This window comes from Nicotiana tabacum, chromosome 3 (assembly GCF_000715075.1).
Source record: "Nicotiana tabacum cultivar K326 chromosome 3, ASM71507v2, whole genome shotgun sequence".
Lineage (NCBI taxonomy): Eukaryota > Viridiplantae > Streptophyta > Magnoliopsida > Solanales > Solanaceae > Nicotiana > Nicotiana tabacum.
The window spans coordinates 104,878,471-104,950,559 of record NC_134082.1 but is presented as its reverse complement, the minus strand read 5'-3'; the positions used below and the strand labels follow the sequence as shown (position 1 = coordinate 104,950,559).

At 38.3% G+C, this 72,089-nt stretch overlaps 4 protein-coding genes across 5 annotated transcripts; all 4 read left to right on the top strand.

Annotated features, from left to right (window-relative positions):
• Window positions 1-6,849: 6,849 nt before the first annotated feature.
• Window positions 6,850-8,490, top strand: LOC107810900 (uncharacterized). Its single transcript, XM_016635733.2, has 2 exons — window positions 6,850-7,332; window positions 7,999-8,490. Exons 1-2 carry the CDS (start codon window positions 6,942-6,944, stop codon window positions 8,079-8,081), a joined length of 474 nt encoding a protein of 157 aa, XP_016491219.1. The 5' UTR covers window positions 6,850-6,941; the 3' UTR covers window positions 8,082-8,490.
• A 33,312-nt stretch (window positions 8,491-41,802) lies between these two features.
• LOC107810899 (heat shock factor protein HSF24-like) lies at window positions 41,803-45,454 on the top strand. The gene is given in 3 exon segments (NM_001325866.1): window positions 41,803-42,451; window positions 44,488-44,619; window positions 44,622-45,454. Coding segments are annotated over 3 exon segments (876 nt in total). The 5' UTR covers window positions 41,803-42,247; the 3' UTR covers window positions 45,162-45,454.
• A 1,478-nt stretch (window positions 45,455-46,932) lies between these two features.
• Window positions 46,933-50,715, top strand: LOC107810902 (uncharacterized). Of its 2 annotated transcripts, XR_012707706.1 has the most exons (4): window positions 46,933-48,193; window positions 48,280-48,587; window positions 48,662-50,072; window positions 50,152-50,715. XR_012707706.1 is itself a non-coding variant. In XM_075249737.1 (3 exons), exons 1-3 carry the CDS (start codon window positions 48,176-48,178, stop codon window positions 48,774-48,776), a joined length of 441 nt encoding a protein of 146 aa, XP_075105838.1. In that variant the 5' UTR covers window positions 47,067-48,175; the 3' UTR covers window positions 48,777-50,715. The 2 variants fall into 2 exon arrangements, 1 of the variants encoding a protein (XP_075105838.1); XM_075249737.1 differs by having other exon boundaries at window positions 47,067-48,193; window positions 48,662-50,715.
• An 872-nt stretch (window positions 50,716-51,587) lies between these two features.
• On the top strand, window positions 51,588-59,934 carry LOC142179471 (putative calcium-binding protein CML13). The gene is made up of 8 exons (XM_075249736.1): window positions 51,588-51,890; window positions 52,800-52,917; window positions 52,994-53,030; window positions 53,095-53,122; window positions 53,347-53,499; window positions 53,573-53,675; window positions 53,934-54,016; window positions 59,713-59,934. Exons 1-7 carry the CDS (start codon window positions 51,888-51,890, stop codon window positions 53,996-53,998), a joined length of 507 nt encoding a protein of 168 aa, XP_075105837.1. The 5' UTR covers window positions 51,588-51,887; the 3' UTR covers window positions 53,999-54,016; window positions 59,713-59,934.
• Window positions 59,935-72,089: the final 12,155 nt, after the last annotated feature.

The following is a 72,089-nucleotide window of genomic DNA, read 5'->3' as shown; positions in this document are numbered from 1 at the left end:
AAGTATGTTAAATATCCTTATAAGTCAGTTGAAAGGAATTCAAATCCTTTAGATTTAATTTACATATATATTTGCGATATGAAGTCAATACCATCTCGCGGTGAAAAGAAGTATTTCATATCTTTTATTGATGACAATACTCGATATTGCTTTATTTACTTACTTAATAGTAAAGATAAAGCAACATCTTTACATTAAAACAATACTTGAAAAATTCAAGCACTTAGATTTTAAAGTTGCAAAGACTCCAATTGACTTGAATGTTGCACTTGTAAAGAACAAAGGCCAAAGCATATCACAATTGGATTATGCTTGTGTGGTGGGATTTTTAATGCATATTATGAATTGTACTCAACCAGATATAGCTGTGCTATAAGTAAATTGAGTCAATACATGAGTAATCCAGGTCAATCTCATTGGATGGCGATGAAACGAGCTTTGAGATATTTAAAACATATCCAAGACTTTGCTTTGCACTACATTAATTATCCTACGGTGATTGAGGGATACTGTGATGCAAATTGGATCACCGATTCAACTGATTCTAAATCCACAAGTGGAAATGCATTCACATTTGGTGGAGGAGCGGTATCTTGGAAGTCGTCCAAACAAATTTGTATTGCCCGCTCTATAATGGAGGCTGAGTTTATAGCCTTAGATAAAGCTGGTGAAGAAGCTGAATAGCTCCGAAATTTCTTGGAAGATATTCCATTTTGGCACAAACCGTTGGCACCAATATGCATACATTGCGATAGTCAAGCGACAATTGGAAGGGCTGGGAGCGCTATGTATAACGGTAAATATCGTCATATACGACGAAGACATAAAACTGTTAGGCAACTACTCTCTAGGGGGGATCATTACAATTGACTACGTAAAGACAAGTGATAATATGTCGGATCCGCTTATAAAAGGCCTAAATAGAGAGTCAGTTGAAAGATCATCGAGGAGAATGGGACTATGGCTGAGGACAAGTCATTGTGGCAGTAACTCTACCTAGAAGACTGGAGACCCTAAGATTTAGGTTCAAGGAGATCAAACAAAGTCTGTTAACCCGGGAGAAGGCGTTAGACATTCCCGAGTTCCGTGGTTCTAGCACGGTAGCTCAACTGTTATATTGGGCTTAAATTATCTGATTTTAACAATTATGAACCTATGTGCAAATTTTAACCTTAACCGCTTTTATTCATTTTTAAAGAAAATTGCAACGTCATTAAAACAAGTCTTGAACCACGTCACATAAATGCACCTGTGGTTTTTGGACATACTTTAACATCGTTGGGATTCGAATTTGGGTCACATAAATGCGCACCCGAGTTTAGGGAGGTAATGTTATTAAAATACGCGCCTAAAGAGACTAACGCGTTATTATTTTGGGGAAGGCCGTGAAATTCGCTAAACGGCCCGTCCCGAAATCTAAGTATTTTAATATATACAATTATCGAGGGCCCCGCAATTTATGTGTTTTGTTTAGCGAGGCTCATCCCGTTTTATTATTTTAAAGTGCAAACCTAGAGCAATCTATAGTTTTCTATTTAATTTGTCTCTAAAATAAAAGAAAGGCCCTAATTAATTTGTTACTAGACTGATGCAAACTAAGTAATATTTTTGCACCAACATCCGACCATTGGGCTCCGATGTGAGCCCAGCAGAGGAAATTTAAAACCAGATATACACCATAAAATCAGCCAAAACAGACCTTGGCCCAGGCCTAAATGAGAAAGGGGCCAAAACTGGCCTGGGCCGTGCATCAATTATCCTGAGGCCCAAACGTTTAGGGACTAGCCTGTTAAGCCCTGTCTTTTACACTAAATGGAATTTCAATTTAATTAAGAACACAAATCTGATGAATCTACTACTAAAATTAACTAGCCAGTAAAATAAATTCAATGCAATATTAAACATGAGTTGGAAAGCAACTGATTTCAGATTTCATGACCCACGTAAACTGCCTATGATCACAATTTCAAACATGGTGCATACTAGTTCAAATTTCAAATTCTCTACTATGACTCATTTTTATTAAAATGATGACTCAAGAACTTTGATTAAACACTAACGTGACCACATATGAGAATTGAAACTCGAGAATTAAGGATGCTGAGCGAAAATGGATTGCCTAAATTAACCTTACGGATTACATATCTCATATCTACTTTTAACTTTCTAATTTCGAACACATACACAACCACTCAAACTCAGAATTATAGATTAACTCACATCATCACTACTAAATATAAAGCTCCCATGATCAGAAGAAGTATCACACTACTTTAACAGTCTACAGCCTAATTAATCACTGCTTGAAAATACCATTTATACAGATCTAGGAAAACTGGAAATTAACTAAACTAATAGAAACTATTAGTCCAGCATGGAATTATTACAACGAATACTCAACTAAACTCATATGCATTTCTAAATATCTAACACACACTTAACGGTTCAAATGCACAAACTTATAATTAACAGTCCATACGGTTATTACAGTATAATGAAAGCAGTAAATCAACAATAGGCCTCCACTTCAACAACAATAGGCCTCCACTTCATTCATTTTCAACTGGATATTTACATACATCGAGTTTCAGGACATGTACCTGGTATGTAGAACAGAAAAATGGGGTAAGCAATCAGCAACAGCAAACAGCAAAATACAGCAACAGAAAACCCAACACAGTAGCTTCAACACCTCAATCCAGAAATCCCAGCAACATGGAGAAAACCAGTAAAAATGGAGAAGGAAAATAGTCCGGAAATCTCTCTTTGTTTTCTCTTTCTAGCTTTGAACTCTCTTTGGTGTTCTTCCGCTCTCAATATTTCACAAAATTTGGTTCTATCTTTTTACTCTCTCCAAAATGAATTCTGCCCTTATATATCTAGTGTATCCAGAGTGTATATCGAGTGTATACTGCTCTCTCCGCCCCCTTCTTTTTTCTTCTCCTCTTTCAGGTCTATGTGTTCTCCTTTTAAACTTCCAGCCTCTCTCCCTTTCCAGCTCCTCTTTTTCTTTACAATTGTATTATTTCATCCTTTTGAAATGTTCCTCCCATGTTGTCTTACTTTCCAACTCTTAAAAGTATTGAACAGGGTGTCCTTTTTAATCCCTAGACTGATCCTACCATGTGCTAGCAACTTCTTAAGTAGGTGAGATACACCTTTTCATTAAACAATTCTTAGGCTATCTTAAAGGCTTCCTAATTAATTTCAAACACAGTTGGGATTTGAATTCTTTCAGACAAATAGATATCCCAAACTTAGTTCAAACCCTCTACACTCTTCTACACACTGTTATGCAGGTCCCAAAGAAAAGAACAGAACGATTAGGCATCAACGATAACCAAACAGAAAACTAAACAGAAAACCAGTCAGAAAACCAAACAGAAGGTGGCCTAAATATCTTGGCACTTGAAATCACGCATACTAGAAAATCAGAGAACCAAATAGAAAACCATGAGAAATGCATCGCTGGTTCAGACTTATTCAAACAAATCCTAAAGTCGGATAAATCGTCCATTTCAACTCGAGAAACTTAATCCCAAGAGATACTTCAACACCATAAACAGCTAAAGGCATTCGAGACATAGAAAACGAACATTCAAATTAGCTTTTTGTTAACTGAACATGCTCGAGGCAAATCAGAACAGTGAATACAGGATTCTAAACAACAAAATGACATATCAAATACAATTTCCAAACACGAATCGAGAACAAATGCTAATTCCGAATCCAACCTCAACTGAAATTAATCGCAGACCTATGTTTATAGATGGGTTAGCATAGCTCTTATCACATTTTCCAAATCGACAACCAAACAGACATAAAAAAAATAAAAAAAAAGATATTGAACCTGATTGCGCGAAGCCTCGATTAATTTAGTATCCAATACAAATGAATCCGGCCTTGAAATTAAGAGTAACAACAGCTGAGAAATAGATACTAGTGGCCACGAATCAACGGTGAGCGTAGGCAAATTCCATCTCTATCGAAACAGAACTTGAAAAAAAAACTTTAATTGATTCTACTCGGAATCTCTTTAGGCGAGTACAGAGACGAAAATAAATCAACCCGACTCAATTACATAGCAAATCGACTCAACCCGGAACATTTCTTATGGGAACTTTTCGTTTCTCCTCCAATCATTGTCGTTCCCTTCACTTTGCTTTCCGTTTTCCAGTCATCCTCTCTATGCGTGTGTGTGTGTTTGTGTTCAGTGTGGTTCAAGAAAAAGCTTGGTCTGTCGATGAAGACGAGGGGCTTAGGGTGTGTAATGTTGCAGAAGATCGGTGGAGATGGCTGGATAGTCGTTTGGGGATGGGGTGGTTCGAAGAAGATGATCTGAGGGGTGGGGTGATGGGTCTATTGCGGATGCCCCTCTCTTTAGTATATTCTAGGTTAATTTAAGAGGGATCCGGGTCGGGGACGGGTTTGGGTCGGGTCGTGGGAGGGTTTAGGGCCGGATTGGATTGGGTCTAGGTGGGTTTTGTTTTGGGCCTGGGATTCTGACCAAATTGGCCCAAACCAGATTTTCCTCTTCTTAATTTCTTTTTCTTTTCAATTTTCTTTCTAATTAAAATAAAATACAAGCTTAAATTTAACCTTGGCCAAATTATCCTATAAATATTAATTAACTCTAAGTAGTTATTATCACCAATAACTAAATACCAAATTAAAAGAAAATCACACGATTTTGACATTAAACACTAAAATGCGAAGTACGTTATTTTGTGATTTTTTATTTCATTTTTTTTTGTAAAACAAATATTTACTTGGCTAATCCTAATTGTAAAATTAAATCCTAAATGCAAATGCGACATATTTTTTGTATTTTCATTAGTTTAACAAATAAACGTGCACAGAAAATGCAAACAATAACAGAAAACACCACGACAATCCACAAAATTACAAGCAACGAAAAAATTATTTTATTTGAATTATTTTATTTCACAGGCTCTCCTCTAACTTCTTTTGATCGGGTATGCGTTCAGATGTCAAATCCTTCGTCCAAGCATGCCAAATTTGTCTGCAGATGAAAGATTTGGCCGTAAAACCCGCTGGTCTTCTCCAGCCAATTCCACTTCCTTTTGCAATTTTTGAAGAAATCTCAATGGATTTCATCACGGGTTTACCCTCGTCTAGTGGACAGACTGCCATCCTAGTAATTGTGGACATACTCTCTAAATATGGGCATTTTATTGGTCTTCCACCCAATTTTACTAGTCAAAAAGTTGCTGAAATTTTTATTCAGGAGTCCATTCGCTTACATGGTTTTCCTATCAAGATCATTACTGATCGTGATCCTATCTTTTATCTGAATTATGGCAAGAAGTTAACATATTACAAGGTACCCAATTGGCTAAAAGTTCTGCCTACCACCCTCAATCTGATGGCCAAACAGAAGCATTCAACAAATGTTTAGAGATATACCTTCATTGCCTCACTACTGATACTCCAGCCGCTTGGTTCAACCTTCTTCCCTGGGTAGAGTTCTGGTACAATACTTCATTTCAGACAAGTTCTAAATTCACTCCATTTGAAGTTGTTTATGTCAGACCTCCTCCAACTATTTCAAGGTTCCTTATTGATAGTTCCTCCAACCAGACTGTGATTGAAACCTTTAAGCAACAAGATGAAACATTAGCTATTTTAAAAGCTAATCTAAAACAAGCTCAGGATCGAATGAAAGCTTCAGCTGACAAAGGTAGGCGCGATATTGTTTTTAATGTGGGTGACTGGGTTTATGTTCGCCTCAGACCTTATCGACAGCTTTCCATGCGTCTGCAATGCTACAACAAACTAAGTCATCGATATTTTGGTCCCTTCCAGATCACTCAAAGAATTGGAGAGGTTGCCTACAAATTGCACTTGTCTGCCTCTTCGAGAATTCACCCTGCTTTCCATGTCTCAGTTTTGCGCAAATGTATCGGCAAACCTGCTCAACAGATAACTCCAATTGATCTTTTGGATCAATCTACTTCCATGTTGCTCCAGCCTGAATATGTCTTGCAACATCGCACTATCTTTAGGGGTAGCCATCAAATTGACCAATGCTTAGTTCAATGGACTGGATTGCCTAAATCAGATGCTACCTAGGAAGATAAGTTAATTATGCTTCAAAAGTTTCCTAACTTGAACCTTGAGGACAAGGTTCGTCTCCACGAGGATGGCAATGTTATGAATTCACAGGAGATACTAGAGGGTACTAGACACGGTGCACGTGCCATACACCCTCCCAAATATTTGGAGAATTTCGTGGTCCCCAATCCAAAGAAATGACAAGGTGTGCAAAATTTGTTAGAGTTAGTGGAGGACTCAAGTTACTATCTGATGCAACTGATGCTTCTATAAATATATAGCAAGGCTAGGAGGATAGGATTATGTATGAACTTGAGTAGTTTCTTTTTTGTTTTCTATAGAACTCTTCCCCCTTTCTTTACTGTTTCATTGCCATTTTCAGTGTATTTTCCTAGTCCATTTCTTAGATCCTTCACTGTAATTGTATTTTGAGTTCAATCAATACAAGTTCATATCAGTTTGTGTAATACTAAAAACAATAAAGGATGCTTGTGTTGCAATCTTAAACCTTAGGGGGGCTTGTGCAATTGTTCTTTTCTCTTTTCTTTTTTATCATTGTTACTTTCCGACATTATTTTTCTACGTAATTTTGTTCGGCTTGCCAAGTTTACAAGAAAGTAGTGGGCAACTTTGACAAAAGAAAGGGACTTAAAGGACAGATTATCATGAGCCGGACCAACCAATACCTAGCGTGCAAGGCCCACAAGCCCCGCCACGTCATGTGGGGCCCATTTCCCTCCCCCTCTCCTAATATAAATATGTTTTTCCAAGCCCAATGGAATCACAATAACCTTACACGCCCGAGCCATCGGAGCTCCCCCACCACCCTCTCATTGGGGTTGGGTTGGCTGGGTCTTTCTTTCTCCATGTCACATCTCACTGCAGCTCCGCCATCAGAACCACCGTCGGCGGCGGTGAATTCATTGTACAAACAGAAATCGTGGTCGCCGGACACGTTTCGCGATGAGGCGTGGCAGCGGCGGAAGGGTACCCATGGAAGCCGCTTAAAGCAGCGGAGCAAGAGCGTTACCGATGAAGACCTCGATGAGCTCAAGGCTTGTATTGAGTTAGGGTTTGGATTTGACTCGCCTGAAATAGATCAACGATTGTCTGATACTTTCCCGGCTTATGGCCTTTTTTACGCTGTTAATAAACAATATGCCGACACCCTTTCGAAGACTTCTTCTTTATCGTCGGTCATCTCCTATTGCGAGTCACCCGCTCCTCCCGGCAGTCCCCACACCATTGTCGATCAAGGTAATTCGATAAAAGCCTCTCCTTTACAATTTTTATTCGTACTCTTTTATTTTAGAATGTTCTGAAATGCTTAACACAAATTCCATTTCTTTTGAACTATCCTTCACTCAGAAAATCCAAATTCATTCATCTAATCAAAATGAAATTTGATTTTAAATTCTAATATGAAATCCTCTATGTGAAATTAACTTTCAATTATAATGTCTTTTACAATCAGTAAATACTACTCCTATATAAGTTAAGTTCTATATATTTAACTTATTGCCCTGTCATAAAAAAAGAGATTACCAGATAATTTAACCTTAAAAGTTTGTTAATGTAAAGAACAGTTGAGTGCCTATGGGAACTCTCCGCCCTTAACTAAAGGTCTTGAGTTTAAGCCCTATGAAAGAAGAAACTCTTGATAGAGAATGCTTCCCTCATAGTGGTTCTACGGGCGGCTAATCTAGATTAGTTGGACAAATGAATTTAGATTACCGGATGAATAGATGAAAAAAGAAAAAAAGGATGCCTATGTTTTATCTTTTGTTCAATGCACAATTTAGTTTTGCCTACACCCCTTCCCCATTTTTTTTGGGGGGGATGAGTGGTGGTGGGGACAAGATTCATATAAAGAACTATAGTGTTGAACGTATGGTTGCTAATATTTGCAAAAAATGAATGTAGGAGATAATCCTCAGACAGTGAAGACAAGGTTGCGGCAGTGGGCACAAGTGGTCGCTTGGTCAGTTCGTCAATCTTCACATTAATGGATGCTGGATGTTGTATGCTAGATATCTGTTAAAGATGATGATTATAATTACTGTACCAGCAATATGTTTCGGGGCATTGAAGCAAGAAGGAACAGAAGCTAAAAAGTCAATAGTTAATTTGAAAAAGTAACCCAGCGATGAACCAACTTGTTCAATCTTAGAGCTAATTGTGTGTTGATATGATTTTCATTAATATAATTGTGCTGCAACCATAAATGTAACTGGTCCACCACCAACAAACTCTTGTTGATTAATTGCTAGTAGTCATGTTTGTTGATATTTGCATCATTGTAAAATCTTCCAGCAAGTGGGAAATGACTTGTGTTTCTTTGGAGTATTGACTTTTTCCTTTTGGAATGTTTTGTTACATACTGTTATTTGATTGTGAAGAAGTTTTTTTTGGCTTTCTTTGTCTTTTTACCTAGATTTCAATTTCATGTCTTCTGCAATAAAAAGGTCAAACAGTTGTGTTCTTTAGCTGATTTCTTATATTGTGTTTGTAGTCCTTTTTCTTTGTTACTTTCAGCTTTACGTTATAAAGCAACTGACTGAGGTTAAAGGAAGTATATTGTTGCAAAGGCTTCTCTTTTCTCTTTGCTTGATGCTTACAAGTACCTAATGTCAACTTTGATAGGATTCCTTAAAGCTTTTCCTCTGTACTATTCAAATATCACTTCTGCGTTTCTCATGATAAGCAAAGTGCTTGCTTTATAACTTCATTCTGATTGGTTTTGAATTAAAATTGGAGGGAATTATTGTTATTTAATTGCTACTTACAATCAATTCAAGCGCATTCCTCTGACGTCATGCTTGTGAAGGGTCATCTTTGTGTTGTATTTGTGTTTTGTTTCTTTAGGATAGCTTAAAACATTAAAGCTATTGGTTACAATTAGCTGGTCTTTGAGCGATGAATGAGAGTATACGACCCATCATCTTTACGATCATGGGAATATTGATTTATTATCTAGGATCAAGGTTGTTTTCTGATATGATGTCACATAGGATACATGTATTATCTCAACTAGGAGATATCTGGCTACCCTTGGATTATGTTACTTAGGGGTCATTTGGTAGGAGGTATTAGAAAAAATAATGCAAGCATTAACTCTATGCATTACTAATATCTTGTTTGGTACCTTTTTTTCAACTTGTGTATAACTAAATTAGTTATACATCATACTTGGCATTATCTTATGCATAAGTAATGCATAGAAAACCATGACATTAGTAATACCAAGGCTTTAATGCATGCATTAGCATGGTTAAAGACAAAATTATCCTTAAATCCCTTAAAGCTAGAGAATTATGGAGGGCATTTTTGTAAGCAAATTTTTTTTTAAAAATTATGCACTGCATTATAATTTTAATACACCACACCAAATAATAGATAAGAAATAATATTTGCATAACTAATGCTTGCATTACTAATACATATTATTCCACACTATTCTTATACACTCTACCAAACGACCCCTTAGGATGTAAAGGAGAGAATTGTGTGTAATATTGCCTTTCATCTCCCCTTTTCCGATTGTATAATGGTTGATTGTATTTTGTTAAATCTTTGAATACGTAATTAACAGCTCGAATGCGCAAGTATTAAGGCTCTACTAGCATGAATTATAAGAGTGTGATAGTGATGTTTTGGACTTGAAAGATAAACAAGTGTTACGATGCTTTTGTTATCTTCTTCCTCTCCCTCTTCCAATGAAAGGTCAGGCAAGTAGACAGTAAGTCAAACGTATAACCCAGAATATCTAATGCAGAGGTGTGATTATTTTATCCTAGACCTGGATTTTCAGTATAAAATTTATCAAAATTGTTGAAAATCTGAGCTATGAACCCATAAATCAAATAAGGTGATGGGTTAGTGGTTGAAATCAGAAACTTGAACCCATAGAATTAAAATTCTAAATTCGCGGCGTCTGCAAACAACTCCATTTTAAAAATATATATCTGACACAAGAATCTCGAATCCAAATAGAGTATCTATTCAGTTAGTCAACACCTTTTAGGGATGGTAATCAACAACCAGTAGACCAGCCCGAATAAATAACTTATACTCCTATGTTTAGACTGGGTTACCAAATATAACGACGAATCAATTGATTGGTGTTGAATAAGAAGAAAAATCCAAATAGTCCCTTAAGAACATGGGTATATTTAACTGCTGATATATTTCCCTTTTTCTTTTCAGCTCAACAAAAAAGAGAAAGAAAGAAAGAGAGAGTCTAGATAAGCATCGTCTACTCCTGCTAGCAGTCCATCACTTGTGAAGAGGTCGTGGCAATATTCAATACTTCCAAATAACTCAATTTGTTATGAAACAATAAAAGAACAAGAATAATATTGCAAAAAAAAAAAAAAAGAGAGAGAATTTTTAATTGAATTTTGGGATGAATTACAATGGAATAGGACCTCTCTATTTATAGGGAAAGAGTGATTTAGCCACCAAGTAAAAATCCCTAATATCTCTCTAAAATATAGACATTCACCTTAAATAGAATTCTATTTATAACACTCCTCCTTGAATGTCTATTCAACAAATAATCTGTCTCGTTAAAACCTTAACTAAAAAAAAATCCAATAGGAAAAAAAATTCTAGAAAAGGAAAAAAAGTATACATATCTAATAATACGCCTTTTTGTTGTTTCGTTAAAAACCTTGCAAAAAAAATCCAGTGGGACAAAACCTTGTAAGGGAAAAAGAGTGCAACGCGCATTAACTCCCCCTGATGAGAGCATCAATTCACATCCTCGAGCCTTCGCATCCCAATTTTGTACACTAGCTACTTGAAGGTTGATGTCGGCAGAGATTTAGTGAATAAATCAACCATATTAACTCCAATGAATATGTTGCACTTTGAAAATTCTCACTATCACATTATCATACTTGTAGTTATAGCAAGATACATATGTGCACAAATTGTACGTAGGATATGGTGCTTCAGGGCCAAGAATTGTATATGCTTTAAGCAATTTAAATCTTTCAGGGATTGTCATATAAGTTAAGTTATGTAATAGACTTTTATTAGATGCATATCAAGTTTTCATGTCATGCTAGACAAATAAGATATCGAAAACTGATTGCACATATCATTGACTTTATATTTTTAAGTGTTTGAACTACATGTCCAAAACTATATGTCTTTCATATGGAATCAATTCTACTTGAATTGTGTCTCTTCCATTTGGCCAATATTTTTGTGTCTATATTCGATAGACTTAAGATCCTCATCTATATTTTAGCGATATGATAGATGTCGTCGACAAACATTTTATATCGGTTCCAATATTTTTTTCATAAAGACATAACATATAGATCTCTTCATTCATATTTCAGGTACCTGAACATCTCTTGAGATTTTATGAAGTATTATGTCATGTGATCTTCTAGATCACTTGCCTCCTTATTATGATCATTTGCCCATCTTCTTTATCAAGAATTTTATTTGAAACCGATTTGTCTATACACTTTAAGAGTACCACTTTTACGACTTAATAGGAGCATTTGCAATGAGAATATAGTTACTTTCTTCGGGTCAGCAAATTCATCTGGCATGCTTTGCAATATATTGCAAATGAATTATCCTTTTATGAACTTCAAGTTCATATTATTTTATTCGAGGATCTAGATGTATACATGATAATTCATTTCATATAACTTTTTCTCAATTATTTATTGTGTTTCTCCCTCATGTTACAAAAAACTAACTTGTTTCCTCAACTTTGAGAACTCATCTTTATGTGTTATGGTGTTAATCAAAATATACACCGCACATTAATAATAATAAGATGGAATTATTTGGTTCCTGACCCTGAACCATTTGTGAGGGGGAGAATGTAATATACTTTCGTATATAACCTATATCAAACTGATATAGATAACTTTGTTTTCATAAGCAATAATTTAGCTATTAAGTGGAGGCACTCAATAAATTATTTTGTTAAACCAACTGTGATGTAAACCAACTTATCAAGATGAACTTCTTGAATAGAAAATCTGGAAATTATGCTCGAAATTAAATTATTGTGCAAGTTACCTCGCAAAATACCATGTTGCGGGTTAATAATAATTACACATGTAACCATCTCATAGATGCATCTTATGTGGTATACATAGCAGGTGAATGGGCCTATATTCATCTTTGATATTTCCAACATTCATGAGATTCGATCCCAATTTTAGTTGGTTTATTAATTAATAAGAACAAGCAACGTAAGAGAATTCGTAAAGAACTTTCTAGTTCTTTAATATTTACCTATGTGAATTTTCTTTTCTTTTTGCACATAATGGCTAAATCAGTTATGCCAACTCGATAAATTATCAATATTGATAAACTTTAGGTTTACATATGACATGTGCATTATTAATAAACTCCAAGTTTATTATGATATGAGTTTTTATATCAATAAACTTCTACTTTATTGTAGCGTTCTTTTGTTTATGTAGTACAAAATGGAGAATAAAGCGGGTAGCTTTTCACATACATATTATCCCGCTACAAGTTATAGTAATAGAAGATATTAAATCTTTCCTTTATTTATAGTCTCAATATAATCAACCGATTTCGTGTATACTTTGGAAACTGAATAAGTTTCTTTGAGACTTACTACAACACAATACCTTATTAGTAATCAATTGTGTTTCTCCAAAATAGTATAATTGGCTTTTGCAGAGTTCTCAATTAATTCTGTAGTACCACATATTCATCAATATCCATATGGTAAATATCTCTTTGAAGAAGGAAGTTATACCATTATGGTTATAGTCAAAATTATATCCAAGATCTGTTTCTTGCATTACCGTTGTCTTTAATAATCACAATGGCAAAATATTTTACGTACAATAAGTACGTGATCAATGACCATTTATGCCATAATAATGACATTATTTACTTATATCATCTCAAACCTCCTCCTAGAGGTGAGTGTGGTATATTCACTATCACTAGCACGTTCATATTCTTCCCAAAATGAATATGTACTCATAAATTAGATGTTGTCACATTCACATCATGAATGGACCATAATCATCTATATGTGCTTTATAAAATCTCATGTCAAATCGATGACAAATATTACTTTCACAAAGTGAAGGATTATTTTGAGAATCCTTATTGTTCTCATTATCACAATAATGACGATTATAATTTCGTCTATTGCCACGTCCATATCCATTGATACATTCATAGTAATAAATTTATCTTCTTTCAGACTTATCAGATACTGCTATCACATTCTCTTAAGGGAATGAGAATGGAGCAAATTCAATGAGATGGGTTTTTAATTCTTTTCCCACAATCATACATGAATTTGATCATGGCAAGACATATAAATTTTACCACTTTGGGTGGTTATAATTTCTTTCAAACTCCATTAGAGTTACAATCAAAATTTATCGTCTTTGCTTGTATTTAAAATCAAATTATAGAATGTCAAGAATTTGAAAGAGAAAAGTAAAATACTTACCTTAAATCGAGAATTTAATCATGAAGGAAGTTCATGGAATAATTGACAATCATTATGTTCAATCCCAAAGTTTCTACTCAATTGGATAGTCTCGTGCTGATAACGTGTTATGAAACAATAAAAGAACAAGAAAAATATTACAGAGAAAAAGAGAGAGAGAATTCTTATTGAATTTTGGGATGAATTACAATGGAATAAGACCCCTCTATTTATAGGGAAAGAGTGACTTAGCCACCAAGTAAAAATCCCTAATATCTCTATAAAATATAGACATTCACCTTAAATAAAATTCTATTTATAACACTATTAGAATTATAATATACGTTGGGATAACGTTCATAATTCTCTACTTGATATTAGCACACTATTTATTGTAGGATTAGGAAGGGAGAAAGAGAAGAATACTCAGCAGTACGGCCCATGAATTGGCATGTTGAAGAATTTTGACTTATTCTACACAATTCTAAAAGTTGTCACATATATGATGTCGCCATATACTGTGTAAGAAACCATGGATATCTTATGGAACATGACAAATATTATCCGGGAAATATGCCTCCTAACAGGGCAATAATCAAATAATTACTGTATGTGTCAAAATCTAATCGAAAAGACCTCGCTTGAAATAGGGAGTAAGAATGAATTAGGCCGAGGTCATGCTTAAGAAGCAACACTGGCGAGCCGAGCGCGAATGTCGAGGTCGAGCACTCAGATCGGCCAAAACGACTAGTTTAGTAATAAGATATTTCTAAAGAATATTCTCTTTATTTGTACTTTCAGTAAGTAAGGGGAATGTCCCCTATAAGTAGGAATAGAGAGAGAAAGAAGGGGATCTATTTTTTTTATCTTGATAAGCTCCCTCTAGAAAAGTTCACTCTCACATAACTACAAACAATATCTTTATATAAGATTCGAGTTACTGTGTTGTTCCAAGCTTTCCCACACCAGATCCGATAAAGTATTTGATGTTCCCACGTTTGGCAATCTTATATCATTGTCAGAAAGAGAATCATCTACCTCATTATAATTTTAAGTGAATTATTCTCTTTATTTACAGCTATTGCGATTCATCATATTTATTGCTTGTCTTCATTCCTTCATTTATTCACAAGAATATCATTAAACCACTTTTGGCTTTAAATAGCTTTGAATGCGGTTTCTAGGTTATATCTACCTATCAATCTTGGAACTAGAATATTATATTTAACTAGAATTTACCTATTATCATTTACTTAATTAGTTTAACAAAAAGGTTCAACACTTTTTGGTCAAACAATTTGGTACGGTCTGTGGAGATCTTCTAGTTAAAAGTTTTAGTTTCTTCTAGATCTAAGAAAACACAAAACTCTATGCACAGTCTCATATCTCGTCGTTTGCACAGATCTTACACGGCAGGCAATGGAGAAGAAAAAAGAAAGGCGATAGCTGCTCTCACCGCCAATCTCCTAAACACAATCAATGAAGCTCATGGAGAGGACGAGGAGAACGTGACACCAGGCGCCTCACCCAGGCTAAGTGATTCACCCCTTCTCATGGCAGCATTATCGCTTCTCATGGAAAGGGAGCCTCTATGTCCACCGCGAAAGAGGCACCACCGGCGGTAAAAAGCTACTGAAAGAATGGCTAACGAATATACTGAATAATATATTAGACAAACCCGCTCAAAGGGTGAGTAGAGAGAGTGTGTGAGTCGATATCGCCACAATAACCAACAAGCAACACGCCCAATAGCGACGAGGCCGCACCATATGCTATACCAAAACTTTCAAAATGCCACCATATTTGAAAATATATGACGGCACGACGGACCCGGAGGATCACGTGACCTATTATGTCACTGCAGTGAAAAGCAACGACCTTGCAAAAGAACAAGTATCATCCATATTGCTGAAGAAGTTTGGAGAGACCCTAACTAGCAGGGCCCTGACTTGGTACTCGTAGTTACCTACGCGCTACACAGAAATGTTTGAAGAAATGACCGACAAGTTCTCACTGCCCATGCCGGGGCCAAGAAAGTATAGGCGAGGGTGAACGACATATTCGCCATCAAGCAATCTCTTGGCGAGGGACTCAGGGACTTCCTCGCCAGATTTAACCGTGTAAGAATGACCCTTCTGAATGTATTTGAAGGAATGGCGGTGGCCGCTTTTCAGAATGGGCTGAGCAGAAGTGGGTCGAGGGCAACCAAAAAATTACTAACCCGACTCATGAAATACCCTCCAGTCACTTGGGATGAGATATACAATGCCTACTGTGCCAAGGAAAGAGCCGACGATGATGATCTCAACGGGCCTACTCAACACCTGACCTCGGTCCAAATAGATTCTAGGAAATACCGAAGAAACGACAACAGAAGAGATTTAGCAGGGTCACAACCTAATCGAGAAAGACATCAGCCTTACGTCAAAGGCACCCTCATGCCACCTCCATATCACGATGAAGGTCCATCCAGACCGCGAACGGGAACCCACCGAAATGAAAGAGGTATGCCCCCTTGTTATCAGCTCACAATTTTTGTGTTTCCCCCTCAGAAAAAGTCTGCACATTGGAAAAGCTCGACCCAAAGGTAAAATGGCCGCAAAAAATGAAGTCCGACCCGAGCACCAGAAAATCAAACTCCCTCTGTGAATTCCACCAGGAAAGACGTCACAAGACTGAGGACTGTATCGCCCTCAGACAAGAGGTCATGAACATGATTCACCAAGGGCACCTAAAAGAGTTGATAAGCGACCGAGGAAGGTGATAACTAGGGATTATGATGCATTTTACACTCCTTCTTGCTTAAGTTTTAATTAGAAATGTGTACAAAACAGTTCCAAAGGCTCACAAGTTGTACTTGATTGCAGGGTTTGATCAACAAGATGACAATTTATCAAAACCAGCTCAAAAAGGAGTGAAACATACACAAGTACCAAGACCAAGGCCAAACTCAGTCAAATAGGGCCAGCGCTACGGCACACCATTTTGTGCGGTCCACAAAGATGAAGATCAGAGAGTATGCTTCTCAGTCAGCCAGGCAATGCGTCCGCAAAGGATTTTGTGCAGACCGCATTGACTTCATTGCGGCCGCACTCAATTTTGTGCGGTCCGCAAAGCTCAAGTTCAGAGAGGTGACACTTTGGAGGAACCTGGCCAATGCGGTCTGCGGTCCATTTTATGCGGACCGCAATAGAAGCCATTGCGGCCGGTGCATTTTGTGCGGTCCGCGGTGGGAAACTTCTGAGAGTATATTATTTAGCTAAGAGCCTTAGTGTGGTCGCACTTGATTTTGTGCGGTCTGCACTAACCCCGTAGGGGTATTTTTGTCCAGAATTTTCAGCCTAGTATAAATAGTTTCTTTTTCCATTTTAGGTTATCAGATAGATTTTGGGACAGAGCTGCGCTCATGAACACTTCTCTTTTACCATTTGAGTAATTTTAGCTTAGTTTCATCATTAAATCTTCAATTTTTATCTGGTAATTAATTATTATGGGCTTTTCTTCATCTATTTCTTTGTTTTCTTCTATAATCATAAGTAGTGTGGCTCAACCCTTGTGTGGATAATTAATGGGTTTTGTGTTTTGATGCTTGATTGTCTATGTGTGTTTGATATTTGGGCTAATTTAGGGTTTTAATGTTGAATTAGTGGTTGCCAACACTAGTTTATGCCTAGTAGACTTTGGCTCTTCTTGAGAAAGAGAGCCTAAGACCATGAAATTGGTCCAACAAGGAATTATGGCGTACTCAAGAGATTGATAGCCCCAATTAAAGAGTTAAATCTAGAGATAGTAATACCCAACTTGAACCTCATTTGCTTGCACAAATTCCATACCCAATTGGTCTTGAGAAAGTCAATACGGGTAAAATCACTCGAACTACCGAGAGGTATAGAGTGAGTAGAATCGTGCAATGATTATATCATACTCCCCAAATGTGACAATCTAGCTTTAAACTCAAGAATCCGTCAATTAGCCACCTAGGAGAAAGTCACTACTCTAGTGCCTTTTATCCATTTAAACAAACTTCAATAGTTTAATCTTAGCGTTACTTAGCCTAATTTACCATCGTAGTAGCATAAAATTAGAAGTAAAATCAAAACCAACAATGTTTAGAAGTGCAATTAGGAACAATTACACAACACCAACTTAGATAGAAACTCAACTCCAACATCTAGCTCCATGTGGAAATCGATCCCGACCTTCTCGGGTAAAAGCTGCTTCGACCTCTCTTGCTACTTTATAGTAGTATAGGGTTGGCCTCGATCACTTTTTGGTGCCGTTGTTGGGGAGATAACGGTTTTGGCTATCTATCTAAATAGTTTTGTGTATTGTTCTTCTTTCCTTCTGTGTTACTAATTTGTGTGTGTCACAACTTCAGGTACAAAATGGCAGCAAACAACGCACCTCTTGGAGATATCCCGTCGGGGGAGGAGGTAGATGACAATATCGATGATAAGTTCCCTATGGTACCTCAAGCTCAAAGGAAAGGCCGACAAGCCAATGATAATATTCCAGACCCTCCCCCGCCACCTCCAAGAGTGGCTCCTCGAGTGCTTTCAAACCAAGGCTATGCAAGTGCAATTGTCCCGCCCTGGATCCGGGTGGGCAATTTCCAAATTACCAATGTGATGCTGACATTGCTGGAGCAGCGTGGGTATTTCACGGGCGCTGCTAATCAAAATGCTTAAAAACATCTCAAGGGGTTCGTGGATATCTGTTGGGGGAGCAAGCAAACAAACGTGTCCGAGGATGCACTTCGGCTTGAGACTCTTCCCATTTTCACTTAGAGGGAAGGCATTGGATTGGCTTGAGTGTCTTCCCAACCATTTTATCACTACTTGGGATGAGTTGGCAGACAAGTTCATTGCAAAAAGTTTCTCACCGAGGCATATGGCAGCATTGAGAGATGAGATCTTGGCTTTCAAGCAGGAGCCCACTGAACCATTGCATGAGATTTGGGAGCGCTATAGAACAATGGTAAAGGAATGCCCCAACAATGAAATGACTGAGGCGATGATCCAACAGACTTTCTACCAGGGCATTAACATAATAAACCAGTGCATAGTGAACCAACTTGCTGGAGGAAACTTCATGAAGCTGTCTTATGATGAGGCTTGTGACATTCTTGACGAGATGGATGACACTTCTTCTGCTTGGAAAAGTAGAGCCAATGTGCCCCAGGGTGACCCCACGATCACTCATTTGCACAAGGAGTTACATGATCATGGGCAGGCTATAGCTGAGTTGACAACTACAATGAACCAACTAGCAAAGGCACAGTTGCAACAAGTTCAAAATCCTCGCCAAGTGAATGCCATGGAAGGTGTCAACATGCTAGTCAACAAAAGAAGACAAAGAGGTCAACAGAATCAAGGGAATTCGGAGCAATTTAACAATGATTGTGGTGGATTCCAAGATGATAGTTATGATGGGCAGAATGAAGAGGTGCAATACGTGAACAATTATCAAGGACAAAGGGGCAATTTTTCCAACCAACAACAATGGAGACCCCAAGGCAATTGGGGCAATCAACAACAACAAGGCAATGGTAATTGAGAGAACAACAATCAAAATTCCAACTGGGGTAATTAGAACAATAATCAGAACAATCAGGGTAATTGGAATGGTAACAATAACAACTGGGGTGGTAACAACAATTAAGGTGGGTGGCAGTCAAGGAAACCGGGGGTAAGGCTTTCAAAGGCCCCCAATGTACCAACAACCAAACAATCCACCCCCATTTCCATCCCAAGGTCCTAGTTCTTCCAGCAATGACATGGGGAGAATTGAAATGATGTTTGAACAGATGATGAAAAAGAGTGCGGATTCTGACGCTCAGTTGTCTTCCTACAATACTTCAATTAGAAATTTGGAGGTGCAATTAGGCCAAATCTCACAGTCCTTGAATACTCGCCCTAAGGGGGTTGTACCAAGTGATACAGTAGTAAACCCGAAGGGTGGGAACAATCATGTTATGGCGGTAACTACAAGGAGTGGACAAGGCGGTGATGTGAATGCTCCAAACAAAAGCAAATTTTGAGTGATGAAGTTGAGTTGCAAGAAGATGAAGTTCCTTTGGTGGTTGAAAATATAATTGATGAGAATGTGAATGAAGAAGTAAGGATTGATATTCAAGATGCTGATGTGGAAACTCAAAATGACATGAACCCGCATAGGGAACACGTAATAGACATGCCGGAGTCGGTTGTGCCTAAAGCCAAGGCTCCTTTGCCAAGGTCACCTCCCCCTTATCCTCGAAGGCTCGCGAAGCAGAAGAATGAGAATCAGTTTAAAAACTTCATTGACATGATGTAGAGATTATCCATTAATGTGATTTTGGTGAAGGCTCTTGAACAAATGACGGGCTATGCTAAATTCATGAAGGACTTGGTGACAAAGAAACGATCCATGGATTGTGAAACTATAAAGATGACCCACCAAGTTAGTGCAATTGTGCATTCAATGGCCCCGAAACTTGAAGATCCCGTTGCTTTCACCATTACTTGCACCATTGGGAGTGCGGACTTTGCTAAGGCTCTATGTAATTTGGGGGCAAGTATCAACTTTATGCCCTACTCTGTTTTCAATACTTTGAGTATTGGGCAACTGAGGCTGACTTCCACGAGATTGCAAATGGCGGATAGAACGATGAAAAGACCATTGGGTATTATTGATGATGTGATTGTCCGGGTGGACAAATTTTTCTTGCCAATTGATTTTGTGATCTTGGATTGTGAGGTGGATTATGAAGTTCCTATCATATTGGGGAGACCTTTCCTTGCTACTGGGAAGGCCTTAGTAGATGTGGTAGTCGGGGAACTCACCTTCCGGGTGGGTGTTGAAAAAGTGGTCTTTCATGTGTGCAAGTCAATGAAGCAACCCAACAGTTCTGAGGTATGCTCCTTTGTGGACCTTGTCACGGCAGTAATAGTTGATGATACTAGTACAATGATCAATGTGGAGGACCCTCTAGAGGCCGTATTGTTGAATCTTGATGTCAATGATGATGAGGGTCGAGTAGAGTGTATGAATGCTTTACATGGGATGGGCTCTTACTCTTATGGGCCTAGAAAACTATCTTTGGACCTTGAGAATAGGAAGACTCCACCAACAAAACCTTCAATTGAGGAGCCCCCGGTGTTGGAGATGAAGTCGTTGCCTCCACACCTCAGGTATGAGTTCTTAGGCCCTAGTTATACTTTGCCAGTTATTCTTTCCTCTTGTTTTACTAACATGCAGGTTGATGCCACATTGGTGGTGCTTCAAAAGCGGAAAAAGGCAATTGGATGGACTTTAGCTAATATTCGGGAGATAAGCCCCATGTTCTTATGCACAAAATTATTCTGGAAGATGATGCAAAGCCCTCCTTGGAACATCAAAGGAGGATGAATGAGGCGATGAATAAGTTGTGAAAAAAGAGGTGATCAAGTGGTTGGATGACGGTGTTGTGTACCCCATCTCTGATAGCTCTTGGACTTCACCGGTGCAATGTGTACCGAAGAAGGGTGGAATGACCGTGGTTGCAAATTCACAAAATGAGTTGATTCCTACTAGAACCATCACTGGTTGGAGGGTATGCATGGACTACCGCAAGTTGAATAAAGTGACCCGCAAGGATCACTTTCCATTGCCTTTTCTTGATCAGATGTTAGACCGACTTGCTGGGCATGCCTTCTACTATTTCTTGGATGGGTATTCTGGGTACAACCAAATCTTGATTTCTCCGGAAGATCAGGAGAAGACCACATTTACTTGTCCATATGATACCTTTGCCTTTTCTCGGATGCCTTTTGGGTTGTGTAATGCACTGCCTACATTTCAGCGGTGTATGATGGCCATTTTCACCGATATGATAGAAGATATTTTGGAGGTGTTCATGGACGACTTTAGTGTTGTGGGTGATTCATTTGATGAGTGTTTGAAAAATCTTAATAGAGTTTTGGCCCGTTGTGAAGAAACCAATCTTGTTCTTAATTAGGAGAAATGCCACTTCATGGTGGAAGAGGGCATAGTTCTTGGGCATAAAATTTCAAAGCATGGTATTGAGGTAGAAAAAGCAAAAATTGATGTGATTTCAAGACTCCCTCCCCCTACCTCTGTCAAGGGAGTTAGAAGTTTTCTTGGGCATGCGGGGTTCTACCAGAGATTTATCAAAGACTTTTCGAAGGTAGTGAACCTCTTATGCAAGCTATTGGAAAAGGATGCCAAGTTTGTATTCGATGAGAGATATATGCAAGCCTTTACACTTATCAAGAAGTTGACCACCACTCCTATCATTACTACACCTAATTGGAGCTTGCCCTTTGAGCTCATGTGTGATGCGAGCGATGTTACGGTTGGGGCAGTTTTGGGTCAAAGAGTGAACCAAATGTTTTATCTGGTGTACTATACAAGCAAGACAATGAATGATGCTCAAGTGAAATCCACGGTAACCAAGAAAGAACTTTTGGCTATTGTGTTCGCAATGGAAAAATTTCGGTCGTATCTTATGGATGCCAAGGTCATAGTCCATACCGATCATGCCGCACTCCGGTACTTGATGACGAAGAAGGATTCCAAATCTAGACTCATGTGATGGGTCTTGTTACTTCAAGAGTTTGATTTGGAGATTGTGGACCGGAAGGGTAGTGAAAACCAAGTACCAAAATGAAGTGTGTCTCTCTAACCCCTTAGAAAGAAGTGAAATGACTCAGAAAGTCGAGTGAATGTGTGCCAAAATGAAGCAAAAGAAGTGCTAAAGGGAAGATGGAACCTACTTAGACCAAACATTTCCTACCCTAAACCAAAAGCCTTCACTATGTCTCCACAAAAGCCCTATATGATCTTGAGTTGAATGAAACTTACATTAGTGGTGACTCACATAAGGGGCAAACATATGGTACTTAGTGCCGGACTTGTGACTTTTTCTTGAGAGAGATGAGTATATTTCCATTAACCTCGTTCTGAGTGTCACTATCCTAAAGGTGAGGTTTGATTAGGGAGAGTTGAGGATGTGTGAGTTTGGGTTCCACAACGACCAAAGTAATAGAAAGAGTCTCTTTGATGTGTTGAGTCAACTCTTGATCTTGTGTCGCACTAAATCCATGGTTTTTAAAAGAGTGAATGTTGTTAATCCCAATTGATGCTAGATGAGGTCACTTTAAGACGACTAAATTTTTTTGGATTAACTCTTAAAAGGTGGGTCTTATTTTGTTTGCTTGAGGACAAGCAAAAGTTTAAGTTTGGGGGAGTTGATAACTAGGGATTATGATGCATTTTACACTCCTTCTTGCTTAAGTTTTGATTAGAAATATGTACAAAACAGTCCCAAAGGCTCACAAGTTGTACTTGATTGCAGGGTTTGATCAACAAGATGATAATTTGTCAAAAACCAGCTCAAAAAGGAGTGAAACATGCACAAGTACCAAGACCAAGGCCAAGCTCAGTCAAATAGGGTCAGCATGACTGCACACCATTTTGTGCGGTCCGCAAAGATGAAGATCAGAGAGTATGCTTCTCAGTCAGCCAGGCAATGCGGCCACAAAGGATTTTGTGCGGACCGCATTGACTTCATTGCGGCCGCAGTCGATTTTGTGCGGTCCGCAAAGCTCAAGTTCAGAGAGGTGACACTTTGGAAGAACCTGGCCAATGCGGTCCGCGATCCATTTTATGCGGACCGCAATAGAAGCCACCGCGGCCGCGGTGCATTTTGTGCGGTTCGCAGTGGGAAACTTAAGAGAGCATATTATTTAGCCAAGAGCCTTAGTGCGGCTGCACTTGATTTGTGCGGTCCGCACTAACCCCACAGGGGTATTTTGGTCTAGAATTTTCAGCCTAGTATAAATAGTTTCTTTTCCCATTTTTAGGTCATCAGATAGATTTTAGGACAGAGCTGCGCTCGTTCACACTTCTCTTTTACCATTTTGAGTAATTTTAGCTTAGTTTCGTCATTGAATCTTCAAGTTTTATCTAGTAATTAATTATTATGGGCTTTTCTTCATTTATTTCTTTGTTCTCTTCTATAATCATAAGTAGCTAGACCCATTAGCTAGGGTTGTGGCTCAACCCTAGTGTGGGTAATTGATGGGTCTTGTATTTTGATGCTTGATTGTCTATGGGTGTTTGATATTTGGGCTAATTTAGGGTTTTAATATTGAATTAGTGGTTGCAAACACTACTTTATGCCTAGTAGACTTTGGCTCTTCTTGAGAAAGAGAGCCTAAGTCCATGAAATTGGTCCAACAAGGAATTGGGGCGTACTCAAGAGATTGATAGCCCCAATTAAAGGGTTATATCTAGAGATAGTAATACCCCACTTGAACCTCATTTGCTTGCACAAATTGCCATACCCAATTGGCCTTGAGAAAGTCAATTCGGGCAAAATCACTCGAACTACCGAGAGGCATAGAGTGAGTAGAATCGTGCAATGGTTATATCATACTCCCCAAATGTGACAATCTAGTCTTAAACTCAAAAATCCGTCAATTAGCCACCTAGGAGAAAGTCACTACCCTAGTGCCTTTTATCTATTTGAACAACATTCAATAGTTTAATCGTAGCTTGGCTTAGCCTAATTTAGCATCGTAGTAGCATAAAATTAGAAGTAAAATCAAAACTAACAATGTTTAGAAGTGTAATTAGGAACAATTACACAACACCAACTTAGATAGAAACTTAACTCCGATATCTAGTTCCTCGTGGAAATCGATCCCGACATACTCGGGTAAAAGTTGTTTTGACCTCTCTTGCTACTTCATAGTAGTACGGGGTTGGCCTCGATCAGAAGGGCCAACTTTGCATGAGGGAAAGAACAACATCAGGGGCCGCCCAAACCACATTCCCCAGTTAAAACCATTCAAATGATCGGGGGAGGCGATGACACATCTATCAACAACGTGAAGTTCACCACCACTCAGAAGCTCAAGCGATCAATCACCTACGAACTGTATGACGAACTCGAAGAAAATATCATCTTCGATAAGTCGTATACCCATGGTTTGGTCTTTCCTCACTAGATGCCCTTGTCATTACTTTACGTGTTTTTGATACTAGTGTAAGACGTATCATGGTCGACGATGGAAGTGACGCGTGGATCATCCATCCTCGAGTTCTCACCCAAATAAAGCTCGAGGACAGGATAGTGCCACATTGTATCACGCTAATAGGTTTTAACAATGCAGTTAAGCGGACATCTGGAGAAATCATGTTGTCCTTCCTGGCCGGCGGCGTCACCTTGTATACCACGTTCCATATCATGGACCAGGATACGGCGTACAACACCATCATACACCGGCCATGGGTACACGCCACGAAAGTTGTCCCCTCCAGTTTTGTACCAAGTCATTAAATTTCCCACCCCCTAGGGAGTATTCAGCATCCGGGGAGAGCAACACATGGCCTGAGAATGCTACCGCATTGCCCAAGATTGCACATACACCCAACAGTTGAAAAGAAAAGCCGAGGAAACATAGCAATTAACGAAGGCGGGGTCGGATGGTAAGGAAACAAAAGACGTCATTCGTGACCCTAAAATCATAGAAGCCATGGGGTCAATCGTAGAGGACCTCGACCCCGTCCAATTAGACGACGACAAACCCAGCAAGAAAGCTTTCATCGGCCATAACTCTAAGATCCAAGTAAATTTCATCAATTCTTAAAAAATAACGTGGACTTGTTTGCTCTTTCTCATGCAGACATGCCAGGTATCCCAAAAGAAATAGAAACTCACAAGGTGAACGTTGACCCATTTTACCCCCCAGAAAGACAAATCAAATGAAAGTTCAACTCAGCAATAAGTGACGCAGTTCGTGAAGAGGTCGAGAAATTACTAGTGAACGGTACTATAAGAGAATCGAAGTACCCTCAGTGGATCGCCAACGTAGTCATGATGAAAAAGAAGAACGATAAGTGGAGAATATGCGTGAACTTCACAGGCCTGAATAAAGCCTGCCTAAAAGACTCATTTCCGCTGCCTCACATTGACCAACTCATCGACGCCACAGCCGGGCACGAACTGCTGAGTTTCTTGGATTCCTACTCGGGCTACAACCAAATCCTTATGGAGGAGGAGGACCAGGAAAAAACCACCTTCATCACCCATCAGAGGACCTACTGTTACAGAGTGATGTCGTTCGGGTTAAAACGCGGGGGCAACGTACTAGAGGTTGGTGACCAAAATGTTCAAAGAACAACTCAACAAGACCATGGAAGTATATATTGACGACATGTTAGTCAAGTCAAAAAGAAAAGAAGACCATATCGACCACTTGAAGAGGCGTTCGACATACTCAGAAGGTACGACATGAAATTAAACCCCAAAAAATGTGCTTTCAGAGTGACATGTAGGAAATTCCTCAGCTTTTTGGTATCACACCAAGGCATCGAGGTCAATCCCAACCAAATCAAGGTCATAGAAGGAATCCCAGCAAATCTAACCAGCAAAAAACAAGTGCAAAATCTGACCGGCCGAATAGCAGCCTTATCAAGATTTATCTCGCGGCCCTCCGATACGTGTCACAAATTTTTTGGCGTTCTTAAAAAGGATAATAGACTCCAATGGAATACCGAATGCATCAACGCCTTGAAAGAACTGAAGGCTTACTTGTCTTCACCATCGTTGCTCGCTAAGGCAGAACTTGGAGAACGCCTCCTCGTCTACTTGATCGTCTTCGATGTCGCAATGAGTGCAGTCCTGGTATAAGAAAATAAAGGTATGCAATATCCGATCTATTACATTAGCAAAACTTTGATCGACGCTGAAACGAGGTACCCCCACCTCGAGAAGTTAGCTCTGGCCCTGGTCGTAGCTTCACGGAAGCTTAGACCTTACTTCCAGTGCCACCCCATGTTGGTGGTCACAACTTTTCCTTTAAGAAGTATCTCGCACAAACCTGAATTGTTGGGCAGATTGACCAAGTGGGCTATAGAGCTGAGCGAGCATGATATAACCTATCAGCCATGAACAATGGTAAAGTCGCAAGTTCTTGCCGACTTCGTCGCTGACTTCAGTGCGAAAATAATGTCTGAAGTCGAGAAGGAAACTATCACCACTTCTACCAAAGTACGCGACCTGTGGGTACTATACACCGATGGCGCTTCTAACGCATCTGGATTTGGACTGAGACTCGTGCTCGAGGTCCTAATAGGCGAAGTGGTTCGCTAATCCATACGATGCCTTAATATGACTAACAACTAGGCCGAGTATGAGGTCGTGATTGCAGGGTTGAAATTAGCACTCAAATACAGAGCACAACGAGTCATCCTTCGATGCGACTCGCAACTCGTCGTCAATCAGGTCACAAGGACTTTCCAAATTAAGAAGCAACAGATGCAGAAATATCAGACCGATATTTGCAAACTGTTACCCGAGTTCGATGAATGCCAGCTCGATCAAATACCTTGAGCGCAGAACATCGAAGCGGACGGCGTCGCCAAATTGGCAGCAACTACCAAAAGCATAACCAGAGAGGGGGACGTGGTCACTCTCCTCCATTCATCACTAGACCAAATCAAGGTACGCTCTATAAACCTGACTTGGGACTAGCGCAATCGTATTATCTCATACTTGCAGGATGGAGTGCTCCCACCCAACAAAAAAGAAGCCAAGAAGCTTCGAATGCAGACGGTAAGGTACAGCGTCGTCAATAACGACTTGTACAAAAGAACATTTGGCGGCCCCCTAGCAAAGTGCTTAGGGCCAAATCAAACATGACGTGTCCTCGAAAAAGTACACGAGGGCCACTACGGAGCTCACACTGGCAATCGAGCTGTTGTCAGATGCCTCATATGGGCGGGCTACTATTGGCCCATGATGAAGAAGGAAGCCGCCGATTTCATCAATAGGTGCGAGCAATGCTAAAGATACGCCCCCATGATTTACCAAGTGGGCAAATACCTTTATTCAGTCACTTCGCCATAGCCTTTCATCAAGTAGGGAATGGACATCGTTTGGCCCCTCCCGGCGGGGCAAGGTAATGTAAGATTCCTTTTAGTTTTAATTGAGTTTCTCCACAAAGGTAGAAGCAGGTGCATTCGTCCAAATACTCAAATAAGAAGTAATCACGTTCATATGGAATAACATCATATGCCGCTTCGGCATCCCCAAAGAAACCAGTTGCGACAATGGTCCCTAGTTCACTGGAAAAAAGACCCCCGAGTTCTTCGAAAAAGCGCACATCAAAAGAATACTCTCCACACCATATCACCCCGCAAGCAACGGTCAGGCAGAATCCTCCAACAATATAATATTGAATATCATGAAAAAGAAACTCGAAAATGCCAAGGGACTATGGCCGGAAGTGCTACCAGAAGTGTTATGGGCATATCGCACCTCGCCAAAGATGAGCATAGGGGAAATGCCATACTCACTAGTATATGGGACCGATGCAATGATACCAGTCGAGGTCGGGGAGCCCAATTTGAGATACTAAGCGGGCCAAGCAACGACGAGAATAGAAGGCAAGACCTCAATGAACCCGAAGAGCGAACAGACATGGCCTACATAAGAGTGATAGCTCAAAAACAATAGGCAGAGCGGTACTACAACAAAAAAGCCAAAATCAGGCTACTCAAAGTTGGGGACTACATACTCAAAGGCAAAACACAAGGAAGCAAAGACCCACGAGAAGGAAAATTGGGACCCAATTGGGATGGCCCATATAAAATCACAGCAGCAGCAAGCAAAGGATCATTCCAACTGGAAACAATGGAAGGAAAATTACTACCAAACAGTTGGAACGTCGCCCACCTCAAATACTTCAACTTCTAAGGATAAACATCTCTCGAGTCGTACTTTTTTTCCCTTACCCGAGTTTTGTCCCAATTGGATTTTCTCGGGGAGTTTTTAACGAGGCGACAAGGAGAGAGTCTTAGAGTATAAGTTCATCGCTCGACCTATCAACTACTTTTCCAGGTCGACCAATGAAAGGACTAGATAGACTGAGACTTTAGAAAAGCATGCAAACTTCAACGTATGTAAACTTCTCCAATGAATGTATAAACAAAGCTAAATATGCACGCATGAGTTTATCTCCACCAAGTTCATAAATTACGCCAAATCAAACATTCGACCTCGCTCGAATCGACTTACATTCGACCTCGTTCGAATCATTTAAAGAGTCAGACATTCGACCTTGCTTGAATCGACTCACATTCGACCTCGTTGGAATTTATTTACATTCAACCTCGCTCGAATTTATTTACATTCGACCTCTCTCGAATCATTTAAAAAGTCAAACATTCGACCTCGTTTGAATCGACCCACATTCTACCTCGCTCGAATTTACTCACATTTGACCTCGCTTGAATTTATTTACATTCGACCTTGCTCGAATTTATTTACATTCAACCTCATTCGAATCATTTAAAGAGTCAGATATTCGACCTCGTTTGAATCGACCCACATTCTACCTCGCTCGAATTTACTCACATTAGACTTCGCTCGAATCGATTCACATTCGACTACGTTCGAATTCATTAACATTCGACCTAGTTCAAATCAACCTCGCTCAAATTAATCGACATTTGACCTCAATCACGTCAACAAAGTCAGGAACTCTTATAAAGGAAAAAGCATACGAAGAAAAACGAAAAGAACCAAAAACATATAGCAAAAAAATAATAGTCATTCCATTCCAAAATAGAGAATATCTTACAAAGGGCGAAAAAGACCACCCCTCCCCCTCTAAAAAAAAGAGAAAAGAGCAAAAAAAAACTAAGTACAAGAAAATCACACTGCATCATCTCTGCTTGCGCCATCACCACCTTCACTGCCCGGCCCAACAACACCATCTCCACCTTCGCCCGCACCATCAAAATACTCATCATCGTACCAAGGATTGGATGCAAGCCCATCCAAGTCCTCTTCATCATCGTCATTTTCCGGCGTGGCGGGGTCATAACCATAGGCATGCCTCGCATCACATGCCCTAACACGGGCATCTTCGAAGTCGACCTCAATAACCCTCCCCACTGCCATCAAGCTCCTACATATGTCAAGCTTTGCCTCAGTATGGATCCACATCTCGTATAAATCACGAGGAATGTCAGGAAAAGCGGAAACACAAGAGGAAGAAGGTCGAACCAACAACTGTGCCTTCTCAGCCTCAAGGGCAGCGACCTGCTCACTTAGGCTCTCAACTTCTTTCTCAAACCCACCAATCCACACATCAAGCCGCGTCTCACTCAGTATGATCGTTTTCGAATCGATCTCACGCTCAGACCTAAGGACACAAATAGCGCTCTCTAACGCCGTCGGCTTTCCCATAGTCGCTACCCGAGCCTCCTCGGACCTCACCAACTCAGCCACCTTCTCAGTCAACTCACTACTCAGACCGAAAACTCTAATTGAGCGTTTCTCAAGCTCCACATGCAAGGTCATCACTTACGCTTGAAGGTCGATGCATTAGGCCACGACCCCCTTGCTCATCTCGAGTTCTTCATCCTTGGACCTGAGAAACCCCTCAAGCTCACTGCACCTGCAAATAGTTCACACAAGCTCCTCGTCTTTTTGATCCAACACGTCTCTAAGGGACTGGTATTTACCACCTGCTCTAAGCCGTGCACGCATCTCATACCACTTGTCACGATAACGGACATACTTCGAAGCTATCTTCTGAAAAATGACCTTCTGCCTCTCTTCTCAACGGGCACTCTCGATCTCAGAAATGAAAGTCTGAAAAAGAAAAGAGAGTAAGAAGAAGAATAATAAAGAGAAGTAAAAGGCGCAAATTGCAGAAATGATACAAAACTTACCCTCAAAGCCATCCCGGATATGCCCAGTGGCAAGTCGGAATCACGGAGCGCCTGAAGGGTCCTATTTTTGGTGACAGAGCAAAGAGGAGCAAAGAAGGGGACCATGCTCATCGTATCCTCCACCAAATCGCAATCCAAAGGAATTACGATCGAGCGAGAGGATCCATCTGTTCTCACCTCAACTCGCGTAAGCCCTTCGTCGAATATCCACGCCTCCCCGAGATCAACATAAGAGCCAGATTCATAATCATCTACGATCACCCTCTTTGCCCTCTCCTCAGCCGAAGATGGAATGTTGGCCTGCCCCGACGTTGACAGACCAATCTAAGGAGTGACCACAGCCGCTTCTAGTCACCCTCCTTCTTCCACGGAGGTGATCTCCACGTCCGAAGGAGGCGTGGTCTCTAAATCCAAGGCCATACCACCTCTCGGCTCGGCTATGGTCAACTCAGGCCCACTCCCTGCCGGCTCCTCTCCAACCATTCTCCTATCAGCCTCTACCCTTCGCTTTTTTAGCGGAGCCTCTCCATCTTCGCCTCGGTCTGAGTCATTGACTAAGTGAAACATTATAGAAGCCAGAATCTCCGCAAGTGTGGCAGCAACCTGGCGACTAGGACAATGCGAGGTCAAGGTTTGAGAAATAGCAACGGCCTGAGCAGCTTCACTTACCACCACAGTAAATATGGTCTCGGCCGAAATACCAAACTGGCAAAAAGCAGGCGTATGAGCCATCGCCGTCCTTGAAGCCCTCCGACCTACAAACGAAGAAAGATAAATAAGAGACAAGATAGAAACGACGATATAAAGATCAAAAAAATCAAAGTAAAAAATAACTCACTAGCCGTAGGTCTACGCCCAAACCTCTTATTAAAGTGCGACCACTAGCGAATCCCCACAGTATGAGGCAAAACCTGACTCACCCAGTTGCGAATGTCAATGACAAGCGAAGGAGGATCCCGCTCGGCTGCAACAGAGAAGGAGAACGATCAGATTGCCCAAAATAAACAATGAAGCCATTTGGAAGAAAAATACTTACGAGCAAAGTTCTGCTCCTTAGGGAATCCGCTGGGGTTCGATACCACATGCTCTGTCTTTACGTAGAAGAAATTTTCCCAAAAACGATGATTAGTTTTATTGTCCATCTTCACCACCAACCCCTTGGTCCCGCGATGGCGTATATGAAGCACCGTGCCCCTATGAAAACTTGGGGCGAAGAGGTGAAGCAGATGGTGGAGATAAATACCACGATTGGCCAGTTCCGCGTACTTGATAAGTATGAGGAATAGCTTGTATATGTATGGAGAAAGTTGAGCCGGGCACACATTGTAAAAACGACAAAAATCCTCCGCCAAGGAAGGAAGAGGAAGTGTGTAGCCAATAACGAACGGGTACGCGTAAAATACGCAATACTCTTGCGATGTATTTGCACTACATAACTACCAACGGGGATGATTTCAACGCGGGCTGAGATTCGCCACTTAGCCCTAAATGCAGTAATCGCCGCCACATCCATCTCAGAAACAACGGGTTTAGGTTCATCCTCAAGTGGGTTCTTGAAGTCGGACCTAGCCTGCCCGAAACGTGGAATTATCTCATCAACGGTGGGGAAGTTTTCTTCTTCTACCATGGTTGCTCCTTCTTCATGAGGAGGTGCATCCACAACCAACGTTACAGGATCGAAGGAAACACTAGCCATTTTCTTGATTGTATGTGAAAAGGAAATGCAAAGATAAAGGAGATGACAATAGCAAAGAATGTTGAAGGGAGAAAGAAAACACAGATGCTGGAAACTTGAAGAAGGAAAAACTCAGGTTTCAAAGGCTCTAGAAATGCAACAGTTCAAATGAGGAATACCTATCTCTATTTATAAGAATATGGGCACCCAAATTGAGAAAACCCAAATGCCGCCTCATTTAATTTCGAAACAGAAGAGGCGCCGGAAATGATGTAATGTATTGGGAACATGCGCCATAATGACGCATAATGAAATGATGTCATTTCAAACTGACGTAACGGTCAGGTGTGGCTCTTGAAGAGCCACATCATCACCTCGCCATAAAAGGGTCACTTCTCGGTCAATGTGCTCAGATTTTTCAAAATTGCAACTGGCGAAGTCCGCCCACCGAGCTCGTCCAAAAACAATCCCGACAGGTGGGGGACTAACTGTATGGGTCAAAATCTAATCGAAGGGACCTCGGTTGAAACAAGGAGTAAGAATGAATTAGGCCGAGGTCATGCTTAAGAAGCAACATTGGCAAGCCGAGCAGCGAATGTCGAGGTCGAGCACTCAGATCGGCCAAAACGGTTAGTTTAGCAATAAGATATTTCTAAAGAATATTCAGAGGAATATTCTCTCTATTTGTACTTTCAGTAGGTAAGAGGAATGTCCCATATAAGTAGGAATAGAGAGAGAAAGAAGGGAATCTATTTTTTTTTTATCTTGATAAGCTCTCTCTAGAAAAGTTGACTCTCACATAACTACACACATTATCTTTATACAAGTTTCGATTTGTTGTGTTGTTCCAAGCTTTCCTACACCAGATCTGATAAAGTATTTGATGTTCCCATGTTTGGCTATCTTACATCATTGTCAGAAAGAGAATCATCCTCCTCGTTATACATTTGGGTGAATTATTCTCTTTATTTACAGTTATTGTTATTCATCATATTTATTGCTTGTCTTCATTCCTTCATTTATTCACAATAATATCATTAAATCACTTTTTGGCTTTAAATAGCTTTGAATGCGGGTTTTAGGTTATTTCTACCTATCAATCTTGGATGTAGGACTTATTATATTTAACTAGAATTTACCTATTATTATTTACTTAATTAATTTAACAAAAAGGTTTAACACGTTCCTTGTCATGGTTGTCTTCTTTAATCGCCACCAAATATGTGGTCACACATTCAATATTAATGCGAAATGGACAAGTAGTATATATTTTTTGTACAACCTCCTGCACCCGGAAAGCAACAAGTTATTGGAGTTTTTGCTTAAAGGTATAGAATGCCTCGATTCGGATGCTGTGGTTTTAAAAAAAAAATAACTTACTCATTATCAAGAGATGAGTATTCATGTTTGCGTTCTAGTGATCATTTTTTCCTTTATTTGTATGTGATTTTAGTACTTTATTATATAGAGCGCTAAATTTATTACTCGTTCGTAAGTAGATCGTACAGATAAAACCTAGTGTCGGCAAGTTAAATTTACCACGTGTGAAACATGGACTCAGAGAAAAATGCAAGAGTGATGAAACACCAATGTTGTTTGAGAGTGAAAAAGTATTTAAATTATATCAATCTTAAAATCTTAAGATAACAAGTATAGCATACCAAGAAATGCCAAATGTTGCCCATTCTCAGCGTTCACACGTGAAACGACTTGTGAGTTATCATATCAAAATATTTTGAGCATTCAATCTGAAAGCTTAAAACAAGAAACGAAGTGATCCAAATTTTTTCTAACACCCTTTTGAAGTTTTTAGGCAACTCATGTCATGGGATAGATTGTAATATATAACAGAGAGAGATCCCAAAAACTAATTAATAACATGGTTGTCTGAAAATGATACAAGGCCAAGGGTTACAAGCAATTTGTTGGTCAATATAGTTTGCCAAAAGTAAACTCTTTATTCTACAAATTCGAATATTCCATAAGTTAATTAAGAATCGGCAAAATATTGACGTAACATAAATCATTGAAGGAATGCTGGATTTATTGTACTATATAACTATCAACTTGCGCATAAGTAATATATATTTCATGGACGATTAAAAGGGTAATATAATTATAAACCACCAAATCAAGGTTGTAATGCTAACGCAATAAATGGGTTCTTTGGGCAATTTACACTAAATTTGCACAAAGTGTAAATCGCAAATGGCTGATTTGGTATACCAACAAACTGAAAAATGTTAAAGATTTGTTTTTCTTTTTATTAGGAGGCGATGACGTTTCATTAAATGTAAAGCCAAATTATACTTACTAGTACGAAATCAGACAACTTATATGCTAAGTTGGTCCAATAACTTGAGGGATAAACTAAAATACAGTACAAACCCATATGTAGCCACGCTCCAACATTTATAGCCTGTTTGGCCAAGTTGGAGAAATCAGCTTACATTGAAAAGTGGTTTTGAAAAAAGTACTTTTGGAGAGAAACAGTTTGTGTTTAGCTAATCATTTTGAAAAGCACTTTTGAGCAATAATTTTTGTTTGGCCAAACTTTTCAGAAAGTGCTTTTAAGTATCAAATTATGAATAAGGACATGAATAGATTTACTTAATAATTAATATTATAAGTAAATAAATAATCTTAAAAATTTGTTATTACAGGCAATAATTAAATATTTTTGTTTTATTTAAATAAAATATGAAAATAAAATTAGAAAATACTTAATTCTTTTAATATAAGTTAAATATATTAAAAAATTATTCAACAAATATAAAAGCATTCACCCCTAAAGTCAATATATATTAGAAAACTATCCTAAAAATAAGAAGAAATACTTATACATTAATATCCTAAGTATTAGGTTTAACGGTTATTTTGGTATGTAATGTATTTTGTTAAGGGTATTTTTGATAAGAAGAAAAGTCAAAACTGCTTCTGCTTCTGCTTTTGGGAAGAAGTTACTTTTTCTGTTTTTCAGAAACTGCTTCTGCTTCTTCCCAAAAGCACTTTTTTCCCACCAAAAAACTTGGCCAAAAAGTGTTTTTGGGAAAAAAGTACTTTTGGCCTCTTGAGAAGTTTGGCCAAACATGCTATTATTATGCAAAGATCCCAAATTAAAATGAACATTCATAACCAAATTGTTTTCATTAAATAATTTAAAACTGTCTTATCAGAAAGTTTAATATATCACTATGACCTTTATTTATCTACTTAGATGTGTAGTTTCAATATAACGACATGTTTACTAATTAACGAACTATTTTAATTGAAGCAATAACTCACAGGATTTCATAATATCATAAGAAATTTTTTAAAAACCGATTTTCCATGGGGGTTGACTGCTGAGTTTGTAATATTAACATAGACATTGGACACAGGAAACCCTGTCTAATTTTTTCTCCAACACCTAAGTCTAATTAACAATAACAAAATGTAGATAAGCAGAAATGACAGATAGGCCTTATATATATTAATTGACCAGGAATAACAGCTAGCTGGGGAAATGTGATTTTTACCTTACTAAATCTAGAGTTCAAAACTGTTGTATCTACCTACAGTTCGAACCACGCGTAAAGCTTGACGAAAACTTCAAACTGTTGAATTCAAGAAGTCTTAACATTTACGTAGGTAGTAAAGTTTGAACTGCTTATAAGAGTTGCATTCAGACGCTGATACTCTTAATAATATAACTCCAATTTCGAAAGAAGGATTTAATTTATATGCACTGATAGTGTAATGAACTTTTACAATATCAATATTATTTAACCTATTATACTAGCATGTAAACTTATTAACTTAGTTTCTCAAAAAGCATTGTCTGTTAAATAAAATTATTTTTAATTACCTTTTAAATGATCTAATTGGAGATAAATAAAACAGAATTTGAAGTATCTGGGATTCTACAATGTCCTCAAGGTAATATTACACTAATACTATACCAAATTAAAGCTATTAGGTTTACGTAAACCTATAACCAATGCTCTAGATCCACGTACCCCTGGACCTAATGTGTAAATATTTTTAAGAACCTTCCGTGCAAGCTTAAACTCTTAAAGAAACGGTAGGTCCATTTTATTTAATATAATTATCCCTTCATCGTCATTTCCATTCTTCCACCACATATAGTATTTCTTGTACTGTTTCTTAGTCAAGGGAAAGAAAAATATGACGGATGATACAGAAATGTTGGTGGAAATTCTCTAGATGTTTCTTTGATATTTTATTTTTGTATATACTTGGCGGTGTTTCCTTACCCAGTTGAAAAGGAAGAAGAGATTGAGAAAGAGTGCTAATTACTACTCCGTACTTAATTATTAGTGCCCTTAGATTTCTTTGTTTGAATCATGATCGTTTGGGCAGAGTGATCACTATAGTAGTGGGAAATTAAATTAGCTAGGGTCACTTTGACAAAAGCATCCTATGCTTACAAATTTTGAGAAGTCTTCAAACTCAATTGGACATATTATAACCCTTATCCAAACCACCAAAAGATTTGAGTGAGACTGCCCCTCTTGAATTCGAGCCTTGGTTATGGAAAAATCCTTGGTAAGGAGTATTTTCCCCGAATGGGATCCTACGCGGTGCGAATCCGAATATAACCGGGCTCCAATACAAGTATCGGATACCAAGTGGAAAACAAAAAAAACAGAACCTTTCACGGTCTCTCATTAAATTTTTATTGGCACAATATGCAAAGAGATGTACGAGCTTTTGTGGTTGCTGTCAAAGCTGTCAGCAGATGAAGAACAGTAATAGAAGTTCCGCTGGCCTCTTACATCCATTACCCAAATAAAATGTTGTTTTTGAAGAAATCGCAATGGATTTCATTACTTGTCTTCCTAGTTCTAAGGGGAAGGCCACAATAATGACAGTGGTGGATTGTTTGTCCAAATATGGCCATTTCATTCCTTTGTCAGCCACTTTCACGGCCCATTCGGTTTCTGTAGCTTTCGTGGCACATGTTATAAAGCTACATGGTCCTCTGAGGGTTATAGTATCCTTGGTTTGTTCGATGATTGGGTTCATGCAGAATATATATAGTTTTTTGTCTAAACATTTTATTGCAGTTTGAAAAAGACTTCCATTTTGAACGCTCCTTCTCTCCTCTTTAAATATGTATCACTTGGACTTGGGCATATAGAAACCATTATTATTTTTAAGATACTCTCTAGATCATTAGAAATTCCTTATATGTACCTGCAATGTTGTGCAACTTTTGTATATTAGGTCTTTCAGTTTCTATTAATTTATTTACAAATTTGTTGAAAAAAGAAATAGTATCGCGTTTGATTGGTGCAACTGCATATATAGAGGCGAATCAAGGATTTAAAATTTATGAGTTCTTACAACAATCTCAAGTTAATGTCCAACGGTCTGGATTCCGAGCTAACTATTCTTGTTTAGTGAATTTCTTAATACCAATGTTTTTTGGGCAAAGTTACTGTTTAATACTATAGACCGCCCCTGCGCAATTGCACCATCTTTATTAAATAAGAAGAGAGGTTTTTTTTCCCCCCTGATATAAGTTTTAATGCCCTACTGTTGGTGTATCGTAATACCAAGATTGAGCCTATGCAACTACTTCTGCGGGTGGGCATCTGGAGTTGTTCCAACAAACATAAATAGAGTTTTAGTTAATGAGGTGCTCCAATAATTTCAGAATAATATAAATTAAATAGCTGGTTCCACCTTATGTTCTTCTGGTTCAAATTTTCCAATACCATCAGTTAAGGTTGGACGTTATTCTTCTAGGTGAGGGAAAGGGGAAGGAAGTGCATGTTGAGTATTCCCTTGCATATTTAGAACGCATGCAAGGTAATTGCTCTAGATTTTAAACTAATGGAGTATATCTAAGCACATTTTTTTCAAAATTTAACTTCTGTATAGTAACTGTGAAACATTATTTTTTTTGGGCACCATCAAATTTTACGGTACCTACAATAACAAGCTAAGTAGCTATGCATGACAAGTTTGATATGAAAAATAAAGTAAGTAATAAAGTTAATTAAGATATAATAAAGTTTGATATGGCTCTTGATAGGAACGTGTGGAGGTCGAGCATTAAGGTTGTAGGCTAGGGGATAGTTGAGAGTTTTTCCCTCTTTGTACCGGGTAGTCTGATAGAGTTTTGTCTAGGTCTGTTAGCGGTCTATGTTGTTTTGTTGTTTTCCATAGTATTGTGTTATTGTCCTTTCACTTATTTGTTGTCTCTTACGATGTTGTCATTATCTTTTTGGCTTCTTTTGTTGTTACAGACGTTTTGTTTTGTTTCTTTTCTGATATTATTGTCTCTTTTGTTGAGCCGAGGGTCTCCCGGAAACAACCTCTCTACCCATCTGGGGTAGGGGTAAGGTCTGCATACACTCTACCCTCCCCAGACCCTACTAGGATTTTAATGAGTATGTTGTTGTTATTGTTGTTGTAAGACGATATAATTTCTCCACTACTATTGTATGTAAGTACTTAAAGTCCAATTGCGCAAATAGTGAGCTAAAAATTTGGGCGTTTAGACAACTTATTTGCTAAGTTTGACCAATATTTAGTAGGATTAATTAAAGCAGCATAAACTCTAAATATAATACTACTCTATAAAGGTCATACACTCATACGTGATCAAACTTTAAAAGGAAAGTACTAGAAAACAAAACAAAGAGGCGTAGGCAAAGTTTATCTGATCTTAGCTATGTTTATTCATCATAATCTCATAATCACGTAGCGGACATTATGTTTGACTAATTTAATTCTCTAGCATTACTTACATTTCTGATTTCTGCACCAAGCAAACCATCCAATTGGGAAATATAGGTGGGTGAGACGACTTGACAAAATTAAAGTAAGGAATATGCGAGATCTCTTTATTAGTTTCTCCATTTGTCCATTTCTTGGAAGCAACACAAAAAGAGACGTAAAGGTTAACTAAGGAGTAGTTAGTTAACCATATACGTAAGCTTTGATTTTCATTAATCTTGGAGGGATCTGGCCTTTTAAATTTCTTGGCTTAAAGGCTTTACACAAGTTTAGTGAATGCAACTTAAACCTAACCCCATTAATTAGAGGGATAAGTTTTACTTGCTAAAGGGTTAATTTGCTTTTTCTTTCGATTACTTCCTAACTACACCAAATAAGGGATGCAGGAAACTGTCTATTTTCCATAGATAGCAAGTCTTGTTCTTCTTTTGAAGGGGAAAAAAAAAGCTTTCATGATATTAACTCAAACCTCTATGAATTCACTCTTATTCTTCAAATATGTAAGAGATCGAGAAGAACCGATATATGTATATGGAAAAAAATGAGCTTGTACTTATTTGGCAAAACCAGAATGCAAGTGTAAGGTTAATTTCATATATAGTCACCAGTAGGGATGTACATGGATCGAGTTGGTTCGATTTTTATTAAAATCAAACCAAACCAACTATATCGGTTTGGCTTGATTCGGTTTTGTCGGATTTTTAGGTTTTTTTTTTGTTACATGAATAATATATCAATCTTACCTTATTAAATTTTTGATAAGTAAATATATGTTTAATAGAAATTTAAAAAATTGACAAACATATGATCTATTAAAATATTCTTATGTGATAATTTTTCTAGTAGCACATGATAATTATTTTTTTAGTTGTCTGGCAATAATTTTTCGTTGATGTACACTTTCAAAGTTAACCAAATTTAATAATTAAATATAAAAATCAATATGACACCTAAATAATGATATGTTCTACACTATTTAATTTTTATTTATCGAAATACAACTTCAAATTCGAAAAAGATATAAAATTCAATAGATCTTGACATATGAATATGGAAGAACAAAGAGATTGACGTATTTCAGTAACACTTGATAAGAAAGTGATCATACAACACATTATTTAAAGTTAATAAAAATGGAGCACTTCATATTCTATTAAATATTACATCCCATAAGAGAATCCCAAATATTTCTAGAAATTTTTTAAAGAAAATTCTATATAAAGTCTTAAAAGTATATAAAATTATAGATTTATATGTCGATTTGGTTCGGATATTTTTACTCAATACCATACCAAATCAAACCTCGTCGATTTTTCAATCGGTTTGATTTAACTTTTTGACTAGGTGCGGTTTTTCGGTTCGATTTGTACACCCCTGATCACTAAATTTACTGTCTATAACAATAAAGTCACAAAACTATTTTTTGTTAGATTTAAAGTGAAACTCATTGCGAGAAGAAGGAAGCAAGAATATTATAACCCAATTCCCTTGATAAAGTTTATATATATATATATATATAGGAGAAAAAAGGTGTTTTTGTTAAATAAAATTTATTTTGTATCTACAAATCCACATCTAAACTTCATCCATAATTGGAATAGAACTTCACTAGATTTTTTGTCATAATGCTTGACAATTTCATTCACATAACCCTTAAAGTTGATACCTTTTTATAAACTTCTAAATTGGCGGCCAACCATCCGTCAATACTTTCAAAGTACCTTACCCCATCCAAACATTAGAACCGAAAGTCTCACATTACGCACTACCTCCCTTCTTCCTCCAGAATTGCTCTAAATTATACGTAATATTTTCGTCAAAAGAATATGAAGCATGCACATTGTCGACTGGTAATGGAAGTTATATTGTTGCTATTATAAAAGTGAATCAAAAGGAAAAATAGAGGAAGATAACAAAAAGAATTACATAAAAGAGAGATGGAAAATAATCAGAAGGCCCGAGGGAAAATAAGGAAAAAGGAGAAAGTCATTAAGCGTGCAAGCAAATTGGAGTTTGTTAGGTGAGAAAGGAGAAAAGAGAACTCTATCCACTTGCCAAGGTGTGGCCGACTGTTCGATCTGTTATATTTTGTTAGTATTTTAATTTGGGGCGGCGAACGGGCGGGACGGATAGGATATGGACGGGTCCAAAATGAGTAATGAAAAAGGAATAAATTATCCGAGTCAATCCATATTTAATACTGATAAAAAACGGGTTAACCGACGGATAATATGATATTCATATTATCCACGGCTTCTTGATATGATCACTTTTGGGAGAATTCTTAGTCTCCTAAACTTGAGCAACCCCAGTTTGAAGTTTTACAAATATAAAAGTTAAACTCCTTCGTTATTTATTGGTTATCCATTTTCTAAGTGAATAATAATATAATATGGTTCTTATCTATATTTGACCCGTTTTTAAAAAGTTCATTATTCAATCCATTTTTAATGGATAATATGAATGGATAACTTTTTTTTTAACCATTTGCCACCACTAATATTATTCATAATATAATTTAGGCCAATTTATTTGCACCTTAACTAAATTTACTATAAATATGTTATCTTCCATTAGTATAAATATCGAACGATTCTATCCACAATACGTAAATAAATAAAAAGAAATAATCTATTTTTCATTTTCATTTAAAATTTGAACCTGAAACCTAATAATACTTTATTCACTTTATTAATCACAAGGAATGTCACTGTATGTTTTAAGATTAGTTTGATATTCTCGGACCTAAAAAGAAAAACCAACTTTACCATACAAAAAAGCATCACCTAATGAATTGAAATTAAAGACTAACACTTATCTATCAAATTGTTGGTATCTATCAATTTATGGAACCTTCTCAATAAGAAATTCGTCACCCACTTTTGCTCCTAGTGGATTTCTACGCATTTCATTAATTTACACTAAGAAAAAGAGAATAAGGAAAAAAAGAAAGAGGTAAGCTGTCACTATGCGACAAAAGCGCGTATTTTTCTTCTAGTATGGGCCCGTCTTAAGACTTTGTTCCTCTCCAGAAAAGTCTTGTAAATATTTCTAGAAACTCCGTATTATATTTGCTGTCCCTTCATCTTTTCTCTTCCATTTCCTACTACTAGCTCCCATTAATATTTCTTCTTCTGTGTAATTCCATTATTCTGTAGTAGATTCACGTCCGAGTTTAAAGAAGAGAGAAAACTGAAAAGGCAGAAAATTCCAGAGCTTTAGATTTAGCCAAAGATAGTTATGGTCGTGTTGTTCTTGGTGAAGATTGGCAAAGTAGGAGCCAATGGAAGAAACTAAGATCATAATCAATCGCCCCAAAAACAACCTTGTTCATTCTATGGTTTTTCTCTTCGGTTTCTATGTTTGGGATTGGGAATTCCTCACTGCCCTTTTGCTTTTCAGTTATTGCTCCTTCTAATTTTCCCTAGCTAGGATCTTCTCAATTAATTTCCTTTTTCATTTTCAACTAACTCATAATTAGCCCAAATCTTCAAAAGAGTTTTGTGTAAGTTGATAGACGTTTAGAGAAACAGAGAAATACAGGGGAAAAACAAGGGATGTCGCAGAGGACAGTTCCGGCGCCGTTTCTGACGAAGACGTACCAATTGGTAGATGATGCGACCACCGACGACGTCGTATCTTGGAACGAGAGCGGCACTACTTTTGTGGTTTGGAAAACTGCTGAATTTGCAAAGGATTTGCTGCCCACTTACTTCAAGCACAACAATTTCTCCAGCTTCGTTCGTCAGCTTAACACTTATGTACGTTCCTACCTTCTCCTCTTTTAATTTTCTCTTTAAATTGCTTATCGGTGATTAAATTCTTGATTATAGACATTTACTGTCATCTTATTTTCCACATGTAATTAAGTCATTTTTTGAATAGATCGGTTCTATTGTTGATTAATTGGGTGCAGAATTTCTTTTAACCAATTACAATTTCCGATTGGATAACAAAGAAATGTATAAATATAGAGAAAGATATGATTCCTTCCAACATGGAATATTTGCTTGGCTCCAAAAATCCTTTCTCTAGGTATATATTAACACTGAAAACATAGTTTCGGGCACTTTCTAGAAATCTACTCCGCAGGACTTGGTGTCACATGGATATCTCATCTTTTACTGAGGCCTAAAGTTTAAAGTCATTATCATATCCTGTCACACGTCAAATATGTTTTTATTTTTTCTTCCGATTTTTTAGAAATAGCGATATTGTACCCTTTCGATGAGAGAAAAAGGCATATCCTGTTCATATTATGTATTTAATTTGCTAGACAAGCAAACAATGAACAACCTAGAGATTTTCCATTTTAATTAAGTGATTCAAACTAATAACTTTCCTTATGGGATTTCCAATTAACAAAAAAGTTATCTCGACCAGTTCAAGGTGTGTAATAATTCCTACACCAGCGTGTATATATATGGGATTTTCAATTAACAAAAAAGTTATCTTGACCGATTCAAGGTGTGAAATAATTCTTACACCAGCGTAAATTATCTACATCACATCAATTGGGGTGATCCCTCTCTCGAAATCATGTGTTTACATAGATATTTTGTGCATTGGGCGTTTTTTTAAAATATATACGACGTACATATTTTGATGTAAATTTCAATAACATTTTTTAAGAATTATCCCATAGGATTTTGAGCTAGGAAAACTATAGAAACAACGCCTCATTCTCACCTGCCGGAATTTACGTGAATGATCCTTGTGGATATTTGACATGTCATCTTCGTGTCATAACCCGAAAAGATCCAAAGAAGGTCACAATTGGTTGCCAAACCCAAGTGGGAAACGTGGATCACGATATTTGTCCCTATCAGAACGTTCTACTGCTAGTAAAATTGTCCTATCCGTAGCTGGAATTTGTTCAGAGATATTTTTGTTTTTTCATAAATATAAAATAATAGTAATCTAGTATATCTTGAAAGAAATTTCAGAATCTGATTTGTCAGAATTTCATATTTGAAATACTAGTGAAATATAGATTTAAGCGAAATAATAGATTTAATTCATAAAATAATACTCCAGTTTTTACCCATTTTTTTCCCAATAAAATTCATGTCTTAAATTTCAACTACTCTGTCCTACTTCAGCTTTAAGTATTCTTTTTTCTGTCTTCAACTAAACATTGTCTAAGATATTTTCAATTCCAACTTAACGGCAGTGTGAACATTGTTGGTCAATTTTAGCTGCATTGCTTTCGCGTAAGTTGGGCTATTAAAGTCTTCCGAATCTTCCTAAGTGGTTTTGGTCTTATTTTTAGGCGTTGGGATGGCTGTATTTTACCTAGTCTAACCCTCTAGAAGCAGAAAAGGGAAACGTTCACTATCAACAAAGAGGCAATAAAGCAATCGACACTTATTGAAAGAAAATTAAGAACAAAAGAAAATAAACAAGGGAGATGACTAATTGAATCCTACTCCAAGAACCTATGGTTATGTTTTCCCTCATTTGTTATGCGTGTTGTGACTCGTGAACTTATGCCGTGACAATCTCACTTAGATACTGTTTTTTCCTTATTTATGACTGTAATGTCCGGGTCAACTTGCGTTTTTCTAGAGTACATTTTTACCTCCTACCAACATAGGTACGGAATAACTCTGCAGCTCGTTTTGATGCCACTTGCCTATTTTGATTGAGAGGATAGTATGTTTCTCCAACTTTACATTCACCCAAAAGAGCAATCCTTTTCATTAAGGTGTGTTGGTGAATAGCAACGGCTCAGTGACTGTCACAAAGAACATTTCGATTTTGTTATGCACTAAGCGGACTTTGCTTATATTTGCAGGGCTTTCGAAAGATTGTGCCAGACAAATGGGAATTCGCCAACGAGAACTTCAAAAGAGGACAGAAGGAGCTCCTCACGGCAATACGCCGTCGGAAAACCGTGACACCAACCCCAGCTGGTGGTAAGTCCGTGGTCCAGGCACATCAGCATCTCCGGACAATTCGGGGGAAGACTTAGGCTCAAGTTCCACCTCTTCCCCTGACTCGAAGAACCCGGGGTCTGTTGATACTCCGGGAAAGTCCCAATTCGCAGACTTGTCGGACGAAAACGAGAAGCTAAAGAAAGACAACCAGATGCTGAGCTCTGAGCTCGCGCAGGCCAAGAAACAGTGCGACGAGCTAGTGGCTTTCTTGAATCAGTATGTGAAGGTTGCACCTGACATGATCAACCGTATCATTAGCCAAGGAACCTCAGGGTCCAGCTATGGGGAGTTGGTCAAGGAGGTAATTGGTGGTGTTAATGATTTAGAAGCACAAGGTAGTGATGATGACGAAAAGGGTGATACTTTGAAACTATTTGGTGTGTTACTGAAAGAGAACAAGAAAAAAAGGGGTCCAGACGAGAATGCTGATATTTCTGGGTCCCGTGGGAAAATGATGAAAACTATGGACTACAATTTGCCTTGGATGAAAATGTCTTCGGCCCCTGGAGAGAGTAACAAGGTCTGTAACTGAAATTGTGATCCAAATATTAAGGGAAGCTAGAGAATGGACTTCTGCAGATTAGCTTCATGCATCCTTTTGTTTTAGTGCCTGTTAGTTTACAAGTTCAGTGATTATGAAATAACGGAGTATTTAGTATGAGTAGTATTGGGGTTAGATTACTACGAGCAGTAACCCCAACATATTAAACAAGAAATATATATACATAGGGGACTATCAAAGTCATATCCCACTGCCTCAAGGTCGGTTGGTTTGTGTAGTCAAAACTCATAATAATGGTTTCTTATTTATGATTTCGTTTTGGTACTTCAAGTTTCTGCAAGTTATCATTCAATTATTTCCATTTTAGCTGACAGATTTTTTCATTTTGATGGAAATACGAATTTTTATTACTTAACTAGTACTATTACAAGGATAGAGAGTCCTATTGAGCTCATTCATAGGTTGTACTACCATATTGTCAACATTAGTAGTGCCAGTTACAAAAGGATTTCCAATTTCTACTAATTTGGAAATTACAGTAGTAGATATGGTCTTACTATAAGTGCTTCCAGTTTTATCCTTTGTGGAGGGCTTGCAAAAGAGAGTTTGGAGGCTATTCCATTAGATAGGGAGTGGAGCTACTCAATTGCTTAAATCCTTGAGTGGCCAAAAATTGCGTTATTTTGTTCCCTTCCCTGAAGCTATGCCGGATTGGCGGATTCTGCAATTTCCTCGGGTCACACTCAATAACCAAGTTAGAGTAAATAGAACAAGTATCATTAATAAGCAAGGAAATTACATCTGTTGCATCGGTCTTAATTTCAATATCAACAAAAATTTTATCACAAGATAGTTGAAGATTAGTCCCAAATTTGAAGGCAGGGGTGTAAGCAGGGGTGTATCACAACAAAAATTTTATCACAAGATATCGACTCATGTAGGCAGGGGTGTAAGCTATGGCAAAATTGAGGTAGCTCAAAATCCAATCCCCACGGCCATTTTTGAATACACCCCCGATGCCTACTTTTCTATATTTTCTTTTGAAGGCTCCATCAATGTTAAATTTTAAGGAGTGGTTTGTTGGAGGGAGCCATTTAATAGTGATGGTGATAGACGGGGGAACATGGTTTGGAGAGTTGGTACAGTAGATAAATTCTTTGCATCGTATTAGAACTACTTCAAGCGAAAGCTGATTACACTTTTTGTTGAAAGAGTTATTATTTCGATTTAACCACAGAGACCGTAAAGCAAAAGGAAAGAACATGTCCTAGGGGATATCCCATTGATCTAAAGTTTTGTGCAGATCTTTTAAAGTATTGAGCCAGTGGTCAAGGTTTTGCTGAAAGTGAGGAAGATTGAGTTGAGCGTCGCTTCAAAATTTGGTAGTTATGGGGCATTCAAATAAAATGTGAATAAGCGTCTCCTCCGCTATTTACATATGGGACAGAGGGTGTCAATGTGCAGTTCGATTTGGTGCAAATACCTTAGTAGGAAGGAAATTGTAGGAGCATTGCCATAGGAAGTATTTAATCTTATGGAGTGTGTTGAGTTTCCAGATCCATTGGAATTTAAAATTGTTGGGAAGTGGTGGTGAGATTAACTTGTATATAGAGCCGGAGGAAAAGATACCATTTGAGGTATGAGCCCAAGTGGGTATGTCCCTAGCATTGGTGAGGGAGTCTAGTTTTATGGAAAGAATTTTGTTTTTGAGTAAAGTATAGTTTTGTGAGATCCCAAGAGTTAATTCCCTAGAGGTCTTTGACTTTGAGTGTTTGGTCATTGTAATTAATTGGACCCTGGATGATTGAGCTTAAAGGTGGGAGCCCCGGAATCCATGCGGAGGCCCAATTGTTAATGTTGCCCGGGCCCACTATCAAGTGTAGGCCTTGACTACAAATTTTCAAGCTTGTTATGATGTTATTCCAGATGAATGAATTGGAGATAGGGTTTCTTTTGTGGCTGTATTTTGAAATAAGAGTGAAGGCCCATAGAGAACTAGGATTGTTGAATAGACGCTAGGAGAGGCTAGTTAGGGATACCATATTTTTATCCACTGCTCTCTTGAGACCCAGACCCCCAGCATGTTTTGGTTGAGTGATAGTGGATCATTTGATATAGTGAATTTTCCTTTTTTGAGTGGTGGTGCCCCAAATAAAATCTCTGGGATGTTGCTGAATCAGAGGAATTATCAGACGGGAGGAGATCTGATAAGGAAGATGATAAAGAGGAGGCAGTTCACTATGAAGAATACGATGAGCGGAAGCATAAATATAATCCAAGTTTGGAACTTGGAATGAAATTTAGTAGCTTAAAGCAGTTTAAAGATGCTTGTAGAACTTATGGTATTAAAAGCAGGTTTTAGCTTAAATTCTCTAAAAACGACCAGGAGAGAGTGATATGTAAATGCAAACATAATGGGTGTCCTTTTAGAGTGTATGCTACTGCCGTGAGTAAGACTGATCCAACTATTCAGATCAAGTCTTGTAATTTGGAGCACATAGGTGGAAATGTGTTTGACAACTTTCATATGAATACTGTGTAGCTTGCTAATAGGTATTTTAGTACATTCAGAGTTGATCCATCATGGAGCGTGAATGGTTTAATTGAAACTGTTAGAAATGACTATAGCTATACAATTAGTTATATGAAAGTTTGGAGGGCCAGAAATATGGCACAAAAATTGGTTTATGGAGATGAGGGAACCCAATATGCAAAGTTGTTATCATATAGAGAGGAATTATTAAAAAGAAATCCAGGCTCTACTGTAATTTTGTGGAGGGACGAAGGCAGATTTCTTGGGTTTTATGTTTGTCTTGGAGCACTTAATAATGCTTTTAAATCTGGTTGTAGACCATTCATTAGCTTGGATGGTTGTTGGTTAAAGGGAAATTATGGAGGGAACTTGTTGAGTGCAGTGGCTATTGACCCAAATGATTGCATTTTTCGAATAGCATATGCAGTCATAACGTAGAGAAACTTGGAGCTGGTTTCTTATTAACCTGGGAGAGGATTTGGAGATTCAGAACAGCCATTACATTTCATTTATGTCAGACAGATACAAGGTAATATTATTTCTTTAGTATTTTACTCTGTTTCTTTATATTTTATTTATTGTTCTTTTTTTTCATGTTTCATAATATTTTTGAAGGGGCTGATTGGAGCTGTGAAGGATTTGAACCCTAATGCTGAACACCGTAATTGTGTTAGGCATATGTATCAGGATTTCAGACAAAAACACAAAGGTAAGAATTTGAAAGACTTAGTTTGGAATGCGGCAAGAGTGAGTAATGAAGTCTTGTTTAAGAAGTTTCTAGATGAACTGGAAAATGAGGACAAAGAGGCTAGAGAATGGTTCAATCACCCTGAGAGGCCATTCAATACTTGGACTCGAGCATTATTTAAATGTCATACCAAATGTGACATGTTGTTGAACAATTTATGTGAAAGCTTCAACAGGTAATTAAGAATTTGCATTTCCTTATGCACTTTTATTTTTAATAATATACTAAGTTATACATATATTTTTTTAGATATATACTTGATGCTAGGGACAAGGCCATAATAACAGTGCTAGAAATGATCAAGAACAAGTTGATGAGGAGGTTGTTCAAAAAAAAGAGTGGATTGAGGGATACCAAGGGCTAGGGGTGTACAAGCCAAACCATCAAGTCAAACCGAACCGACAAACCAAGTCAAATCGAAGAAAAAACCCGACTCATGGTTTGGTTTGGTTGGTTTGGTATTGGAAAATAAAAAACCGATCATTCTTGGTTTGGTTTGGTACTAACAAAAAATAAATCAAACCGAATCTAAACCAAACCGATATTATATATAAATAGATTTTAAAAATTTTATACATAAAAAATAATCATTAAAATCTAGTTTGTAAGTATTTTCTAAACTATATTATAGTTTTCAATGTCTTGAGATATTATTTATTTGTGGGTTTGTAAATTCACTATCCACTAAGTAGATTCTATCTACATAATCTAAATAAGAAGCCCAAATTAAAACCCAACAAGGCAAAAGACAACAAAACCCAAGTTCTCTGTGCTTATGCACTAGGTTGCATATCCAGTTAATCCTCGGTTCATTGGCAGCATTGGATTTTGATTTCTCCTTTCAATACATATTTGGTGTAGTTAGTTGTCATCTTGCTCACATAATTGGTGATTATTTTAGTGTTGAGGTTTATCAAATTTACAGTGTTTTGCTTTGTGTCACATATTTGTTGTCATTTTCGATTATGGAAGGTCTTGCAATTATGATTCATAGGAACAATTGGTATTCCTCATAGATTATTTAGAAAAATAGTAATTATGCGGATAATGGTGATCATTTGATCTTTTTTTCAAGCACAATATATATAACTAAAAAGAAAAACCGAAAATAAACCGAAAAACCGAGAACCGAAAAAACCGACTAAAAACGAAATCGAAAAAACCGAATTTATATTGGTTTGATTTGATTATGAATTTAATAAACCGACATAGTTGGTTTGATTTTGGTTTAATAAAAAACCAAATCAAACCACCTCATGTACACCTCTACCAAGGGCCAATATGCCCTAAGATTGAAAAAAAGCTGTTGAAAATTAGGATGGAGGCAACAAAGTTTCAACCTGATTTTTCAGGAGGCCCTAGGGTCTTAGTTGAAGGTCCTGGAGGGCCATATATTGTTGATATGTCTGCCAAGACTTGTACTTGTAGAAGGTGGGATTTGACTTGTCATCATAGTGTGGTTAGTATTCTTGAAAACAATGAGTTAATAGAAGTTTATGTCATGGACTATTACAAAGTGGAAAATTACAAGAAAGTATACTCTAGCTTTCCAAACCAACAACCACCTTCTCCAAATCCAAGTCAAGACCCTGCTCCAAACCAAAACCAAGAAGAAAAGATAGACGTGGACCTCATCTTAACAAATCAATCAACTATAGAGGTAAATTAGTTTCAAAGCTTTCATGGTCCTTTTTATGTGCTAGTTTTATTTTTTCTCATGGTGTTGTATTGTTTTATAGGATGTTGCTGGACAAGATGATGTTGGGAGAGTTTGTACATGGTCAAAAAAGTTTTCCATAAAAGTTTTTTTTAGTTCCCAGGAATATTTTAATTTAAGATATTTACGGTTAGGTACTTCTTTAGAATTAAATAATTGGTCATGGGATCTCTGAAGCACCTACCCATTATCATAAATAAGATACTTACCCAAGGAGAGAGGTCCCGGAATAACCGAATAACTGAAAAGAAAATAAAATGATAATTTTTTCGCATTCATGAAAGCACTGTTTTTCTCTCTCCTCATTTCATTAGTCTGTATTTGTACACTCCAGGCTTTCAGTTGTATTTATACCCTAATAGATGCTCGTGACTTGTGATATCCCGGTTAGGGCTGTGTCGGGTTGTGCTTCCGTTAATTATATCATTAAATCATATTTAAATTGTTTATTAATGTTTAACTATTTTTGAAAAGGCGATATAGGTTTGTTGGCTGGTCTTGTCTTCACGAGAGGCATCATCACGACCGGAGCGGGGTTTGGGTCGTGACAGAAACTAGAATTTTTGTTGAGAGGGCCGGGATTGGATGAATAGGGCCCGACCTACTCATATCATATATATATATATATATATATATATATATATATATATATATATCATTAAGTCTTTAATAGTGATAACTAAAGCAGACACAAAATTTACTATGTTTCTGTTAACAAGACTCAGTTCACCGACGAAGAGGAGCAATGATCTAGACGACCACGTTACATATGTAATCAAGCTTCCCCATGCTTTCTAGAGAGGAATAAATCAGGTCCTTAATTGTAGTAATTAAGAGAACTTATTACTGCTTGGATGGCTTACTCCTGCAGGCTGCAGCTTGTTTACAATATATATATCTGCTTTTCATAATTCTGACTATTTTCTTCTGCTGTGTATTGATGCGTCCTGAAGCTAGGATTGTCCTAGCATATTACATGTTTGAGCAAAGCTTTTGAGAAACAAGAAATACTTTTTTAAATAGAGAATCTACTTATTTCTGCTGAATTAATTAAGGTATTTGGCCTAAAAGTTAATTAGGTGATTCTCAATAGTAGCAGAAAAATCTTATGTTTCTTGGAGAAAGCAAAAATGTGTAATTTCTTCGTGAAAATAAAAGCAAAAGCAAAAAATTATTTTTTTTCAAGGATAGAAGTAACTTTGTATTTATCAAACTATCCACCCACAATTTTACTCTCAACTACTAAGGGCCCGTTTGGCCATAAAACTTGTTTCACCTTCTTTTTTTTTTTTACTTTTTTTCGGAATTAGTGTTTGGTCATGAAAATTTCAAATTTACTTGAAGCTCAATTTCGTGATTAGAAAAACTCCAAAAGGTTGTTTTTCAAAATTTTTACTTCAAATCACTCACAAAAATTCAAAAAAAGCTCCAAACGCAACTCTAAATTTTAAATACCATTTTCACTAAAGAAAAATATTTATTTATTTGTTTTGGAATTTCACAATTCTTATGTCCAAACGCCCACTTCGTCCTTCATCTTTTTTTCTTCCTTGAATTTCTAGTGACTAGTGCTTTACATCAAGAGATCCTGCATTAAGAGGGGTCATTTTAGAATAGTGGCCCATTGGGCTTTAATTACGACTACTCCGGTTCTTCCACTCGGATTAAATATCAAGTATCAACCTCTCGATTTGCATCCATCTGACAAAGGAGACGACGACATCGACAGTGATTTGAGAAAAGATCTTCCAATAAATTATGGTGTGCTGAATAGTACATTTTTAGCTTCTGCTATTAATATTATACCCATTGATGTGATGTTTGTTACAATAAACGTACCACCCCAATTGCCATCCTAATTTTTTTATTCCCACGTATATATTATTACGTCGAATTCATCATCTTGACGTCTAAGCTGCAATGCGATTACAAAGTGATGATTAGGTGTTTTTCCCTTTTTACTTTTGAGAAATTGTAACCCTTAAAATGTAATTTAATATTCATCACCCTTAAACGCTTTTTCCTCTATGTTTATGGTGACAAAATAAATAAAACGCAGATGAATAGAAGCCAATTAGTTATTTGATTGGAAATAGACGAATGATTGTTCACATGAGGTTTGAAGAGATTCTGAATGTTCTTTTATGACGTTGTTATGTCTTCCTTTTATGTTAGCATTAGTTCCATGAAATAACATTCGGCATAATAGAAGATGCAACTATATATCCTCTGCCAATATTATATTCTTGCACTTTTGCTTGTCTGGTTAATAATTGGTTATTTAACAAGAACATTTTTTATGCTTGTTGATTGTACCAGAATATGAGGTTGGGACTTGGCAACTGAAGCTTTTAAGAATTAATTTGTCCCTAAGCTTTTTGCCTTGCATATAGTTTACATAAGCACTTTACAATGTGGGAGCCAGTGGCGGAGTCACATTGGTGTCAACGCAGCTAAAATTAATTTTTTAACGTATATATACTATGTATTGAATTCTTGACTTTTTGTTGTTGTTGTTGGTATGGAAGATGCAAATGTGCTAACTCTGATTGTGTGTTGTGAGGAGTATCTTACAATTATTTTATCATAGTAATAAAAAAAAAATATATATCGCTGTCAATTCTACTTTTGAAAACAATTTGTATTTGAGTGACTTGTGCACCTCATTAGGCAAGCGTAACAAGAAAGATCTCAAGAAGGGACACTAGAAGCCGTCACCCTGGGCTGACGCAGCAGAAAAGACAAGAGATCAAAGAAGCGTTTGAGCTGTTTGACACTGATGGATCTGGTACTGACTTGTGTGTTTGACTGATATACGCGTGCAATCCCTCTAACTTAATGTTTCAACCCTGTTCACTGTTCAGGTACTATTGATGCTAAGGAGCTGAATGTTGCTATGAGGTTTGGTTACTTTGCTAAATTTATACTCTTTCTATTATCGCTAATTAAATAACTTGTATTGCAGGGCCCTTGGATTTGAAATGACAGAGGAGGTAATTTGTTGCATCCTTCTAATTTCTGTTTGTTGATAGTATTTGTTTACGTCCTCTTCATGTCGCTGGATTTATTTGTTGTAACTATCGGATCATGATACCTCTATGTTATGTGTATTTGATAGTAGCACATTTTCTTATATTATAGGTGCAATTTCTTGATGTTTTACTTATCCATTTTATGGCATCACTAATGTTGCATGTCAAAAACCTTTTGTTTCCAGCAAGTTGAACATATGATTGCTGATGTCGACAAGGATGGTAGTGGTGCAATCGATTTTGATGAATTTGTACACATGATGACTGCCAAGATAGGGGAAAGGGACACTAAAGAGGATCTCCACAAAGCATTTAACATACTAGACCAAGATAAAAATGTAAGTCCTTTTTACAATGTATGTACTCCAATTTTTCGATATGATGCTAACTCGACATGTTATGAGAGTGCAGGGAAAGATATCTGCTGCTGATATTCAGCAAATTGCCAAGGAATTGGGTGAAAATTTCACTGCAAGAGAGATACAAGAGATGATTGAGGAAGCAGATCGCGATCGTAAGTTCTTTTTTCCCCATTCCTCTTCTGAATTTGTCATTCTTGTTCTCCTTATGAATTTCATTACCCTCTTAAGCATGAGTAGGTCTCTTTAAAGTGGCACAATAAGTAAACAAAAATAAAGTATAAATGTAGGGGCAACGTACATACTGCCCTCCCTAGACCCCACATGTGGAAATATACTGGTTATGTTATTGTAGTCGAGTTAATCCATTTCTCAAGTATACTGATCTGGACTTCTGTGTCTTTCTTATGTAGGTGATGGAGAAGTAAGCACGGAAGAGTTTATGAGAATGATGAGGAAAACCAGCTATGGAAACTAGAACAAAATCATACTACTGGTAAGTGTGAAGTTTTAAACGAGACCTGCTTTTCGACTTTGAAGTTGCTTGTCCCTTTTCTCCCTTGTCCTCTTTCTCAGTGCTCTGTCATTTATTGTGTATACTTTTATCTAAATACTTTAGTTTTTGCCAAATGAATAAATGAAAGAAAACAAATGTACTATAATAGCATTAAAGATACAGGGTCACAGAATCTTTCTCTTGTCTACGTTAGCACTAATCTAGTTAACAGATTTCAACTCTGGGAGAATTTGAAAATTTTTAATAGTACTACTTTTCCACGACCTTGGCTTCTGTGAGGTGACTCTAGTCAAGTGGTCAGCGCCTCCGAATTCTGATTGGCTCCATCTATTTCAAGATTCCTCTGTCCTCACCTTCCAATCTTTGCTCGGGCAACTCGCCCTCCTTCCGCTACTAAACTATGTGGACTAGTCACCCTAGCTTTGCCCCACTAATAAACACTATTTGGCATCACTCCAACACTTATCTGCGCACACTTACCATGTTCTTAAAGGTTGGAATATCTTTCGCCAAAAAAAAGTTACTTCAAGCTCGTATTACTGGTTTTCAAAAAACGGACCCACACAAAAAAATTGACTTTCACCTTGCCCTGAAAAATAACCTTGTTCAGGAATTTAATCTCCTTTTGAAGAATGAAGAAGACTTTTGGAAACTCAAATCTCGAGTCGAGAACCTTCATGCCGGCGATGCGAATACTAAGTTTTTCCATCTTTCAACAGTTCATCGGCGACGAAAAAATCATATTCTTTGTCTTAATGACACAGTAGGAAACTGGACATTTGATCAATCCATTATCCAGCACATCATTGCTACTCATTTCAATACAATTTACACCACTGATCTCATGTTAAGTCTCAAACAACAAACTATCCACGCCCCAAATGCTCTTAAATCTGGTATCTCTCATCACCTACACAGACCTCTCACTCATGCTGAGATTCATCAAGCTGTTTACTCCTTCCAACCTCTAAAGGCACCTGGCCCCGATGGTTTTTACCCAATTTTTTTCCAGCAATTTTGGAACGATACACAAACGGCTATTCAACAATTATGTACTGATGCATTCGACACTTCCCTAATTTCTCCTCTAATAAACCAAACCTATATTACATTAATTCCTAAGGTTAAAAGTCCTGAACAAATCACTCAATATCGTCCTATCGCTCTTTGTAACACTAGTTATAAGATCATCACTAAAATTATTGTCTCGCGCATTCGCCCATACCTTGATACCATTATTAGTCCCTATCAGAGTAGCTTTATCCCAGGTCGACACACTGTCGGCAATGCTATTATTGTTCAAGAAGCGATTCACTCATTTAAAACCAAAAAGGGCAGTCAAGGACAGATGCTTCTTAAAATTGACCTCGAAAAAGCTTTTGACAACTTAGAGTGGTCCTTTATCAGATATTCACTATCCAGTCTCAGTTTTCCTCCTTGCCAAATAAATCTCATTATGAACTGTGGTACATCCTCTGTTAACTCTATTCTTATAAGTGGTCACCCTACACCTTTCTTTTCCCCTACACGAGGGATTCGTCAAGGAGATCCCTTGTCCCCACACTTACTCATCATTTGTATGGAAACTCTAACCGAATTATTAATCTCTCCATCACCAACCATGAATGGACACCTATCAAACTATCTCGCAATAGACCCCATTTATCCCATCTGTTATTTGTTGATGTTTTAATTTTTTTCGCTGAAGCAACTCCACAAAATGCAACAGAAATTCATACGATCTTACACTTATTTGGTACCTGTTGCGGAAGCCAAATGTATATAGTGTGAATAAGTCACAACTATTATACCAAAAATTATGACAGCCACCAAATAATAAATAAGACAATAAAGCAACAATAAAAGGAACACCAGAATTTACGAGGTTCGGCTAATTTTGCCTACTCCTCGGACACAGCCAATATTTTATTCCACTCCAAAAATACAAGTGAAATAATACTAAAGAGAGAAGATACAAATGCCTTAAGAAGATAAGAAGGCAAATGAGAGGTGTGTTTAAATCCTAAACATTAGGCCTCCTTTTATAGGAAAAAATTCCCACCAAGTTTACTTCCCAACCGATGTGGGATATTGTCATATTCAACAAATCTCCACCTTGGCAAAATTTCACATCTTTAATTCTCTCTCAATAACAAATTTTGGTTGTGTCTTCATCTTCAATCTTCAGTGTTCAACAATGTTGATCAAATCCAAACAATATTGAAACTTGACCGCAGTCACCATTTTGGTCAGCATATCAGCAGGATTCTCCGTAGTATGAATTTTCTTCACTGTGACTCCACCTTATTCTATAATTTCTCGTACGAAATGATACCGAACATCAATGTGCTTCGTCTTTGCATGATAAACTTGGTTCTTCGCCAATTGAATAGCACTTTAACTATCACAAAAGATTGTGATACTTTTTTGTTCAACACCAAGCTCCGTTAGCAATCCCTGAAGCCAAATTGCTTCCTTCACAGCCTATGTAATGCCATATATTCTGCCTCTGTTGTAGACAAAGCAACTGTTGACTGTAAAGTAGACTTCCAACTAACTGGTGCCTTTGCAAAAGTAAACACATAACCAGTAGTTGATTTTCGTTTGTCCAGATCACCCGCAAAACCTGAGTCACAATATCCAACTACAGACTGATTGTCTTCCTGCTCAAAAACTAACCCAACATCTACAGTATTGTGAATATACCATAGAATCCACTTCACAACTTGCCAATGCTCCTTTCCTGGATTATGCATATATCTGCTAATAACTCCAACAACTTGTGAAATGTCAGGTCTCGTACAGACCATTGCATACATCAAGCTACCAACAACATTTGCATATGGTACCCTTGACATATACTCCTGTTCAGCTTCATCATTTGGCGACATAGTAGTACTTAGCTTAAAATGGGGAGCAAGTGGAGTACTAACTGGCTTAGTCTTTTCATCTATGCCAAAACGTTGTAGTACTCTTTTCAAATATTCTTTCTGAGATAAACAGAGTTTCTTTGAATGTCTATCTCTTATTATCTCCATGCCAAGAATTTTCTTTGCCTCACCCAAATCCTTCATCTCAAACTCCTTCTTCAGTTGAATCTTCAACTTATCAATTTCTTCCGAATTCTTGGAAGCTATCAACATATCATCAACATATAAGAGAAGATATACAAAGGAACCATCTTTAAGCTTGCGCAAATACACACAATGATCGTATTTGCTCCTCTTGTACCCTTTGTAAGCACGTGATTTTTGCCCTATGAAAGAATTACTCCCAAAAAATTCAAAATAAAACGATTTTCCTTTGTGTGCAATTTTGAGAATTTTCGCGGCATTTTAGGATAATTATTTGTATTTGTCCATGCATGTTTATTTGTTAAATTAATAAAAAATACAAAAATATGTCACATTTGCATTTAGGATTTAATTCTACAATTAGGAGTAATTAAGTTTGTTTTACCAGAATGAAAATTACAAAACATATGCATCGTTTGCATTTTTAGCATTTAATGTCAAATTGTGCAATTTTGTTTTAATGGATGTTTAATTATGTATGATAAATGTTGATAGGAATTAGTTAGTATTTTTGATAAGTTAATTTAGTTTATAACTTAATTTAGAATTTTAGTTTTATTAATTAGAAAGTAAAAGAAAATAGAGCAAAAAATATAAAGAAAATCGGAATTGGGTCTCTTCTTCAATTTCAAACCACAGGCCCAAAGAGACCCAACCTTCCCCATGACATGGTCCATTTCAACCCGGGTCGACCCGATCCTCCCCATAACCCCAAATGACCTAACCCCTCCTAATCTTCATTTCATTTCCTAAACCTAAACCAAACCCATCCGCCCCCCTCTCTCTTTCTCTCCATCTTCTCCAAGCTTCCTCACGCCCCATCCATGGCTGCCCTTGCATCGTCTTCTTCGACACAAGCACACACACACATAGCTCCAAACCAAAATCCAAGCAGGCTGCTTTCTTCTTCGTCGTCGAGCTCGAGCTCGAGCTCCCATGGCTGCCTCCCTCGACGAACAGCACCCTAGCACCTCGCCTTCTGCTTCGTCTTCAAACGACCACCATGAACGACCCCTCTACTTCATCTTCTTCATCATCCTCACGACCTCCAGCATGAACACCCTCCACCATCTTCCTCCTCCAGACGAGCTCCAGCCATGTCCGCCTATCGCAGCAGCAACGACGTGAAGCAGCTCGTCGTCGTTCCGCCCCAAGCTCCACCGCTGTTGCTTCTTCTGCTTCACCATCCAAACACTGCTGCTGCTTCATCCTCTTCGTCTTCGTCGAGCTCGAGCTCCCATGGCTGCCTCCGTTCACCACTGCCCATACCACCACCATTCTTCTGCTTCATCCAGCTTCGTCCAGCATCTGCTTCTTCTGCGTTGTTGCTGCCTCGTCGAAGCATCTGATCCAAAACCAAGGCTCCTCGCAACTGCTTCGTTTTTCAAACGACACCAAACAACCATCTTCTTCGATGGTCCGTTCGTGGTCGTCTTCGGCGTCGAGTTATTTTGGTGCGATAATTATTTTCGGGCAGATTTGTGTTCGTTCGAGTTCATCGTCGTTCCGATCCGGTTAGTTGGTTTAAGTTTCGTTTCTGTCCGTAATTTGTTTGATATTTTCGGATCTGAAATCAGATATGTTTGATATTAATTTTGTGTTTATCGTTTTGTTATTTTCTTCAGTTTGTTTCATTTTTTCTTGTTTATTTTTATGTAGAAATTGTTAGTTTAATTATAATGTTATTAGTTTTAAGTTGAAGTTCAATTAATTATTTCTTCAGTTGTTCTTATTAATTTAAAAGGATTTAGTTTTTAATATAGAAATATGTTATTTTGATGACTGGAATCCTTCGTCTTGACTGTAATATTGTTAGATTTAGTTTGAATTTGTTGATTGAATTTGTTTAGGAATTGGTTATATTTGCTGTATTTTGGTTGGAATTGATTAGGTGAATCGGTTATAGCTGATGGGGGTAGATTGGTAAATTGCAGTACTTTCAGGGTTAAAATGGTAATTTCAGTAAGGTCGGAGGGGTATTTTTGGAATTATAAATTTGAACAATTATTTAATCTGAGTGCTCTGTCCACTAGGCATTAACAATATTAAAATAGTACATGGTGGGGGACAAGACATAAGTTAGTGGGGAATAATGTAGTTGTTTAACATAGTGGGGGACAAAACATGTAGGCATGGGGGACAAGGGAATTAAATAAGAAAAACATTAAGTAGTGAGGGCAAGGCATGTAATTAGGGGAATATTTCGGGTTAGTGGTTCAAGACAAGAGTCTTGCTATAAATAAGAGTCATTTTGACATAGAAAAGAGGGGACGATTTTGAGAGGACATTTTTTTAGGAGAGGTTTTTTTTAGAGAGGATTCTTGGAAGAGGAAGACATTCTGAAAATCTCAAGAGTGTTGGAGAGTTGAAAAAGAGAAAATAAAAACAAAGTGAGAAACGAGTTTAGTTTCGGGTTTAATACACGCGTGGGTTGTTGTTGTTTAGTCTTTTTACAAACTTTTGGGTTTGTTCCATTGAGCTTGTTTAGTTTTCTTCAAAGTTTTTTGGGCCTTGAATCTGGTTCGAATTGCTGTTGTTGCGTTGCTGTGTTATTACTGCTGCTGACTCCTCCTTCTTTTCTTCTTGTACTGCCATTTCCAGGTACACATTTGTACACTCTCAGTTTGAGGCGAAATGAAGTATTAACCAGGCTTTGTTCCTGTTGAATTCCTCATGTTTAGATTTGTGCTTGAATAGAATTTTCCTTCCTTTGTATAAAAATGTAGTTGACCGATTAATGAGTAATGGGGTTGCATATGTATAACTCCTTCATCTAATAATGTTAGTTTAAATTAATCAAAGAATAGTTAATTTGTTTTGATATTATTGTGTGTCAATCTCATGTTCTAGTGTTATTAAATAATAGAATATAGAACGAAAGCAATCTTTCTTTGTACAAACTCGATTGCAATTTTCCATTGGCATTAGCCGTAAACTAATAACTAATAAGTTATGTTTTTTTAGCATGTAATTAATTGGGAGATTTTCTTTTATTTTAGAGACGAACTTACTAGAAAAAAATGTAGTCACTGTAGGTTTATCCTTTTAAATACAAATGAGACGAGTCTCGCCAAATAAAACGCACAGATTGCGGGGCCCTCACAAAAAATGTATGTGTTAATTACTTAGACCTCGGGATCGGCCGCTTAGCGAACTCTACGGCCTTACCCAAAATAATAATACGCTAATCGCTTTAGGCGCGCATTTTAATAATCTTACCTTCTTAAACTCGGGTGTGCATTTCATGCGACCCAAATCCAAATCCCAAAACATTGAATAAAAATGTGTGTCCGGATTGCGGGTGCATTTCATGTGACGCAATCCAAAGACATGTTTTTTTTTTAAATAAGGTTCACATTCTTTTCAAAAATATAATAATAAAAGCGGTAAAGAGTTAAAACTTGCACATGAGCTCATAATTGTATAAAATCAGATAAACAAGCCGAATATGACAGTTGAGCGACCGTGCTAGAACCACGGAACTCGGGAATGCCTAACACCTTCTCCCGGGTTAACAGAATTCCTTATCCGGATTTCTGGTTCGCGGACTGTAATACATAGTCATTCTTTTCCTCGATTCGGGATTAAATTGGTGACTTGGGACACCCTAAATCTCCCAAGTGGCGACTCTGAAATAAATAAACAAATTCCGTTTCGATTGTCCTTTAATTGGAAAAACTCTTTCACCCCAATTGGGGACAGAAAAAGGAGGTGTGACAGCTCTGGCGACTCTGCTAGGGAGGAAACCCAGAACGTTTTGTTCAGGGTTCAGAATTCGAGCTTGGAATAATTGTTGTATTTGGCTTTATCTGATTTTGTTACATGATCTATGCTTAATGTGCTAACTAACTGCTTTTATCGCTTTGATATTTTGTGAATTGTATATAAACTGTGTCGAAACCCATCTCCTCTCTGGGTCTTCTAAATCATGAAGAATGGTGCACTTCATGTGACTTCTTTTCTGTTTAGAGTCAATCCCATTTTTGGAACGAGGTTCGGATAAGTTGCAAAGCCGGGTTGAGCTTCTGTATCCCCGGTACGCTGCCCCCCCCCCCGGCTCGAGCTCTCCGCTCGGGTAAGCCAGGTCTAGAACAAACACCCAGGTTCTGAACCTAGAATAACTCAATTTCATGTTGGATCCCTAGTAGGAACGCTTACCTGCATCATGTGCATTTTTGACTTAGGGGACTCAACACAGGGGTTGGGTCCGTTTAGGAATAGCAACCTGAAACAAAAAAGACCATCCTGATGCATCCTACTTACTGCTTGTGCATTTTATTTGCTTTGGACTTGCATGCTGACCGGTTTTGAATATTAGGAAAATTTGGAAGAAAAAAAAAATAGCAGTGTATAGGGTTAATATGCTGCTTTGAAAAAATAACAATGTCCAAATAGTGTCGAAACTGTCACGACCCAAACTGAAGGGTCATGACTAGCACCCGACCACACTTGCCGAGCACCAACGTACATTTCATCTAACCTTCATTATTATCTTTTAAGGCTAAAGAGATCAATATAAATGGTAGACCTAGATCATGGACAACCAGCAATAAAATATCACGGCATGAACATACATAGCAGGGGATGACCAGACAATCAAGAAACTACATATAAGGTATGAGCTACCACGCTACTATGAAAGACTATACAACAAAAACTAGCCGACAAGGCATACCAAACTATACATGAGCCGACACCTGTCTATGAGCCTCTAAAAGAACATAAGTGTTGCAACATAGCCGGAACAGGGCCCCGACATACCCATAATGTCTATAACAAAAATTGCATACCAAGACCAAGGCAAGTCCGGAGAAGGGATCTCGCCAATCACCGCTGAACTGGACAGTCTACTGTGGTGGGGGAGTTGCACCTGCCTGTCTATCAGGACCTGCAGCACGACATGCAGCGTCCACAAATAAAAGGACGTCAGTACGAATAAAGTACTGAGTATGTAAGGCAAGGAACCATAAATACGATCAGTAATGTAAGCAAGGATAGAGAATATACAACTTGTAACATCTTAGTACCTCTGAGGGCTACTTACATGAAATGCATGAGACATATGTATAAATACATAAACCTTTAAAGCATTCGCCTCTGTGGGCATCATTATCATCATATCGTACCCGGCCATAATAGGCTCGGTAGAATCGTACCCGGCCACGTGAAGCTCGGTAAAACCCAACTGATCAGTGGTTGCACAATAGGTGTCGTACCCGGCCAACTATAGCGTGGCTCGGTAGAGTAAAATAGATACATATATATAATGCATGCTCGACTCATGGAATCACATTCTAAACCTTTCGGAGTGACGTAAGGTCGGTATCCTCTGTACACGTTATTAGGACTAACTCTTCACTATGAACCTTATAAGAATCAGGAAGTACCAACAACATTGATAACATAAGACTAAGAGAAGCAACATTAACATCAATCGTTCCATAAGAGGAAAAACAATGTAAGTACTGCTAGCTTCTAAGAGTAGAGTATCTTGGAAGATCGTTCATTACATTATGTACAATCGGAGTCGTGCAAAAGAAGGAAAGGGATAGCCTCACATACCTTGTATATACTGCCCCAATCTCAAGCTATGCAATTGTCAAAACTCCTTAGTCTACAATAAGAGAAACGATACTGTCGTTATCATTTAAGCGTCATAACTATTATGTATCGACCACAACCTATTTTACGATGAAACGGACAGCACCTCCCCTATATATATGACCTAACACCATTCAAAACAATCACCAAGCAGCCCAAACAACATCAATAATAAACATATTGAGCCTCCCAAAATAGTCCACACACAGCCTAATCACTCCATACATACGACGACCATCGTAGTCGTGTCAAACAACCTGGAAATGTTACGAATAACTATCAGCCCATAACCCTACATATATATGGTGTTTATCCACACCCTTCCTCCTCCAAAACTCCACAAGATAGTAGTAAAATACGCAGCCCAACAACAACGCAAAACAGTCCACAAAACAATAACATTACTTCCAAGCCTTTCGATATATATTTCACAAGTTCTAGCTTCAATGGCTTAGCTGCAACTTGGATAATCTTAAATACATATATAGTAAGAGGTTCCTTACCTTTATACAGAAATAACAACTCCAATTTGACCTTAAATTTCCATGAAATATCCCTCCAATGCTGCCACAACAACAAAAAAGCGAAACTAGCGATCAATTAGTGTTTTTCGGCACTAGAATCACTTTAGAAGGCTTGAAATCACCTAGGATTGATATTAAGAACATGAGGGAGTATTTACAGAACATAAACCCTTTAAAACAACCTCCCACACGAGCTGGAACGACACAAAAATGAGCAACAACAAGAAGAACAAGAGACTTACTAGCGCCACGAAATTCCCGACACTTGATTTGTGTTGTTTGCCCTTTTTTGGGTCTTGAATCTTGAGAGAACCTTGAGAGGATGTTACTAGGGTTCTAAGGTCTGAAAATAGTGAAAAGAAATGACTTAAAATGGGTTGGAGTCATCCTATATAGGCCCAAATATCTTAAACCGACTTAGTAGGCCCCATAGAGAGGTGCTTGGCGCAGTCTCGCGAAAACGTGAATATCTCTCTACTCCGAGATCGTATCGATGAACGGTTTAATGCGTTGGAAACTAGACTCCTAGATATTTAATTTTGTTGGTAGATCACCCCGTAATCCCTTGTAAATTATGAGAAAAGATTAGAAACATTTGACCTAATGTTTAAGTAAAATTATGAACCTAAGTTGCGACAACTTTTGTCGACTTTTGTTTCATAACTCGTTTGACTTCAAGACTTATGATATGGATATTATATGATTAAAATACCTTAATAAATGACCTCTTGAGTGTATTAAGCACCGCTAGATTACCTGAAAATTCGAGTTACAACATCCTTGATTCGTTTAACTTCTAATACTGGTTAATCACCCTTATACACTCTTGTATCACTTAAGACCAATAGGATTGACTTCTTATCATCTCAAAGATAATTCCTTCTTGGATTTATGTTAACTAATATATGGCATGAACTAACACATGTGGATATGGGTTGTAACACCCTCCCCCTTAGGAACATTCGTCCTCGAATGTAAGGGTTTATGGGGAGTTTAAATCATCGTGGATTCCAATGGAAATTTCCGATCAATTTTCCCCTATAAAATGGTCACTAGCAAAACTTGAAAGTAATTAATCCCAACATATGGCTTCACAAGGCTACACAAAGCATTATGCGTATTTACATTATCTACATATCACCATTTTGTATTAAGGAGGAGTATTCTCAAATTATTGCTTACCTTATATAGCCGTTTCACCTTCCAATGTATTCTGTCTTCCACCAGCATCCTTGTTATCTTTATTCTAGAATAAGTAAAGGTATTTAGACTTCATCTCCTCTTCTGCTTCCCATGTCATTTCTTCCATATTTTTGTTCCTCCACAATACTTTGACGGAAGCTATATCTTTTGTTCTCAGCTTGCGGACTTGCCGATCTAATATCGCCACTGGCACTTCTTCATATGATAGGTCCTCTGTAACTTGTACATCTTTGATAGGGATGACTCGAGAAGGGTCTCCAATACATTTTCTCAACATAGATACATGGAATACCGGGTGAACAAATTCCAATTCGGATGGCAATTCTAACTCATAAGCAACCTGTCCAATCCGTCGAAGAATTTTATACGGCCCGATATACCTTGGACTCAGCTTACCTTTCTTCCCAAAACGCATAATACCCTTCATTGGTGAGATCCTCAGGAAAACCCAATCACCAACCTCAAACTCTAGATCACGACGTCGGACATCAGAATAAGATTTTTGCCTGCTTTGTGCCGTCCTCAATCGCTCTTGTATCACTTTCACCTTCTCAATAGCTTGGTGAATCAAATCTGGCCCATATAATTCTGTTTCACCGACTTCGAACCATCCAACTGGTGATCTACATCTCCTCCCGTATAGTGCCTCATATGGGGCCATTTTAATACTGGAATGGTAGCTATTATTATAGGCAAATTCTATGAGTGGAAGATGATCATCCCAATTCCCCTTAAAATCTAGAACACATGCTCGTAGCATATCTTCCAGTGTCTGAATGGTACGTTCAGCTTGTCCGTCAGTCTGCGGATGAAATGCAGTGCTGAGATTTACTTGTGTGCCTAAACCCTTCTGGAAAGACCTCCAAAAGTTAGCCGTAAATTGAGCTCCTCGGTCTGATATAATAGATATGGGCACACCATGAAGCCTAACAATCTCCTTGATATACAACTTTGCATAATCTTCAGCCGTGTAAGTTGTCTTCACTGGCAGAAAATGGGCACATTTTGTAAGTCGATCAATTATCACCCAGATGGAGTCAAACTTATGATAAGAGCGAGGTAATCCAATAATGAAGTCCATATTAATCACCTCCCACTTCCAGGTCGGAATCTCTATATTTTGAAGCAATCCACCGGGTTTCTAATGTTCTATCTTTACTTATTGACAATTGGGACACTGGGCTACAAATTCTGCAATAGACTTCTTCATATTATCCCACCAATACTGCTCCTTGACATCATGATACATCTTTGTCGAGCCGGGATGGATGGAATATCGGGATTGATGAATCTCATTCATAATCTTCTCTCGCAACCCTGCCACATTAGGTACACACAATCGGCTCTGGTATCTCAGTGCCCCATCTTTTCCGATCCCAAAAGCCATACTTTTACACTGTTGAATGCTTTCTCTTAATCGTACTAAGATAGGATCTTCATATTGTCGTGCTTTTACCTCGGCTACAAAAGATGATTCTGATGTATTCTGTACAGTAACACCTCCATCATCAGAGTCTAACAATCTGATTCTCATATTGGCTAGCTGATGAAGCTCTTTAATCAACCCCCATCTACCTGCCTCAATATGTACTAAGCTTCCCATTGATTTACGACTGAGAGTATCTGCCACAACATTGGCTTTACCGGGATGATACAATATCTCGACGTCGTAGTCTTTCAATAATTCAAGCCACCTACGCTGCCTCAAATTCAACTCTTTCTGCTTGAAGATGTATTGTAAACTCTTGTGATCTGTGTAGATGTCAACATGGATGCCGTATAAGTAGTGCCGCCATATCTTCAAAGCATATATTACTGCAGCCAATTCCAAATCATGGGTTGGATAATTCTTTTCATGCTTCTTCAATTGTCGTGATGCATAAGCAATCACATTCCCACGCTGCATCAATACGCACCCCAAACCTATACCTTAGGCATCACAATATACCACATAACCTTCTGTTCCTTCAGGAAGAGTGAGCACTGGTGCAGATGTCAATCGATTCTTCAACTCCTGAAAACTACGTTCACAAGTGTCAGACCACTGGAATTTGGTAGTTTTTTGTGTTGACTTAGTCAATGGTGATGATATAGAGGAAAATCCTTCTACAAACCGCCTATAATATCCTGCTAGCCCTAGGAAGTTGCGGACTTCTGATGGTGTTGTAGGTCTCGGCCAATTCTTTACTGCATCGATCTTCTGAGTGTCGATACTAATACCCTTATCAGATATCACATGGCCAAGGAATGCTACTGAGTTCAGCCAGAATTCACATTTGGAGAGCTTAGCATATAACTTACGATCCTGAAGCGTCTGTAATACTATCCGCAAGTGGCCCGCATGTTCTGCCTCCGAACGAGAATACACTAGAATGTCATCAATGAATACAATCACGAACACATCAAGATAGGGCCTGAATATAGTATTCATGAGATCCATAAAAGCTGCTGGGGCATTTGTTAGCCCGAACGACATCACCAAGAACTCAAAGTGCCCATATCTTGTCCGGAAGGCCGTCTTTGGAATATCTTTCTCCCTAACCCTTACCTGATGATACCCTGAACGTAAATCAATCTTTGAGAAATACTTGGCACCCTGGAGTTGGTCAAATAGGTCATCAATTCTTGGAAGTGGATACTTGTTCTTTATAGTAGACTTATTCAACTGTCGATAGTCGATACACATCCGTAACGACCCGTCTTTCTTCCGCACGAATAGGACTGGTGCACCCCAAGGTGAAGTGTTAGGCCTAATAAAGCCCTTATCTAGCAAGTCCTTCAACTGCACCTTCAACTCTTGCAACTCTGCCGGGGCCATTCTGTATGGAGGAATAGAGATCGGTTGAGTGTCAGGCAACACATCAATGCTAAACTCAATCTCCCTTTCAGGAGGAAGGCCTGGGAGTTCATCTGGGAAAACATCTGGGAATTCGTTGACCACAGGGATTGATTGTAAAGTAGGCGGTTTCGCCTTCGCATCCCTAACGCGAACGAGATGATAAATGTAACCTTTTGAGATCATTTTCCTTGCCTTAAGATAGGAAATAAACCTACCTTTCGGTGTAGCAATGTTCCCTTTCCATTCAATGACGGGTTCACCCGGAAATTGGAACCTAACCATCTTCGTACGACAGTCAACATTTGCATAGCATGAGGCCAACCAGTCCATTCCCATTATCACATCAAAATCAACCATTTCTAACTCAAATAAATTCGCCGAGGTTTGACGACTACAAATCTTCACAGTGCAAACTCTATATACCCTTCTAGCAATCACAGAATCTCATATCGGAGTAGATACCGCGAGGGGTTTACTTATCAATTCAGGTTCAATGCCAAACTTATTAGCCACAAAGGGTGTAACATATGATAATGTAGATCCCGGATCAATCAGCGCATATACATCATAAGAAAACACAGATATAATACCTGTAACAACATCTGGAGACGACTCGAGATCCTGTCGACCTACTAGAGCATAGGTTCGATTTTGAGCACCACTCGAACTCGACACTGCACCTCTACCCCTACCACGACCTGTCGACTGCTGAAAACCTCGTGCTGGAGGTCGAACTGATGAGGAAGAACCAGACACAGATCCAGTCGGCTGAGCCATACCATCACCTCCTCTATTAGGACAATCCCGCATCATATGGCCAGGTTGCCCGCACGAATAGCATGCATCAGAACCTCGACGACACAGTCCAAAGTGGGCCTTGCCGCACTGATCACAATGTGGTGTTGGGGGTCTCATCTGACTAGTATCCCTGTGATGTTGCGAGCCAGATGCCCGCGAACTCTGACCTGGACCAGAATAGGATCGATCATATCGAGGCCTCTGAAACTGTGGAGGAGCACTAGCTACAGGTGGCGTCGAACTCCTCGAAAACTGTGGCCTGATGCGGCCTCTGAAGTCATCAGAATACCCTGCAAATCTCGCCCTCTTATGCTGGCCTCTATCCTGCTCCCTAACTGCCCTCTGCTGGCGCTTACGATCCTCTAGGGTCTGGGCATAAGCTTGAATACGGGAAATATCCATGCCCTCCACCAAGGAGGCTGTCGTACACTCATTTATTAGATGTGGTCCCAACCCATTCACGAACATATGCACCCTATCACTCATCTCGGCCACCATATGGGGAGCATACCTTGCCAAAGAATCAAACTGCATACTGTACTCTCGTACACTCATATTACCTTGTCTAAGGTTCAAGAACTTATCAGCTCTAGCTCGTCGTATCTCAACTGGCAAGTAGTGACGAAGAAAGGCCTCAGAAAATTCCTTCCACACAGCTGGAGGAGGGTTCGGACCCCTGGATCTCTCCCAACTATCATACCAGAGAACCGCTAAATCCCGTAGCCGATAAGAAGCCAACTCTACTGCCTCTGTATCACTAACATGCATAACCCGAAGTGTACGATGAACCTGGTCAATAAAAGTCTGTGGGTCCTCCTTGGGGTCTGATCCGGTAAACACTAGAGGGTCTAAATTAATAAAATCACGAACTCTTGTACTAACTGGTTTCTCAGCAGCACCTGTATTCTGCCTCTGAGCCTGAGCAGCTACCAAGCTAGTCAATAACTGCAAAGCACTCTGCATATCCTGGTCTGGAGTGCCAGACGGAGGAACTGGAGGCACTGGGTGCCTTCTAATATCCTCTGGAGGAGATGGAGTAGATGAGGTATGAGAGGGCATCTCACTTTGAGCCTCACTTTGTCCTGCTCTGACTTGGGGCACCTGACTGGTACCCTCTCCCGTTGCTGTATCAAGCCGTCTACTAATCGTTTACTTCCTAGTCGAAGGCATCACTGGAAAAAAACAAGGTGAATATTAGAGACAAACACTTACGACTCAACTCTACGCACGATCTAGATTCAGGAAGAAGGTAACAACCCTAGATGTCATGTAGCCTCCTGATTATAAATGTGGCGCGCTACACATCCATAATCAAGACTCTACTAGACACGGCTCATAGACAACCCCTAGGACAGACTTGCTCTGATACCAAGTTTGTCACGACCCAAACTGAAGGGTCATGACTAGCACCCGACCACACTTGCCGAGCACCAACGTACATTTCATCTAACCTTCATTATTATCTTTTAAGGCTAAAGAGATCAATATAAATGGTAGACCTAGATCATGGACAACCAGCAATAAAATATCACGGCATGAACATACATAGCAGGGGATGACCAGACAATCAAGAAACTACATATAAGGTATGAGCTACCACGCTACTATGAAAGACTATACAACAAAAACTAGCCGACAAGGCATACCAAACTATACATGAGCCGACACCTGTCTATGAGCCTCTAAAAGAACATAAGTGTTGCAACATAGCCGGAACAGGGCCCCGACATACCCATAATGTCTATAACAAAAATTGCATACCAAGACCAAGGCAAGTCCGGAGAAGGGATCTCGCCAATCACCGCTGAACTGGACAGTCTATTGTGGTGGGGGAGCTGCACCTGCCTCTCTATCAGGACCTGCAGCACGACATGCAGCGTCCACAAATAAAAGGATGTCAGTACGAATAAAGTACTGAGTATGTAAGGCAAGGAACCATAAATACGATCAGTAATGTAAGCAAGAATAGAGAATATACAACCTGTAACATCTTAGTACCTCTGAGGGCTACTTACATGAAATGCATGAGACATATGTATAAATACATAAACCTTTAAAGCATTCGCCTCTGTGGGCATCATTATCATCATATCGTACCCGGCCATAATAGGCTCGGTAGAATCGTACCCGGCCACGTGAAGCTCGGTAAAACCCAATTGATCAGTGGTTGCACAATAGGTGCCGTACCCGGCCAACTATAGCGTGGCTCGGTAGAGTAAAATAGATACATATATATAATGCATGCTCGACTCATGGAATCACATTCTAAACCTTTCGGAGTGACGTAAGGTCGGTATCCTCTATACACGTTATTAGGACTAACTCTTCACTATGAACCTTATAAGAATCAGGAAGTACCAACAACATTGATAACATAAGACTAAGAGAAGCAACATTAACATCAATCGTTCCATAAGAGGGAAAACAATGTAAGTACTGCTAGCTTCTAAGAGTAGAGTATCTTGGAAGATCGTTCATTACATTATGTACAATCGGAGTCGTGCAAAAGAAGGAAAGGGATAGCCTCACATACCTTGTATATACTGCCCCAATCTCAAGCTATGCAATTGTCAAAACTCCTTAGTCTACAATAAGAGAAACGATACTATCGTTATCATTTAAGCGTCATAACTATTATGTATCGACCACAACCTATTTTACGATAAAACGGACAGCACCTCCCCTATATTTATGACCTCACACCATTCAAAACAATCACCAAGCAGCCCAAACAACATCAATAATAAACATATTGAGCCTCCCAAAATAGTCCACACACAGCCTAATCACTCCATACATACGACGACCACCGTAGTCGTGTCAAACAACCTGGAAATGTTACGAATAACTATCAGCCCATAACCCTACATATATATGGTGTTTATCCACACCCTTCCTCCTCCAAAACTCCACAAGATAGTAGTAAAATACGCAGCCCAACAACAACGCAAAACAGTCCACAAAACAATAACATTACTTCCAAGCCTTTCGATATATATTTCACAAGTTCTAGCTTCAATGGCTTAGCTGCAACTTGGATAATCTTAAATACATATAGAGTAAGAGGTTCCTTACCTTTATACAGAAATAACAACTCCAATTTGACCTTAAATTTCCATGAAATATCCCTCCAATGCTGCCACAACAACAAAAAGCGAAACTAGCGATCAATTAGTGTTTTTCGGCACTAGAATCACTTTAGAAGGCTTGAAATCACCTAGGATTGATATTAAGAACATGAGGGAGTATTTACAGAACATAAACCCTTTAAAACAACCTCCCACACGAGCTGGAACGACACAAAAATGAGCAACAACAAGAAGAACAAGAGACTTACTAGCGCCACGGAATTCCCGACACTTGATTTGTGTTGTTTGCCCTTTTTTGGGTCTTGAATCTTGAGAGAACCTTGAGAGGATGTTCCTAGGGTTCTAAGGTCTGAAAATAGTGAAAAGAAATGACTTAAAACGGGTTGGAGTCATCCTATATAGGCCCAAATATCTTAAACCGACTTAGTGGGCCCCATAGAGAGGTGCTTGGCGCAGTCTCGGGAAAACGTGAATATCTCTCTACTCCGAGATCGTATCGATGAACGGTTTAATGCGTTGGAAACTAGACTCCTATATCTTTAATTTGGTTGGTAGATCACCCCGTAATCCCTTGTAAATTATGAGAAAAGATTAGAAACATTTGACCCAATGTTTAAGTAAAATTATGAACCTAAGTTGCGACAACTTTTGTCGACTTTTGTTTCATAACTCGTTTGACTTCAAGACTTATGATACGGATATTATATGATTAAAATACCTTAATAAATGACCTCTTGAGTGTATTAAGCACCGCTAGATTACCTGAAAATTCGAGTTACAACATCCTTGATTCGTTTAACTTCTAATACTGGTTAATCACCCTTATACACTCTTGTATCACTTAAGACCAATAGGATTGACTTCTTATCATCTCAAAGATAATTCCTTCTTGGATTTATGTTAACTAATATATGGCATGAACTA

What these genes read in the sequence shown, in the direction of transcription:
- LOC107810900 (XM_016635733.2), top strand. Translation starts at nt 6,942, where the DNA reads ATGTCACATCTCACTGCAGCTCCGCCATCAGAACCACCGTCGGCGGCG. An exon ending in CCACACCATTGTCGATCAAG is followed by an intron (nt 7,333 to 7,998) that starts GTAATTCGATAA and finishes AAATGAATGTAG; the next exon opens with GAGATAATCCTCAGACAGTG.
- LOC107810902 (XM_075249737.1), top strand. An exon ending in TTATGTGAAAGCTTCAACAG is followed by an intron (nt 48,588 to 48,661) that starts GTAATTAAGAAT and finishes ATATTTTTTTAG; the next exon opens with ATATATACTTGATGCTAGGG.
- LOC142179471 (XM_075249736.1), top strand. An exon ending in TACTAGACCAAGATAAAAAT is followed by an intron (nt 53,500 to 53,572) that starts GTAAGTCCTTTT and finishes ATGAGAGTGCAG; the next exon opens with GGAAAGATATCTGCTGCTGA. An exon ending in TGAGGAAGCAGATCGCGATC is followed by an intron (nt 53,676 to 53,933) that starts GTAAGTTCTTTT and finishes TTTCTTATGTAG; the next exon opens with GTGATGGAGAAGTAAGCACG.